At 41.6% G+C, this 70,391-nt stretch overlaps 5 protein-coding genes and 3 long non-coding RNA genes across 13 annotated transcripts; 4 read left to right on the plus strand and 4 right to left on the minus strand.

Moving 5' to 3' along the window:
- The first annotated feature begins 2,634 nt into the window (after nucleotides 1-2,634).
- On the plus strand, nucleotides 2,635-7,575 carry LOC112239441. Of its 4 annotated transcripts, XM_042309673.1 has the most exons (11): nucleotides 2,635-3,189; nucleotides 3,413-3,474; nucleotides 3,546-3,620; nucleotides 3,761-3,799; nucleotides 3,912-3,986; nucleotides 4,302-4,406; nucleotides 4,490-4,630; nucleotides 6,010-6,510; nucleotides 6,727-7,011; nucleotides 7,144-7,280; nucleotides 7,445-7,575. In XM_042309673.1, the coding sequence occupies exons 2-11, from the start codon at nucleotides 3,421-3,423 to the stop codon at nucleotides 7,488-7,490; spliced, it is 1,458 nt and encodes a 485-aa protein (XP_042165607.1). In that variant the 5' UTR covers nucleotides 2,635-3,189; nucleotides 3,413-3,420; the 3' UTR covers nucleotides 7,491-7,575. The 4 variants fall into 4 exon arrangements, with proteins under 4 accessions (XP_042165607.1, XP_042165609.1, XP_042165606.1 ...); XM_042309675.1 differs by lacking the exon at nucleotides 3,413-3,474 and having other exon boundaries at nucleotides 2,636-3,189; XM_042309672.1 differs by lacking the exon at nucleotides 2,635-3,189 and having other exon boundaries at nucleotides 3,354-3,474.
- LOC121841412 lies at nucleotides 7,562-10,725 on the minus strand. Its single transcript, XR_006080434.1, has 4 exons — nucleotides 10,435-10,725; nucleotides 10,089-10,236; nucleotides 8,224-9,600; nucleotides 7,562-8,114 (listed from the first exon to the last, which is right to left on the minus strand). It is a non-coding gene; the product is annotated as an uncharacterized LOC121841412 (long non-coding RNA).
- A 198-nt stretch (nucleotides 10,726-10,923) lies between these two features.
- Nucleotides 10,924-16,306, plus strand: LOC121841414. The gene is made up of 8 exons (XM_042309680.1): nucleotides 10,924-12,164; nucleotides 12,236-12,310; nucleotides 12,451-12,489; nucleotides 12,602-12,676; nucleotides 12,992-13,096; nucleotides 15,416-15,700; nucleotides 15,833-15,969; nucleotides 16,134-16,306. Exons 1-8 carry the CDS (start codon nucleotides 12,063-12,065, stop codon nucleotides 16,177-16,179), a joined length of 864 nt encoding a protein of 287 aa, XP_042165614.1. The 5' UTR covers nucleotides 10,924-12,062; the 3' UTR covers nucleotides 16,180-16,306.
- Nucleotides 15,927-17,691, minus strand: LOC121841415. The gene is made up of 2 exons (XR_006080437.1): nucleotides 16,914-17,691; nucleotides 15,927-16,804 (listed from the first exon to the last, which is right to left on the minus strand). It is a non-coding gene; the product is annotated as an uncharacterized LOC121841415 (long non-coding RNA).
- Nucleotides 17,692-19,730: 2,039 nt separating this feature from the next.
- LOC121841405 lies at nucleotides 19,731-24,758 on the plus strand. Of its 2 annotated transcripts, XM_042309562.1 has the most exons (9): nucleotides 19,731-20,563; nucleotides 20,775-20,836; nucleotides 20,908-20,982; nucleotides 21,123-21,161; nucleotides 21,274-21,348; nucleotides 21,664-21,768; nucleotides 23,868-24,152; nucleotides 24,285-24,421; nucleotides 24,586-24,758. In XM_042309562.1, the coding sequence occupies exons 2-9, from the start codon at nucleotides 20,783-20,785 to the stop codon at nucleotides 24,629-24,631; spliced, it is 816 nt and encodes a 271-aa protein (XP_042165496.1). In that variant the 5' UTR covers nucleotides 19,731-20,563; nucleotides 20,775-20,782; the 3' UTR covers nucleotides 24,632-24,758. The 2 variants fall into 2 exon arrangements, with proteins under 2 accessions (XP_042165496.1, XP_042165497.1); XM_042309563.1 differs by lacking the exon at nucleotides 20,775-20,836 and having other exon boundaries at nucleotides 19,733-20,563.
- A 948-nt stretch (nucleotides 24,759-25,706) lies between these two features.
- Nucleotides 25,707-27,577, minus strand: LOC112228479 (annexin B11). Its single transcript, XM_042309564.1, has 3 exons — nucleotides 27,331-27,577; nucleotides 26,965-27,112; nucleotides 25,707-26,717 (listed from the first exon to the last, which is right to left on the minus strand). Exons 2-3 carry the CDS (start codon nucleotides 27,081-27,083, stop codon nucleotides 26,228-26,230), a joined length of 609 nt encoding a protein of 202 aa, XP_042165498.1. The 5' UTR covers nucleotides 27,084-27,112; nucleotides 27,331-27,577; the 3' UTR covers nucleotides 25,707-26,227.
- A 5,498-nt stretch (nucleotides 27,578-33,075) lies between these two features.
- LOC121841422 lies at nucleotides 33,076-39,029 on the plus strand. Its single transcript, XM_042309727.1, has 7 exons — nucleotides 33,076-36,544; nucleotides 36,613-36,687; nucleotides 36,828-36,866; nucleotides 36,979-37,053; nucleotides 37,369-37,473; nucleotides 37,557-37,697; nucleotides 38,859-39,029. Exons 1-7 carry the CDS (start codon nucleotides 36,443-36,445, stop codon nucleotides 39,027-39,029), a joined length of 708 nt encoding a protein of 235 aa, XP_042165661.1. The 5' UTR covers nucleotides 33,076-36,442.
- Nucleotides 39,030-40,109: 1,080 nt separating this feature from the next.
- LOC112228480 lies at nucleotides 40,110-41,644 on the minus strand. Of its 2 annotated transcripts, XR_002950050.2 has the most exons (4): nucleotides 40,601-41,644; nucleotides 40,458-40,532; nucleotides 40,279-40,317; nucleotides 40,110-40,166 (listed from the first exon to the last, which is right to left on the minus strand). It is a non-coding gene; the product is annotated as an uncharacterized LOC112228480 (long non-coding RNA). The 2 variants fall into 2 exon arrangements; XR_002950048.2 differs by having other exon boundaries at nucleotides 40,458-41,643.
- Between the last annotated feature and the right edge of the window lie 28,747 nt (nucleotides 41,645-70,391).

Here is a 70,391-nt window from a genome sequence, read left to right on the forward strand (position 1 = left end):
AACACACAAGCCAAAAGGAGGTCTTACAATCAACTGACAATCAATGCTTTCTTGCATTGATTTGACCTTGAACATTCAGAGCCTGCTTGTGTATTCAAATCAAAAACATCCGTGAAGAAAGGGTGGACCTTCAAGTACTGCCTCAAACCACTTGTCCAAGCATATTACATCTCAATGTATAACATGAGACAGAAAACACATTGAATGAAAACTATGGGCTCGATTAAATCTGTATCGCCGAAGTTCAGAGCTATAGTGGCTTATAACCACACTGACATCATTTTTTAAAAACGTTATTAGTTATACCATAAGTTGACTTTTTTACAAGGATTGTGATTGCTGAAAATAGCGCCATTGAAATGTAAAGGTCATTTCCAATCTTTGAGAACATTGCCTTTGAATTTCAATCGAGCTATAGCGAGTTTTGGTGTTACTGATTGAAGTCATCAATCTGTCAGTGACGACACAGGTGCTCCTGGATGAACCATCACAGATTCTGTTAGTGACTCCGGCATGTTTACTGTGAAACTCTGGGGGACACTGACAGACAGACAGTGGACTGAGGTGGGAATGTTGAAAATGTGGATGTTGAGCCACTGGAGCCCAGTGACTGCTGGTTTGAGAGGCAGATGCATGCCATGACTGAGTCCATGGCCAAAGCTGTGTTTGTGACTATGTCCATGACCGTGGCTGCAGCTGTGTCCATGCTTGTGACCATGTCCGTGACTTGGCCTCAAGCCCCCCATGGTTGTGTCCGTAATAACCTGAGAGCTGAACAGGGCTCCCCTGTGTATAGTAGGAGTGGGCCCAGCCTTCAAATGTCTTTGGTGTGGTCTCGGTAGCCTGTAGGTTGGAGGTAGAGGACACTGGAGCATAGGCTTGATATGGGCAGGAGCCTGGTGTTGGAATGATTCTGCAATCAATGAGAACATAGACAGATTTCAGAGAGCTTCTCTATACCAGTGATTCTCTATCTAATCATGGGGGACCACTAGGTGCCTATTGTAACGTATTCAATTACAGCTGAGGATCATCTATTATAACTGCACCTCATTATACTGTAGTGTGTAACGGATGTGAAACGGCTAGCTTAGTTAGCGGTGCGCGCTAAATAGCGTTTCAATCGGTGAAGTCACTTGCTCTGAGACCTTGAAGTAGTCGTTCCCCTTGCTCTGCAAGAGTCACATCTTTTGTGGAGCGATGTGTAATGATGCTTCGTGGGTGACTGTTGTTGATGTGTGCAGAGGGTCCCTGGTTCGTGCCCGGGTATGGGCGAGGGGACGGTCTAAAGTTATACTGTTACAAGTACATCATGTGCTCTGGCTTGCACACAGCAAATGTTATTTAATGACCTCTTGTCTTGTCTGATAAATGATGGTTCTGCTGCTTTCTCAGTAGTCACGGTGGGTGGACCGTCTTCCTTCTCGCCTCTATTGATGCAGGGACATACAGGACACCAATATTCCTCAGCAGCCTGAAAGGCATCTTCTTATCCAGCACTGATGCCCTGGCATCGGACATGTCCAGAAGTGAGAGCAAGCCCTTTCCGTCTGTTTCACCGGTGCAAGTTAAGGAGAATGTGTGAAGCAGTGATGCATGCCATAATGTTTAGCAGCAGGACTCATATACAAGACCTATAACCTAATAACACTTAACTACACTACTAAGCACACTTCTAAAGCTGTGACATACTGCAGAGGAGCGTATCACATTTATTTTGAACCGCAATGATGTTGGAATAAGGATACAGATCTCCCCTGCGATGAGTGCACTGTGGCCATACACATACAGGAGAAGGATACTGGCATGAACCCCTCCACCAAACAGTAGCAGACCCAGTATGCTGTACAACACCCCTGTGCTGAGAGAGAGCAGCAGAAACCAAACAGTGCTCACACTCTTCTCAATGCCACCAGAGAGGCCCCAGAACCCCAATACTGATGAGTCCCAATACTGAGGAGTAGCTGGGTCACTGTCTTGTGGTGGAAGACAGTGACCCAGCCCTCACTGCTGCTCGATCATCCTATTTTTCCAACTTAATTGGGGAAAATAAGAACAATCCGAAATGTATTTTTGATACTGTCGCGAAGCTAACTAAAAAGCAGCATTCCTCAAGTGAGGATGGCTTTCACTTCAGCAGTAATAAATTCATGAACTTCTTTGAGGAAAACATCATGATCATTAGAAAGCCAATTACGGACTCCTCTTTAAATCTGCGTATTCCTCCAAAGCTCAGTTGTCCTGAGTCTACACAACTCTGCCAGGACCTAGGATCAAGAGAGACGCTCAAGTGTTTTAGTACTTCAGTCGTTCCAAGACTGAAGACATCCTCTGATAAACCGAAATATGTAACGTTAGTGACAGTAAACAAATTATACTATAATGACAGAAACAATCCCCGCCTGAACTCAGGAGTAAAACTCTTGAACCTCTGAACCATATCTTTTAAAACTATTCGGGAGATCATTTTGATGCCCAGTACATATTTTTCAAACTGGTCCTTGGATTATCAATCAACTTTTCTCCAATATTGCGGAACGCCAGAGGGTAGATAACTAGCTAGCAAGATATTCCCACTAGATAACACAGCCACAAAGTACAAATTGGCTATATCGTAAAAATGTATGAAAACAGAAATACGCGTTTTGGTCTTAATTTAAGGTTGGACCATTAGATCAGCAGTGTGGTTCGGTTTAAAATCCGTTTATAAGAAGATGAATTGTAGAAATATCCGGGCAAGCTTGCTAGCCCCAAAATGTGTACAACTTCAAAGTTGCTCAACTGTTGCACAGGGGATCAACTACTGCATTTGAAGACACTGCCACCTGCTGACATGTGCCTCAAATGTGATTATCAAAGAGTCCTCAACAGCCATTTGAGGTAGATAGCTACATAGATTTGATTTGACAGTTATAAATTACACCCAGGGGGAAGATACCACCAGTCCGGTCCCTTACACGCCTTTCTTGTGACGTGTTATGCGCGGCCATAAAACGGTGACCTATTGTGACGTAACCAAGCATCAATACGCTACATGAACTGTGTTCAGTTTTGATATCAACAGTACAATCTCTTTCTTCAATCAGCTTGTTTCAGCTAATCTTTTGCCGCATAGTCTGCCCTAGCTGACGCTGTGCAGAGAATACTACGATTGGAAACGGTTGGTTAGACCCGTTCGCACTGCACAAGGTGATTTGGAGTTTAGAATGTCTGGTAGGCTCTTACATTCTTTGGGAGGTCCCAAATGGCACCCTGTAGTGTAGTACTTTTGATCTGTGCCCAGTGGGCTCAGATCAAAATAAGTGCACAAGTCAAAGTAAGTGCACTATATAGGGAATGGCGTGCCATTTGTCTGTGTGTGTGTGTTAGGATATGTTTTGTGCCAATCAATTGATGAAAATGTATCCCTCAGAAAACAAGATGGATCGTAGTGATGAGAGAATCAAAAGAGCTTTAAGGCGCCGCCCTTATGTGGTAAATACCTATTTATTTATTTTGTGTTCTGTCTTTGTTATCACATTTTAAATTGAGTGTTGTGTTGACAGTTGAATCCAGTGAGGGTGAACTCCCCTGATTCTGTGATGTGGCCAACCGGTAAGGTGCACAGAAGACCAAGGCCTGTAAGTCAAATCCGACCTGAAAACAATTACACATAAACATTACTTATGCTCCATGTACAAACTGCAGTTATCACAATAAAAGCAACTGCAGATATCCCTCCCCATCTAAACTCATTTGAAATTGAATGCTCTCTTGACAGTCTACTTCAGCGCAGACCCCTCAGATCCACAAAAGGCCTGTAAGTCACATTCAAATCAACCACATAACAGTAGCTACTTAAATGATTTATTGATAGCTACATCATTTATTTCCAAGGCCAAAATGAACAAAATAGTTTTTACTGTTCACAGCCAATCATTGAGAACTGTGGGCAGGAACAGACATCTGGGGATGGACGGGACATGAATCCAGAGCCTCTCAGCCAGGTCAGACATCTCTGCTGTTCCCATAGAGATCAATCTGTTGATTCAATTGGCAATTTTGGTTGGCTTGGTTGAATTGACAATCCTTCATTGGAAATGCTAAAGAATCCTACAGTATGGAAGGTCTTTAGTCCCATCCCTAATGTTATGGGAGTTGCATTTATTGCATTTCAATCCACTTGCATTTTCAATTACCCATGAATTACTCACTACTTGTACAAGTATGTTGGATTGCCTAAATATTCAACATTTTCTTGGCAGTCAATGCCAGTGAATTCCATGGCTGCCCTAAGTACATGCCTTTGTCTGTCTCCTCAGTCTGGAAGGGTGACTCGGCTGATGGAGAGAAATTATGATGGGGTGATCTCATCCTCCAACTCTGATGACATCTCTATCTACTCCTTCACTGACTGTGAATCTGAGGTAAGAGAGTTGTACACCATAGATGTGTTGAGTGATATGACTGTGAAGAGAATAGTCTCAGACTAATTGACTCTGATACACAGTCTGATGAGGATCATGAAAGGAGGACACCACCGCTGATAGTGAAGGATAAGGAGGATGGAAAGGTGACAAAGTTTGAAGTGAGGGAAATGGTAGAGGACGACAATCTGTCTCTCCACTCCTTGGATGATTCAGACTTTCTGGTATGTTCTGCACCATGTATTTGAGTAACTCTTTGACTGAATGTGGAGAATGGACTATGACCAACTAGCTCTCTGACACAGTGTGATAATGGCAATGATGCCTCTGCTGAGGACAGTCCAGGGTCTTCAAAGGAACCACAGAGAAAAGGGGCTTCATTGAAGGACCCTCGACTGGTATTCTCTTACATTTGTGTGTTAGTGGTGCGCAGGTCAGCTGTTTGTTCAACCAAGCCCACCCGCAATTGCTAATAACCCATCCGCAACCGCTTGACTATATGTGAAAAAGTGAAAACCTGACCCTAGTCCACAAATATAGAACACATCAGAGAAGGCAGAACTATTTTTTTGTCAGGGGGTGCAGGATTTTGTTGTGGCTAATATGGATATGTTTCTGCTTATCATTTCCGACATTTTGGCAGGCTATTTGTTAGTCAACTTGTCTATAATTTGATAGAAGACTAAATAAACCCTTGCTCACCGGAATAATGTTATAAATGGTAGAATGAATGCTTCAATCTAGTTGACATCGGTAAAGTTCTCCGTCATCTTTGATTCTTTCGCGGAGCAAGAAGAAAATGCAAAAACTCAAGATAAAAAGGGAAACTACTATCAGCTTTTAGGAGGCTAATAAAGCAGTCCCTAACTGCACAATCGCATTCTCTCAAGATGCTGAAAGAAATCATATTTCTCCACTCCTGTTCCCGAGTAAAAATATAGTCTACATTTGTTGTAGCCTATCATTTTACTGCAATAAATGCTTCATTCTGCAGGAGTTAATATTAAGACTGTGAGAGGTTAATTAAAGATCTACAGTCAGTGTCCAGATTTCAGTTTCCATTTAACTCATCTGAACAGTTTGTTCCCTTGATGTGCCATAGGCCTATTTGAATCCCCCTCTTGTGACTGTCGAATTTGTATAGTGCCTCACAATCGTCACACATAATAGAGACACTGCCATCATCCTCTTTGAATACTTCATCAAATCTTTTCCAAACATTCCTTTTCTGGCCATCCCTTCTTTATTTTCGTAGATTTCCTCTTATTGAATTAAACTCTGACATTGTCCTTTTTTCTGCCCTTTCCCAAAAGTGTTTGGTGATTGATGTCTAGTCTATTTGGCACGCGCCAAATTAGGCCCTAAAGCTTAGGTTTACGTACAAATGCTAAATAGCCTATAGATATAAATGACACAAGAATGATACATTTATGGAATTTTTTCATGTATTGTTTTCTCTTTATTCAACCTGACCGCCTCCCACATAATATTTCATGACCCTAAACCCGCCGCCCTGTGGATATAACCGTGGGACTGCTGCTTATGAGTCAATGCATCACTAATGTGTGTTACATCTCAATGATTTGACCCTATGTCTGTACAGATTATTGTGGCCAAGCCCAACATCCTTCTCCCTCCCTCTGTGAGTGCCCTGAAGAAGGCATCACGCCTGATGGAGTTGGTCCCTACTGTCCGGCCCTGCAGGGAGCAGCTGGACAAGAAGACACAGTGGACCAACACCAACGAGGAGAGCCTGAGGAGGATTAAAAAAAAACTGGCCTCCATAGAGCTCGACCTGGAGGAAGGCCTGAACAAGGTCAACGACGGTCAGGACATCAACCAAGAGAGGCAGAAGAATGAGGGATGCTTCAGAGCCTGGATTGAGAAGTGGATGGGGAGGAGGAAGGAGGAAAGACTGAGGGATGAAGATGTGAATAGGGAAGACAAAGGGAGGATGGGCGAGGAAGTGAGGGCACTGATCCAAGTGATGAAGAGAAACTGCAGTGAAAGTGATCTTGAGGCAGTAAACCTGGACAGTTGGCTGAATGACTTGGAAAGGTTGAAAGTGGCCTTCAAGAAATGCACTGGAGAGATGGCCGAAATGGTAGAGAGCATGGCAGAAATGCAGACCAGAATAGCTGAGAGCAGGCTCCTCAAGCTTGATAAAAATAACTATGTCCAGAGCTTTGTAAATGAATCTTACTTATTGAGTGTAGTCATGTATCTAATGTATTTATAGATTAGTCATACAGTATATCTACAGATTTTGTATAACCATAGCACTGTCCTAACAGTTTGTTTGTTGTTTGTGGTCTTACAGAGCCCAGGGAAAGTCTCTGGTCCTGTGTCTGGCCTCTCTCCTCTTGTGACCTCAGCACCCCGGACCCTGGCTGAAGCCCTACAAGCCCTGCCCTCTGCTGTGGCCCGTCCCTCCCAAAAGGATGTCCCAAAGCCTCCGACACCTCTAAGCCCTGTCTCTGTCATTGTTGCTTCGCCTGCTGTGGAGTACTTACCATACCACCGCAGCCCTCGCCTGGCCCCAATCACCAACCTGAGTGAGAACGGCAGGAAGCTGCTCCAGAAAATGTCAGGAGGGACGCCACAGGTGAGAGGAAACAGGAAGGGAATATTAGCCATATTTCCTTCTACAGTATATCATACCTCTAGATACCATAGCTCAAGAGTAGAAAATAGCCATAAGCTTATATTACTTTATCTCCTTGTCCAAAATATTCAGGAAAGGAAGGTCAAAAGGAAAAAGACCAAGGGAAAAAAGCAAGTGAAGAAAGAGAAGGCCAGTAAGATGCAGCAGGTGGAAAATGTTGGAGAAAGTAAGGAGGACAAGAAAGAGGAAAAGACGAGTCTGAGGAAGAGGTGAGGAAATAGAAGAGGGGAACATAACAAGGGCGTTTTAGAGATTTATAGAAATAGAATGAGGTAGAGAAATATAGACATTGAATGAGGTAGCAGAGAAAGAGCAGCTATCTGATGTTTAATGGCAAACTGCTAATTATTCTCCTGTTGTGTTTGATTGACAGGTTTCTCCAGTGGCTGCTGCCCAAACTGAGATGTTCGAAGAAATAATGGCCAACTACTACTACAGCACACACACATACTATTGATATTGGTCTCATTGTTATATTTTGAGACATGCACCATTCTTAAAAAATAAAAAAGACCCAATAATTATATTGGTTCCCATACAGCCTACTAGGGTAGCGTATGATAATGGGTTGGATTTACATAGCGTGTAGTTATCAGGCTTGGAAATATAGCCAGGAGATGCAGGGTCAACACCCCTACTCATGTCATAAGTGCCATGAGATGTTTAGTGACCACAGAGAGATAGGACCTCTGTGTGCACAGTCTCATCCGAAGGACAGCACCGGCCGCAGGGCAGTGTCTGGCATTGGGGTCTTAGGTCTTCTTTGGCCAAAGGGAAGTGAAGAGGGCCAGTATGAGAGAGCAAGAACTTTCTTAGCAGATAATGATAACATGACAACAGTAGCTGTAGATGATGTAATGAAAAGTTGGAGGGTGGTTGGTAATGGAGAACATCAGGTGGATCCACGTCTGGGTGTTGGGCAGGACCCCTAGCTCCTGGAGAACAGGAGCAGAGTTAAAGGGAACAGGGTAGGAGACAGAGACGTAAACACTCCGGTAGCTCTCCTTCTGTTTCTCCTGCGCCTTGTCCATGTTCTGTCTCACCTTGATTGATGACAGGAATACATGCAATTATATTTCATATTACAAATACATTTCTTACATATCTCTTGGAGGGACAGAACATAAATTAACAGAGGACAATCATTTTTACCTGGTCAAAAACCTCCACACGTCCTTCTCAGTCTGTGCCTGAAGGTAGTACTCAAAGGCGTTCTGATCTGGTTCGACAACTTCCACCACATCAGGTGGTGTTTCAGTGATCTGAAAGTACGTTATGCAAAAATAGCAATAGACAAACACTAAGTCAATCACAATTTTGAAAGACTACAGTACATGCAATAATTGTATATACAATTGCATTGTTTACCTCAGTCAACAGCTGCGGCTCCTGTCCATACTCAGCCTGGATGCTGCTGTTGTGTGCAAAGAGAATTACCTTCAGGTTGTTCTCCCACCCTTCCTGATACCAATCAAGGGACTTGCCCATGGCAGTCTTGAGGGTCTGGTTGGTCCATTTACTAAGGGTTTTGAAAAACTTTGTTTTAATCTAGGTTGTATAAATCAAGAGTACCAAGAGATTTGTCTACTGTATGGGTAAAAAAACACAAAGTACAAAACACACAAGCCAAAAGGAGGTCTTACAATCAACTGACAATCAATGCTTTCTTGCATTGATTTGACCTTGAACATTCAGAGCCTGCTTGTGTATTCAAATCAAAAACATCCGTGAAGAAAGGGTGGACCTTCAAGTACTGCCTCAAACCACTTGTCCAAGCATATTACATCTCAATGTATAACATGAGACAGAAAACACATTGAATGAAAACTATGGGCTCGATTAAATCTGTATCGCCGAAGTTCAGAGCTATAGTGGCTTATAACCACACTGACATCATTTTTTAAAAACGTTATTAGTTATACCATAAGTTGACTTTTTTACAAGGATTGTGATTGCTGAAAATAGCGCCATTGAAATGTAAAGGTCATTTCCAATCTTTGAGAACATTGCCTTTGAATTTCAATCGAGCTATAGCGAGTTTTGGTGTTACTGATTGAAGTCATCAATCTGTCAGTGACGACACAGGTGCTCCTGGATGAACCATCACAGATTCTGTTAGTGACTCCGGCATGTTTACTGTGAAACTCTGGGGGACACTGACAGACAGACAGTGGACTGAGGTGGGAATGTTGAAAATGTGGATGTTGAGCCACTGGAGCCCAGTGACTGCTGGTTTGAGAGGCAGATGCATGCCATGACTGAGTCCATGGCCAAAGCTGTGTTTGTGACTATGTCCATGACCGTGGCTGCAGCTGTGTCCATGCTTGTGACCATGTCCGTGACTTGGCCTCAAGCCCCCCATGGTTGTGTCCGTAATAACCTGAGAGCTGAACAGGGCTCCCCTGTGTATAGTAGGAGTGGGCCCAGCCTTCAAATGTCTTTGGTGTGGTCTCGGTAGCCTGTAGGTTGGAGGTAGAGGACACTGGAGCATAGGCTTGATATGGGCAGGAGCCTGGTGTTGGAATGATTCTGCAATCAATGAGAACATAGACAGATTTCAGAGAGCTTCTCTATACCAGTGATTCTCTATCTAATCATGGGGGACCACTAGGTGCCTATTGTAACGTATTCAATTACAGCTGAGGATCATCTATTATAACTGCACCTCATTATACTGTAGTGTGTAACGGATGTGAAACGGCTAGCTTAGTTAGCGGTGCGCGCTAAATAGCGTTTCAATCGGTGAAGTCACTTGCTCTGAGACCTTGAAGTAGTCGTTCCCCTTGCTCTGCAAGAGTCACATCTTTTGTGGAGCGATGTGTAATGATGCTTCGTGGGTGACTGTTGTTGATGTGTGCAGAGGGTCCCTGGTTCGTGCCCGGGTATGGGCGAGGGACGGTCTAAAGTTATACTGTTACAAGTACATCATGTGCTCTGGCTTGCACACAGCAAATGTTATTTAATGACCTCTTGTCTTGTCTGATAAATGATGGTTCTGGTGCTTTCTCAGTAGTCACGGTGGGTGGACCGTCTTCCTTCTCGCCTCTATTGATGCAGGGACATACAGGACACCAATATTCCTCAGCAGCCTGAAAGGCATCTTCTTATCCAGCACTGATGCCCTGGCATCGGACATGTCCAGAAGTGAGAGCAAGCCCTTTCCGTCTGTTTCACCGGTGCAAGTTAAGGAGAATGTGTGAAGCAGTGATGCATGCCATAATGTTTAGCAGCAGGACTCATATACAAGACCTATAACCTAATAACACTTAACTACACTACTAAGCACACTTCTAAAGCTGTGACATACTGCAGAGGAGCGTATCACATTTATTTTGAACCGCAATGATGTTGGAATAAGGATACAGATCTCCCCTGCGATGAGTGCACTGTGGCCATACACATACAGGAGAAGGATACTGGCATGAACCCCTCCACCAAACAGTAGCAGACCCAGTATGCTGTACAACACCCCTGTGCTGATAGAGAGCAGCAGAAACCAAACAGTGCTCACACTCTTCTCAATGCCACCAGAGAGGCCCCAGAACCCCAATACTGATGAGTCCCAATACTGAGGAGTAGCTGGGTCACTGTCTTGTGGTGGAAGACAGTGACCCAGCCCTCACTGCTGCTCGATCATCCTATTTTTCCAACTTAATTGGGGAAAATAAGAACAATCCGAAATGTATTTTTGATACTGTCGCGAAGCTAACTAAAAAGCAGCATTCCTCAAGTGAGGATGGCTTTCACTTCAGCAGTAATAAATTCATGAACTTCTTTGAGGAAAACATCATGATCATTAGAAAGCCAATTACGGACTCCTCTTTAAATCTGCGTATTCCTCCAAAGCTCAGTTGTCCTGAGTCTACACAACTCTGCCAGGACCTAGGATCAAGAGAGACGCTCAAGTGTTTTAGTACTTCAGTCGTTCCAAGACTGAAGACATCCTCTGATAAACCGAAATATGTAACGTTAGTGACAGTAAACAAATTATACTATAATGACAGAAACAATCCCCGCCTGAACTCAGGAGTAAAACTCTTGAACCTCTGAACCATATCTTTTAAAACTATTCGGGAGATCATTTTGATGCCCAGTACATATTTTTCAAACTGGTACTTGGATTATCAATCAACTTTTTCTCCAATATTGCGGAACGCCAGAGGGTAGATAACTAGCTAGCAAGATATTCCCACTAGATAACACAGCCACAAAGTACAAATTGGCTATATCGTAAAAATGTATGAAAACAGAAATACGCGTTTTGGTCTTAATTTAAGGTTGGACCATTAGATCAGCAGTGTGGTTCGGTTTAAAATCCGTTTATAAGAAGATGAATTGTAGAAATATCCGGGCAAGCTTGCTAGCCCCAAAATGTGTACAACTTCAAAGTTGCTCAACTGTTGCACAGGGGATCAACTACTGCATTTGAAGACACTGCCACCTGCTGACATGTGCCTCAAATGTGATTATCAAAGAGTCCTCAACAGCCATTTGAGGTAGATAGCTACATAGATTTGATTTGACAGTTATAAATTACACCCAGGGGGAAGATACCACCAGTCCGGTCCCTTACACGCCTTTCTTGTGACGTGTATTGCGCGGCCATAAAACGGTGACCTATTGTGACGTAACCAAGCATCAATACGCTACATGAACTGTGTTCAGATTTGATATCAACAGTACAATCTCTTTCTTCAATCAGCTTGTTTCAGCTAATCTTTTGCCGCATAGTCTGCCCTAGCTGACTCTGTGCAGAGAATACTACGATTGAAAACGGTTGGTTAGACCCGTTCGCACTGCACAAGGTGATTTGGAGTTTAGAATGTCTGGTAGGCTCTTACATTCTTTGGGGAAGTCCCAAATGGCACCCTGTAGTGTAGTACTTTTGACCTGTGCCCAGTGGGCTCAGATCAAAATAAGTGCACAAGTCAAAGTAAGTGCACTATATAGGGAATGGCGTGCCATTTGTCTGTGTGTGTGTGTGTTAGGATATGTTTTGTGCCAATCAATTGATGAAAATGTATCCCTCAGAAAACAAGATGGATCGTAGTGATGAGAGAATCAAAAGAGCTTTAAGGCGCCGCCCTTATGTGGTAAATACCTATTTATTTATTTTGTGTTCTGTCTTTGTTATCACATTTTAAATTGAGTGTTGTGTTGACAGTTGAATCCAGTGAGGGTGAACTCCCCTGATTCTGTGATGTGGCCAACCGGTAAGGTGCACAGAAGACCAAGGCCTGTAAGTCAAATCCGACCTGAAAACAATTACACATAAACATTACTTATGCTCCATGTACAAACTGCAGTTATCACAATAAAAGCAACTGCAGATATCCCTCCCCATCTAAACTCATTTGAAATTGAATGCTCTCTTGACAGTCTACTTCAGCGCAGACCCCTCAGATCCACAAAAGGCCTGTAAGTCACATTCAAATCAACCACATAACAGTAGCTACTTAAATGATTTATTGATAGCTACATCATTTATTTCCAAGGCCAAAATGAACAAAATAGTTTTTACTGTTCACAGCCAATCATTGAGAACTGTGGGCAGGAACAGACATCTGGGGATGGACGGGACATGAATCCAGAGCCTCTCAGCCAGGTCAGACATCTCTGCTGTTCCCATAGAGATCAATCTGTTGATTCAATTGGCAATTTTGGTTGGCTTGGTTGAATTGACAATCCTTCATTGGAAATGCTAAAGAATCCTACAGTATGGAAGGTCTTTAGTCCCATCCCTAATGTTATGGGAGTTGCATTTATTGCATTTCAATCCACTTGCATTTTCAATTACCCATGAATTACTCACTACTTGTACAAGTATGTTGGATTGCCTAAATATTCAACATTTTCTTGGCAGTCAATGCCAGTGAATTCCATGGCTGCCCTAAGTACATGCCTTTGTCTGTCTCCTCAGTCTGGAAGGGTGACTCGGCTGATGGAGAGAAATTATGATGGGGTGATCTCATCCTCCAACTCTGATGACATCTCTATCTACTCCTTCACTGACTGTGAATCTGAGGTAAGAGAGTTGTACACCATAGATGTGTTGAGTGATATGACTGTGAAGAGAATAGTCTCAGACTAATTGACTCTGATACACAGTCTGATGAGGATCATGAAAGGAGGACACCACCGCTGATAGTGAAGGATAAGGAGGATGGAAAGGTGACAAAGTTTGAAGTGAGGGAAATGGTAGAGGACGACAATCTGTCTCTCCACTCCTTGGATGATTCAGACTTTCTGGTATGTTCTGCACCATGTATTTGAGTAACTCTTTGACTGAATGTGGAGAATGGACTATGACCAACTAGCTCTCTGACACAGTGTGATAATGGCAATGATGCCTCTGCTGAGGACAGTCCAGGGTCTTCAAAGGAACCACAGAGAAAAGGGGCTTCATTGAAGGACCCTCGACTGGTATTCTCTTACATTTGTGTGTTAGTGGTGCGCAAGTCAGCTGTTTGTTCAACCAAGCCCACCCGCAATTGCTAATAACCCATCCGCAACCGCTCGACTATATGTGAAAAAGTGAAAACCTGACCCTAGTCCACAAATATAGAACACATCAGAGAAGGCGGTACTATTTAATTGTCAGGGGGTGCAGGATTTTGTTGTGGCTAATATGGATATGTTTCTGCTTATCATTTCCGACATTTTGGCAGGCTATTTGTTAGTCAACTTGTCTATAATTTGATAGAAGACTAAATAAACCCTTGCTCACCGGAATAATGTTATAAATGGTAGAATGAATGCTTCAATCTAGTTGACATCGGTAAAGTTCTCCGTCATCTTTGATTCTTTCGCGGAGCAAGAAGAAAATGCAAAAACTCAAGATAAAAAAGGGAAACTACTATCAGCTTTTAGGAGGCTAATAAAGCAGTCCCTAACTGCACAATCGCATTCTCTCAAGATGCTGAAAGAAATCATATTTCTCCACTCCTGTTCCCGAGTAAAAATATAGTCTACATTTGTTGTAGCCTATCATTTTACTGCAATAAATGCTTCATTCTGCAGGAGTTAATATTAAGACTGTGAGAGGTTAATTAAAGATCTACAGTCAGTGTCCAGATTTCAGTTTCCATTTAACTCATCTGAACAGTTTGTTCCCTTGATGTGCCATAGGCCTATTTGAATCCCCCTCTTGTGACTGTCGAATTTGTATAGTGCCTCACAATCGTCACACATAATAGAGACACTGCCATCATCCTCTTTGAATACTTCATCAAATCTTTTCCAAACATTCCTTTTCTGGCCATCCCTTCTTTATTTTCGTAGATTTCCTCTTATTGAATTAAACTCTGACATTGTCCTTTTTTTCTGCCCTTTCCCAAAAGTGTTTGGTGATTGATGTCTAGTCTATTTGGCACGCGCCAAATTAGGCCCTAAAGCTTAGGTTTACGTACAAATGCTAAATAGCCTATAGATATAAATGACACAAGAATGATACATTTATGGAATTTTTTCATGTATTGTTTTCTCTTTATTCAACCTGACCGCCTCCCACATAATATTTCATGACCCTAAACCCGCCGCCCTGTGGATATAACCGTGGGACTGCTGCTTATGAGTCAATGCATCACTAATGTGTGTTACATCTCAATGATTTGACCCTATGTCTGTACAGATTATTGTGGCCAAGCCCAACATCCTTCTCCCTCCCTCTGTGAGTGCCCTGAAGAAGGCATCACGCCTGATGGAGTTGGTCCCTACTGTCCGGCCCTGCAGGGAGCAGCTGGACAAGAGACACAGTGGACCAACACCAACGAGGAGAGCCTGAGGAGGATTAAAAAAACTGGCCTCCATAGAGCTCGACCTGGAGGAAGGCCTGAACAAGGTCAACGACGGTCAGGACATCAACCAAGAGAGGCAGAAGAATGAGGGATGCTTCAGAGCCTGGATTGAGAAGTGGATGGGGAGGAGGAAGGAGGAAAGACTGAGGGATGAAGATGTGAATAGGGAAGACAAAGGGAGGATGGGCGAGGAAGTGAGGGCACTGATCCAAGTGATGAAGAGAAACTGCAGTGAAAGTGATCTTGAGGCAGTAAACCTGGACAGTTGGCTGAATGACTTGGAAAGGTTGAAAGTGGCCTTCAAGAAATGCACTGGAGAGATGGCCGAAATGGTAGAGAGCATGGCAGAAATGCAGACCAGAATAGCTGAGAGCAGGCTCCTCAAGCTTGATAAAAATAACTATGTCCAGAGCTTTGTAAATGAATCTTACTTATTGAGTGTAGTCATGTATCTAATGTATTTATAGATTAGTCATACAGTATATCTACAGATTTTGTATAACCATAGCACTGTCCTAACAGTTTGTTTGTTGTTTGTGGTCTTACAGAGCCCAGGGAAAGTCTCTGGTCCTGTGTCTGGCCTCTCTCCTCTTGTGACCTCAGCACCCCGGACCCTGGCTGAAGCCCTACAAGCCCTGCCCTCTGCTGTGGCCCGTCCCTCCCAAAAGGATGTCCCAAAGCCTCCGACACCTCTAAGCCCTGTCTCTGTCATTGTTGCTTCGCCTGCTGTGGAGTACTTACCATACCACCGCAGCCCTCGCCTGGCCCCAATCACCAACCTGAGTGAGAACGGCAGGAAGCTGCTCCAGAAAATGTCAGGAGGGACGCCACAGGTGAGAGGAAACAGGAAGGGAATATTAGCCATATTTCCTTCTACAGTATATCATACCTCTAGATACCATAGCTCAAGAGTAGAAAATAGCCATAAGCTTATATTACTTTATCTCCTTGTCCAAAATATTCAGGAAAGGAAGGTCAAAAGGAAAAAGACCAAGGGAAAAAAGCAAGTGAAGAAAGAGAAGGCCAGTAAGATGCAGCAGGTGGAAAATGTTGGAGAAAGTAAGGAGGACAAGAAAGAGGAAAAGACGAGTCTGAGGAAGAGGTGAGGAAATAGAAGAGGGGAACATAACAAGGGCGTTTTAGAGATTTATAGAAATAGAATGAGGTAGAGAAATATAGACATTGAATGAGGTAGCAGAGAAAGAGCAGCTATCTGATGTTTAATGGCAAACTGCTAATTATTCTCCTGTTGTGTTTGATTGACAGGTTTCTCCAGTGGCTGCTGCCCAAACTGAGATGTTCGAAGAAATAATGGCCAACTACTACTACAGCACACACACATACTATTGATATTGGTCTCATTGTTATATTTTGAGACATGCACCATTCTTAAAAAAATAAAAAAGACCCAATAATTATATTGGTTCCCATACAGCCTACTAGGGTAGCGTATGATAATGGGTTGGATTTACATAGCGTGTAGTTATCAGGCTTGGAAATATAGCCAGGAGATGCAGGGTCAACACCCCTACTCATGTCATAAGTGCCATGAGATGTTTAGTGACCACAGAGAGATAGGACCTCTGTGTGCACAGTCTCATCCGAAGGACAGCACCGGCCGCAGGGCAGTGTCTGGCATTGGGGTCTTAGGTCTTCTTTGGCCAAAGGGAAGTGAAGAGGGCCAGTATGAGAGAGCAAGAACTTTCTTAGCAGATAATGATAACATGACAACAGTAGCTGTAGATGATGTAATGAAAAGTTGGAGGGTGGTTGGTAATGGAGAACATCAGGTGGATCCACGTCTGGGTGTTGGGCAGGACCCCTAGCTCCTGGAGAACAGGAGCAGAGTTAAAGGGAACAGGGTAGGAGACAGAGACGTAAACACTCCGGTAGCTCTCCTTCTGTTTCTCCTGCGCCTTGTCCATGTTCTGTCTCACCTTGATTGATGACAGGAATACATGCAATTATATTTCATATTACAAATACATTTCTTACATATCTCTTGGAGGGACAGAACATAAATTAACAGAGGACAATCATTTTTACCTGGTCAAAAACCTCCACACGTCCTTCTCAGTCTGTGCCTGAAGGTAGTACTCAAAGGCGTTCTGATCTGGTTCGACAACTTCCACCACATCAGGTGGTGTTTCAGTGATCTGAAAGTACGTTATGCAAAAATAGCAATAGACAAACACTAAGTCAATCACAATTTTGAAAGACTACAGTACATGCAATAATTGTATATACAATTGCATTGTTTACCTCAGTCAACAGCTGCGGCTCCTGTCCATACTCAGCCTGGATGCTGCTGTTGTGTGCAAAGAGAATTACCTTCAGGTTGTTCTCCCACCCTTCCTGATACCAATCAAGGGACTTGCCCATGGCAGTCTTGAGGGTCTGGTTGGTCCATTTACTAAGGGTTTTGAAAAACTTTGTTTTAATCTAGGTTGTATAAATCAAGAGTACCAAGAGATTTGTCTACTGTATGGGTAAAAAAACACAAAGTACAAAACACACAAGCCAAAAGGAGGTCTTACAATCAACTGACAATCAATGCTTTCTTGCATTGATTTGACCTTGAACATTCAGAGCCTGCTTGTGTATTCAAATCAAAAACATCCGTGAAGAAAGGGTGGACCTTCAAGTACTGCCTCAAACCACTTGTCCAAGCATATTACATCTCAATGTATAACATGAGACAGAAAACACATTGAATGAAAACTATGGGCTCGATTAAATCTGTATCGCCGAAGTTCAGAGCTATAGTGGCTTATAACCACACTGACATCATTTTTTAAAAACGTTATTAGTTATACCATAAGTTGACTTTTTACAAGGATTGTGATTGCTGAAAATAGCGCCATTGAAATGTAAAGGTCATTTCCAATCTTTGAGAACATTGCCTTTGAATTTCAATCGAGCTATAGCGAGTTTTGGTGTTACTGATTGAAGTCATCAATCTGTCAGTGACGACACAGGTGCTCCTGGATGAACCATCACAGATTCTGTTAGTGACTCCGGCATGTTTACTGTGAAACTCTGGGGGACACTGACAGACAGACAGTGGACTGAGGTGGGAATGTTGAAAATGTGGATGTTGAGCCACTGGAGCCCAGTGACTGCTGGTTTGAGAGGCAGATGCATGCCATGACTGAGTCCATGGCCAAAGCTGTGTTTGTGACTATGTCCATGACCGTGGCTGCAGCTGTGTCCATGCTTGTGACCATGTCCGTGACTTGGCCTCAAGCCCCCCATGGTTGTGTCCGTAATAACCTGAGAGCTGAACAGGGCTCCCCTGTGTATAGTAGGAGTGGGCCCAGCCTTCAAATGTCTTTGGTGTGGTCTCGGTAGCCTGTAGGTTGGAGGTAGAGGACACTGGAGCATAGGCTTGATATGGGCAGGAGCCTGGTGTTGGAATGATTCTGCAATCAATGAGAACATAGACAGATTTCAGAGAGCTTCTCTATACCAGTGATTCTCTATCTAATCATGGGGGACCACTAGGTGCCTATTGTAACGTATTCAATTACAGCTGAGGATCATCTATTATAACTGCACCTCATTATACTGTAGTGTGTAACGGATGTGAAACGGCTAGCTTAGTTAGCGGTGCGCGCTAAATAGCGTTTCAATCGGTGAAGTCACTTGCTCTGAGACCTTGAAGTAGTCGTTCCCCTTGCTCTGCAAGAGTCACATCTTTTGTGGAGCGATGTGTAATGATGCTTCGTGGGTGACTGTTGTTGATGTGTGCAGAGGGTCCCTGGTTCGTGCCCGGGTATGGGCGAGGGGACGGTCTAAAGTTATACTGTTACAAGTACATCATGTGCTCTGGCTTGCACACAGCAAATGTTATTTAATGACCTCTTGTCTTGTCTGATAAATGATGGTTCTGGTGCTTTCTCAGTAGTCACGGTGGGTGGACCGTCTTCCTTCTGCCTCTATTGATGCAGGGACATACAGGACACCAATATTCCTCAGCAGCCTGAAAGGCATCTTCTTATCCAGCACTGATGCCCTGGCATCGGACATGTCCAGAAGTGAGAGCAAGCCCTTTCCGTCTGTTTCACCGGTGCAAGTTAAGGAGAATGTGTGAAGCAGTGATGCATGCCATAATGTTTAGCAGCAGGACTCATATACAAGACCTATAACCTAATAACACTTAACTACACTACTAAGCACACTTCTAAAGCTGTGACATACTGCAGAGGAGCGTATCACATTTATTTTGAACCGCAATGATGTTGGAATAAGGATACAGATCTCCCCTGCGATGAGTGCACTGTGGCCATACACATACAGGAGAAGGATACTGGCATGAACCCCTCCACCAAACAGTAGCAGACCCAGTATGCTGTACAACACCCCTGTGCTGATAGAGAGCAGCAGAAACCAAACAGTGCTCACACTCTTCTCAATGCCACCAGAGAGGATAGAACCCCAATACTGATGAGTCCCAATACTGAGGAGTAGCTGGGTCACTGTCTTGTGGTGGAAGACAGTGACCCAGCCCTCACTGCTGCTCGATCATCCTATTTTTCCAACTTAATTGGGGAAAATAAGAACAATCCGAAATGTATTTTTGATACTGTCGCGAAGCTAACTAAAAAGCAGCATTCCTCAAGTGAGGATGGCTTTCACTTCAGCAGTAATAAATTCATGAACTTCTTTGAGGAAAACATCATGATCATTAGAAAGCCAATTACGGACTCCTCTTTAAATCTGCGTATTCCTCCAAAGCTCAGTTGTCCTGAGTCTACACAACTCTGCCAGGACCTAGGATCAAGAGAGACGCTCAAGTGTTTTAGTACTTCAGTCGTTCAAAGACTGAAGACATCCTCTGATAAACCGAAATATGTAACGTTAGTGACAGTAAACAAATTATACTATAATGACAGAAACAATCCCCGCCTGAACTCAGGAGTAAAACTCTTGAACCTCTGAACCATATCTTTTAAAACTATTCGGGAGATCATTTTGATGCCCAGTACATATTTTTCAAACTGGTACTTGGATTATCAATCAACTTTTTCTCCAATATTGCGGAACGCCAGAGGGTAGATAACTAGCTAGCAAGATATTCCCACTAGATAACACAGCCACAAAGTACAAATTGGCTATATCGTAAAAATGTATGAAAACAGAAATACGCGTTTTGGTCTTAATTTAAGGTTGGACCATTAGATCAGCAGTGTGGTTCGGTTTAAAATCCGTTTATAAGAAGATGAATTGTAGAAATATCCGGGCAAGCTTGCTAGCCCCAAAATGTGTACAACTTCAAAGTTGCTCAACTGTTGCACAGGGGATCAACTACTGCATTTGAAGACACTGCCACCTGCTGACATGTGCCTCAAATGTGATTATCAAAGAGTCCTCAACAGCCATTTGAGGTAGATAGCTACATAGATTTGATTTGACAGTTATAAATTACACCCAGGGGGAAGATACCACCAGTCCGGTCCCTTACACGCCTTTCTTGTGACGTGTTATGCGCGGCCATAAAACGGTGACCTATTGTGACGTAACCAAGCATCAATACGCTACATGAACTGTGTTCAGTTTTGATATCAACAGTACAATCTCTTTCTTCAATCAGCTTGTTTCAGCTAATCTTTTGCCGCATAGTCTGCCCTAGCTGACGCTGTGCAGAGAATACTACGATTGGAAACGGTTGGTTAGACCCGTTCGCACTGCACAAGGTGATTTGGAGTTTAGAATGTCTGGTAGGCTCTTACATTCTTTGGGAGGTCCCAAATGGCACCCTGTAGTGTAGTACTTTTGATCTGTGCCCAGTGGGCTCAGATCAAAATAAGTGCACAAGTCAAAGTAAGTGCGCTATATAGGGAATGGCGTGCCATTTGTCTGTGTGTGTGTTTTGTGCCAATCAATTGATGAAAATGTATCCCTCAGAAAACAAGATGGATCGTAGTGATGAGAGAATCAGAAGAGCTTTAAGGCGCCGCCCTTATGTGGTAAATACCTATTTATTTATTTTGTGTTCTGTCTTTGTTATCACATTTTAAATTGAGTGTTGTGTTGACAGTTGAATCCAGTGAGGGTGAACTCCCCTGATTCTGTGATGTGGCCAACCGGTAAGGTGCACAGAAGACCAAGGCCTGTAAGTCAAATCCGACCTGAAAACAATTACACATAAACATTACTTATGCTCCATGTACAAACTGCAGTTATCACAATAAAAGCAACTGCAGATATCCCTCCCCATCTAAACTCATTTGAAATTGAATGCTCTCTTGACAGTCTACTTCAGCGCAGACCCCTCAGATCCACAAAAGGCCTGTAAGTCACATTCAAATCAACCACATAACAGTAGCTACTTAAATGATTTATTGATAGCTACATCATTTATTTCCAAGGCCAAAATGAACAAAATAGTTTTTACTGTTCACAGCCAATCATTGAGAACTGTGGGCAGGAACAGACATCTGGGGATGGACGGGACATGAATCCAGAGCCTCTCAGCCAGGTCAGACATCTCTGCTGTTCCCATAGAGATCAATCTGTTGATTCAATTGGCAATTTTGGTTGGCTTGGTTGAATTGACAATCCTTCATTGGAAATGCTAAAGAATCCTACAGTATGGAAGGTCTTTAGTCCCATCCCTAATGTTATGGGAGTTGCATTTATTGCATTTCAATCCACTTGCATTTTCAATTACCCATGAATTACTCACTACTTGTACAAGTATGTTGGATTGCCTAAATATTCAACATTTTCTTGGCAGTCAATGCCAGTGAATTCCATGGCTGCCCTAAGTACATGCCTTTGTCTGTCTCCTCAGTCTGGAAGGGTGACTCGGCTGATGGAGAGAAATTATGATGGGGTGATCTCATCCTCCAACTCTGATGACATCTCTATCTACTCCTTCACTGACTGTGAATCTGAGGTAAGAGAGTTGTACACCATAGATGTGTTGAGTGATATGACTGTGAAGAGAATAGTCTCAGACTAATTAACTCTGATACACAGTCTGATGAGGATCATGAAAGGAGGACACCACCGCTGATAGTGAAGGATAAGGAGGATGGAAAGGTGACAAAGTTTGAAGTGAGGGAAATGGTAGAGGACGACAATCTGTCTCTCCACTCCTTGGATGATTCAGACTTTCTGGTATGTTCTGCACCATGTATTTGAGTAACTCTTTGACTGAATGTGGAGAATGGACTATGACCAACTAGCTCTCTGACACAGTGTGATAATGGCAATGATGCCTCTGCTGAGGACAGTCCAGGGTCTTCAAAGGAACCACAGAGAAAAGGGGCTTCACTGAAGGACCCTCGACTGGTATTCTCTTACATTTGTGTGTTAGTGGTGCGCAAGTCAGCTGTTTGTTCAACCAAGCCCACCCGCAATTGCTAATAACCCATCCGCAACCGCTCGACTATATGTGAAAAGTGAAAACCTGACCCTAGTCCACAAATATAGAACACATCAGAGAAGGCGGTACTATTTAATTGTCAGGGGGTGCAGGATTTTGTTGTGGCTAATATGGATATGTTTCTGCTTATCATTTCCGACATTTTGGCAGGCTATTTGTTAGTCAACTTGTCTATAATTTGATAGAAGACTAAATAAACCCTTGCTCACCGGAATAATGTTATAAATGGTAGAATGAATGCTTCAATCTAGTTGACATCGGTAAAGTTCTCCGTCATCTTTGATTCTTTCGCGGAGCAAGAAGAAAATGCAAAAACTCAAGATAAAAAAGGGAAACTACTATCAGCTTTTAGGAGGCTAATAAAGCAGTCCCTAACTGCACAATCGCATTCTCTCAAGATGCTGAAAGAAATCATATTTCTCCACTCCTGTTCCCGAGTCAAAATATAGTCTACATTTGTTGTAGCCTATCATTTTACTGCAATAAATGCTTCATTCTTCCTTTTCTGGCCATCCCTTCTTTATTTTCAACTCTCCATTTCGTAGATTTCCTCTTATTGAATTCAACTCTGACATTGTCCTTTTTCTGCCCTTTCCCAAAAGTGTTTGGTGATTGATGTCTAGTCTATTTGGCACGCGCCAAATTAGGCCCTAAAGCTTAGGTTTACGTACAAATGCTAAATAGCCTATAGATATAAATGACACAAGAATGATACATTTATGGAAATTTTTTCATGTATTGTTTTCTCTTTATTCAACCTGACCGCCTCCCACATAATATTTCATGACCCTAAACCCGCCGCCCTGTGGATATAACCGCGGGACTGCTGCTTATGAGTCAATGCATCACTAATGTGTGTTACATCTCAATGATTTGACCCTATGTCTGTACAGATTATTGTGGCCAAGCCCAACATCCTTCTCCCTCCCTCTGTGAGTGCCCTGAAGAAGGCATCACGCCTGATGGAGTTGGTCCCTACTGTCCGGCCCTGCAGGGAGCAGCTGGACAAGAAGACACAGTGGACCAACACCAACGAGGAGAGCCTGAGGAGGATTAAAAAACTGGCCTCCATAGAGCTCGACCTGGAGGAAGGCCTGAACAAGGTCAACGACGGTCAGGACATCAACCAAGAGAGGCAGAAGAATGAGGGATGCTTCAGAGCCTGGATTGAGAAGTGGATGGGGAGGAGGAAGGAGGAAAGACTGAGGGATGAAGATGTGAATAGGGAAGACAAAGGGAGGATGGGCGAGGAAGTGAGGGCACTGATCCAAGTGATGAAGAGAAACTGCAGTGAAAGTGATCTTGAGGCAGTAAACCTGGACAGTTGGCTGAATGACTTGGAAAGGTTGAAAGTGGCCTTCAAGAAATGCACTGGAGAGATGGCCGAAATGGTAGAGAGCATGGCAGAAATGCAGACCAGAATAGCTGAGAGCAGGCTCCTCAAGCTTGATAAAAATAATTATGTCCAGAGCTTTGTAAATGAATCTTACTTATTGAGTGTAGTCATGTATCTAATGTATTTATAGATTAGTCATACAGTATATCTACAGATTTTGTATAACCATAGCACTGTCCTAACAGTTTGTTTGTTGTTTGTGGTCTTACAGAGCCCAGGGAAAGTCTCTGGTCCTGTGTCTGGCCTCTCTCCTCTTGTGACCTCAGCACCCCGGACCCTGGCTGAAGCCCTACAAGCCCTGCCCTCTGCTGTGGCCCGTCCCTCCCAAAAGGATGTCCCAAAGCCTCCGACACCTCTAAGCCCTGTCTCTGTCATTGTTGCTTCGCCTGCTGTGGAGTACTTACCATACCACCGCAGCCCTCGCCTGGCCCCAATCACCAACCTGAGTGAGAACGGCAGGAAGCTGCTCCAGAAAATGTCAGGAGTGACGCCACAGGTGAGAGGAAACAGGAAGGGAATATTAGCCATATTTCCTTCTACAGTATATCATACCTCTAGATACCATAGCTCAAGAGTAGAAAATAGCCATAAGCTTATATTACTTTATCTCCTTGTCCAAAATATTCAGGAAGGGAAGGTCAAAAGGAAAAAGACCAAGGGAAAAAAGCAAGTGAAGAAAGAGAAGGCCAGTAAGATGCAGCAGGTGGAAAATGTTGGAGAAAGTAAGGAGGACAAGAAAGAGGAAAAGACGAGTCTGAGGAAGAGGTGAGGAAATAGAAGAGGGGAACATAACAAGGGCGTTTTAGAGATTTATAGAAATAGAATGAGGTAGAGAAATATAGACATTGAATGAGGTAGCAGAGAAAGAGCAGCTATCTGATGTTTAATGGCAAACTGCTATTTATTCTCCTGTTGTGTTTGATTGACAGGTTTCTCCAGTGGCTGCTGCCCAAACTGAGATGTTCGAAGAAATAATGGCCAACTACTACTACAGCACACACACATACTATTGATATTGGTCTCATTGTTATATTTTGAGACATGCACCATTCTTAAAAAAATAAAAAAGACCCAATAATTATATTGGTTCCCATACAGCCTACTAGGGTAGCGTATGATAATGGGTTGGATTTACATAGCGTGTAGTTATCAGGCTTGGAAATATAGCCAGGAGATGCAGGGTCAACACCCCTACTCATGTCATAAGTGCCATGAGATGTTTAGTGACCACAGAGAGATAGGACCTCTGTGTGCAGGGCAGTGTCTGGCATTGGGGTCTTAGGTCTTCTTTGGCCAAAGGGAAGTGAAGAGGGCCAGTATGAGAGAGCAAGAACTTTCTTAGCAGATAATGATAACATGACAACAGTAGCTGTAGATGATGTAATGAAAAGTTGGAGGGTGGTTGGTAATGGAGAACATCAGGTGGATCCACGTCTGGGTGTTGGGCAGGACCCCTAGCTCCTGGAGAACAGGAGCAGAGTTAAAGGGAACAGGGTAGGAGACAGACGTAAACACTCCGGTAGCTCTCCTTCTGTTTCTCCTGCGCCTTGTCCATGTTCTGTCTCACCTTGATTGATGACAGGAATACATGCAATTATATTTCATATTACAAATACATTTCTTACATATCTCTTGGAGGGACAGAACATAAATTAACAGAGGACAATCATTTTTACCTGGTCAAAAACCTCCACACGTCCTTCTCAGTCTGTGCCTGAAGGTAGTACTCAAAGGCGTTCTGATCTGGTTCGACAACTTCCACCACATCAGGTGGGGTTTCAGTGATCTGAAAGTACGTTATGCAAAAATAGCAATAGACAAACACTAAGTCAATCCCAATTTTGAAAGACTACAGTACATGCAATAATTGTATATACAATTGCATTGTTTCCCTCAGTCAACAGCTGCGGCTCCTGTCCATACTCAGCCTGGATGCTGCTGTTGTGTGCAAAGAGAATTACCTTCAGGTTGTTCTCCCACCCTTCCTGATACCAATCAAGGGACTTGCCCATGGCAGTCTTGAGGTTCTGGTTGGTCCATTTACTAAGGGTTTTGAAAAACTTTGTTTTAATCTAGGTTGTATAAATCAAGAATACCAAGAGATTTGTCTACTGTATGTGTAAAAAACACATCGTACAAAACACACAAGCCAAAAGGTCTTACAATCAACAGACAATCAAAGCCTTCTTGCATTGATTTGACCTTGAACATTCAGAGCCTGCTTGTGTATTCAAACCAAAAACATCAGTGAAGAAAAAGTGGACCTTCAAGTAGTCTCAAACCACTTGTCCAAGCATATTACATCTCAATGTATAACATGAGACAGAAAACATATTGAATGACAACTATGGGCTCAATTAAATCTGTATCGCCGAAGTTCAGACTATAGCAGTTTATAACCACACTGACATAATTTGTTTTATGTTATTAGTTATACCATAAGTTGACATTTTTACAAAGATTGTTGAAATTAGAGCACATGAAATGTAAAGGTAATTTCCAATCTTTGAGAACATTGCCTTTGAATTTCAATCGAGCTATAGCAAGTTTTGGTGTTACTGATTGAAGTCATCAATCTGTCAGTGACGACACAGGTGCTCCTAGAGGAACCGTCACAGATTCTGTTAGTGACTCCGGCATGTTTGCTGTGAAACTCTGGGGGACACTGACAGACACAGACAGTGAACTGAGGTGGGAATGTTGAGAATGTGGATGTTGAGCCACTGGAGCCCAGTGACTGCTGGTTTGAGAGGCAGATGCATGCCCATGACTGAGTCCATGGCCAAAGCTGTGTTCATGACTATGTCCATGACCTTGGCTGTGGCTGCAGCTGTGTCCATGTTTGTGACCATGTCCGTGACTTGGCCCAAAGCTATCCTTGATGCCATATCCATGGTTGTGTCCGTAATAACCTGAGAGCTGAACAGGGCTCCCCTGTGTATAGTAGGAGTGGGCCCAGCCTTCAAATGTCTTTGGTGTGGTCTCGGTAGCCTGTAGGTTGGAGGTAGAGGACACTGGAGCGTAGGCTTGGACTGGGTAGGAGCCTGGGGTTGGAATGATTCTGCAATCAATGAGAACGTAGACAGATTTCAGAGAGCTTATCTATACCAGTGATTCTCTATCTAATCATGGGGGACCACTAGGTGCCTATTGTAAAGTATTCAATTACAGCTGAGGATCATCTATTATAACTGCACCTCATTATACTGTAGTATATCATGTGCTCTGGCTTGCACACAGCAATTGTTATTTAATGACCTCTTGTCTTGTCTGATAAATGATGGGTCTGGTGCTTTCTCAATACTCACGGTGGGTGGACCGTCTTCCTTCTCGCCTCTATTGATGCAGGGACATACAGGACACCAATGTTCCTCAGCAGCCTGAAAGGCATCTTCTTGTCCAGCACTGATGCCCTGGCATCGGACATGTCCAGAAGTGAGAGCAAGCCCTTCCCGTCTGTTTCACCGGTGCAAGTTAAGGAGAATGTGTGAAGCAGTGAAGCAAGATTTTTTCAAAACAAACATGCCATAATGTTTAGCAGCAGGACTCATATACAACACCTATAACCTAATACCAGTTAACTACACTACTAAGCACACTTATAAAGCTGTGAGATACTGTAGAGGAGCGTGTCACATTTATTTTGAACCGCAATGATGTTGGAATAAGGATACAGATCTCCCCTGCGATGAGTGCACTGTGGCCATACACATACAGGAGAAGGATACTGGCATGAACCCCTCCACCAAACAGTAGCAGACCCAGTATGCTGTACAACACCCCTGTGCTGATAGAGAGCAGCAGAAACCAAACAGTGCTCACACTCTTCTCAATGCCACCAGAGAGGCCCCAGAACCCCAATACTGATGAGTCCCAATACTGAGGAGTAGCTGGGTCACTGTCTTGTGGTGGAAGACAGTGACCCAGCCCTCACTGCTGCTCGATCATCCTATTTTTCCAGTTTAATTGAGGAAAATAAGAACAATCCGAAATGTATTTTTGATACTGTAGCAAAGCTAACTAAAAATATCATCTACTGTATCTTGCCTATGCTGCTCTGTACCATCACTCATTCATATATCCTTATGTACATATTCTTTATCCCCTTACACTGTGTATGACAGTAGTTTTTTTGGAATTGTTAGTTAGATTACTTGCTCGTTATTACTGCATTGTCGGAACTAGAAGCACAAGCATTTCGCTACACTCGCATTAACATCTGCTAACCATGTGTATGTGACAAATAAAATTTGATTTGATTTGATTTGCACGCCTTTCTTGTGACGTGTTATGCGCGGCCATAAAACGGTGACCTATTGTGACGTAACCAAGCATCAATTCGCTACATGTACTGTGTTCAGCTTCGAGTGCCAAGATGGCTACTTGAACAGACGCTTTTTTTTACCGAGCTCCGTAACAAACTTCAGAAATATTGTGAAAAATTAAAATAAAATAAAGTTTAGTCATTATTATTTTTATTTGTTCAAGATATTAGACCTTTCCTGTGACTGGAATGATAATTGGATCATTTATTTCAGTATGTCCATGCAAAGTCGTGACAAAAAAAGAAAGGAAAAAGTTAGCCGTTCTATTGCTAATCAACAAGAGAGAAACGTGCTTATAGACAACTGCCATAACTACACTTGGCCTATGGATAATATCATGCTTTCGAATGCTGAAGATGACGAATTCCCCTCTTTACCGATTACTCCGTGCAAACCTCCACCCTCCAAAAAACCCAACATGAACTCTGACATCGTGGCTACCCTCTCCTTACTCATCAACTCCAGGTGTGACGCCATTGAGAAAATGGTAGGCGCGAACACCATGGTTATCGAAGGCTTGAAAAAGACTGTGGAGTTTGCATGTGGTGAAATTAATGATGTGAAAACGAGAGTGGCAAAAGTTGAAAAAAATGTGGAAAGGGTGGAAAAGAATAACAATGTCTACCATAGACGTCTCACTGATCTGGAACAATACACAAGAAAATGGAACCTGAGACTCTACGGCTTGCCAGAGGTGGAGAATGAAGATGTGCGAGGAGAGGCTATCCGTATCTGCCAAGAAGTTTTGCCTGCAGAGAAGAACAAAGTTGGTGATACCATCGACGTTGTACATCGCCGCGGCAAGAAGCAACAGCAAAGCGATTCAAGACCCAGGGGTATCATCATCCTATTCACTACCAGATTCTACAGGGATGCTGTCTGGAAAGCTGCTAGGAAGAACGCCTTCCTTCAGAGCCATGGTATGCGTTTCGCCGAGCATCTCAGCCCGGAAGACATCGAAAGAAGGAACAAGTTGTGGCCAACGATCAAGATAGCACGAAGTGAGGGGAAGGCTGCTTACTTCGTCGGAGGACGAGGTTTCATCAACGTTTCAGAAATCCATATTCCTCCCTAAAATCTCACCAGAAGGAAGAAGGAACAGGTTGATGGTTTCAGCCATGGTATTCTCATTTTCCTTATGTGGTTTACCTAACAAGCATCAGGTGACTATTTTACAGAAATACTCAGGTATTTAAATTCATTAGTTTATTATTGTATGACCAGAAGTCCTATTTTGTTCACAAACTTACGAAGAAGATTGAAAGCTGAATTGATGTTTTATGTATAAAGTAACTAAGATACTGTTTTAAATGGCATACAGGTCTGCTCTGACTTTACACGGTTATTGTTCTATTCAGTTATTAATACTTATTTCCAAAAAAGGTCTTAGGAACGTTTATATGTGAAACATTTTGTTATTCAATTATTTTATGATCAGTTTTCATATGTACTTAAAATAGTAGGTACCCTTTTATTTAAATGATTATTTGTTGTTTTATTTCTCAGAATAGTTCCTGATTACACTAAAGAGGGTTTTTAGTCTCTTACTACAAGAACCCTTGGTTTGGTCTTGAACATAATTTCCAGTTGAGTTGAATTTTAAAGGTTATGGAATAAGCTATTTTCACTTTAAATTGACTTAAATGGTGCACTTCTCGGTTCCTTATCGTTTACGTTCACTGCTCCTACGTCTTTGACTCATCCTACTACAGTTTATACTTTTATATAATCTTTGTTGTTTTGTCTTTGTCTATATTATCTGTTAATGCTAGGGGGTTACGAAACAGTGTGAAGCGCAAGGCCTTATTTTTATTTGCTAAACAATTTCGAACAGATTTTTGCTTTTTTCAAGAGTCTCACTCAATTTCTGCTGATGCCAACTTCTGGAGGTCACAGTGGGGCAACGATATTTGGCTTTCCCATGGATCTGAACGCTCTGCTGGTGTCACTACAATGAAAAATACCTTTGGTGGTAATATTCTACACTCGGAATGTGACCCCTTTGGTCACTTTATTTGTCTTGTGATCAGTTACAATGACATTACGCTCATTACTGTAAACTTCTACGGGTACAACACCAAACATGAGAATGATGAGTTGCTTGAATCTATAGAGAAACATATACTTCATTGGTTATCTAAATTTCCCAATTCGTTATTATTGATAGGAGGGGACTTTAACATTACAATAGATAATTCAACTGAAAGATGGCCCCCAGGTAGGCCAACCAATCAGAATTGGGTTTAATACTTTTTATGGAAAAGTTTGATCTTACTGATATATGGAGAGAGAGGTTTCCGGCCGAAAGATCATTCACTTGGAGTATCAAAACAGGCTCCAGACAATCCAGAATAGATTTTTGGCTTATATCCAAATGTATTGATAGTGAGTGTGTTACTACAAATATTTGTACTACTCCCCTCACAGACCATAAGGCTATTTACATTGATATCAAAATATTTACCCCTGATACGAACCTTGGTAGAGCATCCTACTGGAAGCTAAATAGCTCATTATTAAATAATGATATAGTTACATTTGAGGTTAAAGATCTGCTCTCACACTTTTGGGAAAGGGCTTGTGAAGAAAAATCTTATTGCAAGAACTGGGAGCTCTTTAAATTTGAGGTGTCCAAATATCTTAGAAAATATGGTAGTAATCTTGCTAAGACCAGAAGAGCTGAGGAGGAAAAGGTGATCATTAAGATAACTTCCCTTTCTCAGAGGTCCCCAGCTGACCTCTTGGGGGAGGAGAAGATGGAACTAATTGAGTTACAAAATAAACTGGATAATATATATAAATTAAAAGCAGAAGGAGCCTTTATTAGATCTAGGAAAAAATGGATTGAGGAGGGAGAACAGAATTCATCCTATTTCTTTAGACTTGAGAAATTTCACTCTAAAAATAACACTATCCATAAGTTAAACATTGATGGTGTTATTACAGATGACCAAAAATTAATCGCTAAATACTGCAGCAATTTTTACAGAAAATTGTATAGCTCTACGTACTGTCAGGAATCCACAGATGTTTTTTAACTCACTGAATAATGTTCACTCTATCAGTGATATAGAATCTAAACAGTGTGATGAACCCATCAAAGTTGAAGAGATTATAGAGTCTATCAAACATCTAAAGAACAATAAATCACCAGGTGTTGATGGAATTACATCAGAATTTTACAAATTATTTTCTGAACAAGTAGCTCCCTTCCTATTTGAAGTCTTTTTAGAGAGTATTAAAAACAATGTTCTCCCTCCTACAATGAGTCAGGGGTTAATAACACTGATACCTAAGCCTAAAAGAAGTGCTGCTCATCGATAACTGGCGTCCAATTTGTCTTCTTAATAATGACTATAAGATATTAGCCTCACTACTTGCAAAAAGAATTAAAGAAGTCCTGGATGCAATCATTGATGAAACACAGTCTGGCTTCATGAGGAACAGACATATTTCTAACAATGTCAGACTAGTATTAGACGTACTTGACTACTCAGACATAATAACTGAGGATAGCTTCATATTATTTTTAGATTTTTATAAAGCATTTGACACAGTAGAGCATCAGTTTCTCTTCCACTCCCTTGAGAGACTTGGCTTTGGGGATTTTTTCTGTAAGGCTATTAAGACTCTCTATGCAAATGGTAACAGCTCTATCAAATTGAAATATGGCACCTCACCTAGATTTGAGTTAAAGAGAGGAATTAGGCAAGGTTGTCCTATCTCTCCGTACCTGTTTTTATTAATCACCCAACTTCTTGCAAATTCTTTAAATAATAGTCCTGTACAAGGTATTTCCATAGCTGGTAAAGAAATGATTATAAGCCAGCTGGCTGACGATACTACACTTTTTCTGAAAGACGCTAACCAAATTCCCATATCGATCAATGTGATACAATCCTTTTCCAAAGCGTCTGGTCTATATCTTAACATTAAGAAATGTGAACTCATGGCTGTCAAAGATTGTGTGACACCTTCATATTATGGTATTCCAGTAAAAGGAGAACTTACATATTTAGGCATAACCATTACAAAGGATCAGAAGTCTAGAGGCTTACTAAATTTTAACCCTCTTATTAAAAAAACCCAGAAGAAACTAAATCAATGGCTACAGAGGGACTTATCTTTAAAAGGTAGAGTCCTAATAACCAAGGCTGAAGGTATCTCTAGACTAACATATGGTGCTCTATCTTTATATCTTGACCGTAAAATAAGCAAGGAGATAGACCAGATGCTTTTCAACTTTCTTTGGAGAAACCGTACCCATTACATTAGGAAAACTGTTGTAATGAACACTTATGAGAATGGTGGACTGAATTTTCTGGATTTTACTACTTTAAATAATACTTTCAAGATCAATTGGATAAAACAATTCCTAAGAAGACCCACTTCTATCTGGAATTTTATTCCTCATCATGTCTTCTCTACTTTTGGTGGCCTTAACTTCATGTTGTTTTGCAATTATAATATTGACAAAGTTCCAGTGAAACTTTCTGCTTTTCATCGGCAGGTTTTCTTGTCATGGTCCTTAATTTATAAACACAATTTTTCTCCACACAGATATTATATATGGAATAATCGGGATATATTGTATAAAAATACCTCTCTGTTTTTAGAATATTGGTTCAGAAATAATATCCTATTGGTGAGCCAACTGGTAAATGCAGAGGGTCTTTTACTCAGTTATAAAGAATTCTTATCACTTTACAAGGTCCCTGTAACACCTAAAGATTTTGCAATTGTTTTAGATGCCATTCCCTCAGGTGTTACTATGTTATTCAGGAACATGTCAAGACCTGACCCTCAGAGCCTACCTTCTATTGACCCTGTTGACTCATCAGTAGGAAAGATTTGTTTCTCTTTTGGTCCATTCAACAACAGAGCGATACGATCCTTGTTTCAGCAGGATGTTGTAGCTATACCTTATGTCATGCCTTATTGGAATGGATTTATTGATAATATCTGTTGGGAAAAAGTTTGGATGTTGCCACACACATACCTACTTGTTAACAAAATTAAGGAAGTTTCCTTTAAAATTATTCATAAATATTATCCTGCCAACCACTATATGAAGAAGTTTAAGGAAAACATCAACTCAAATTGCTCCTTTTGTAATGACCACCCAGAAACAGTTGTGCATCTTTTTTGGCATTGTATGCATGTAAGAAAACTGTGGCAAGACAGCCAAAGAGCTAATGCAATTAAAGAACCATAGAGAAAAGGAGATGATGAGCAAGCTTGACAGTTTTCTAAAGAAAGATAATCTATCCGAAGAAGAGGAGTCTGCGTTCAGGTCTTTACAACTAGAATTAGAACAGACTTACACGGATCTGGCAAAGGGCGCCTTTGTAAGGTCAAGAGCCAAATGGATTGAAGAGGGGGAAAAAAACACTAGTTACTTTTTTGCACTTGAAAAGAGAAACAACAAAAGAAAATCTATAACTGCACTCAAAATGTACAATGTTTTATGCAAAGATCCCATTACAATATCATCATTTGTCAATTCCTTTTATGAAAACCTTTACAACTCTCAATTTCAGGAAGATGGTTGTGAAAGTTACATTTGCCACATTCCGAATTGTGTCCCTGTAATTGAGGATAATTTCCACTCAGTTTGCGATTCACCTGTGTCAATTGGAGAAATTAGAGAGGCTCTGAATTCAATGAAAAAAGGGAAATCACCTGGCCCTGATGGCCTGTCAGTTGAATTCTATAGACAGTTTTGGGAGTTACTAGAAGACCCGATTTTCAATATGTTTCAAGATTGCATTAAAAAAGGGGAAATGGTCTCCACTATGAAACAGGGCCTTATTTCACTGATTCCGAAGCCTGATAAAGACCCTTCTCTCATTGACAATTGGAGACCAATTACTTTATTAAATACTGATTACAAATTGATTGCTCTGCTTTATGCCAAAAGATTAAAGAAAGGAATAGATACCATTATAAATAAGACTCAAACAGGATTTATGAAGGGCCGTCACAAGCTCTAACATTCGTTTAGTCTTGGACCTTATAGATTATTCAGATGCAATTGACTCAGATGCGGTTGTCCTATTTCTGGACTTCTGTAAAGCCTTTGACACAATTGAACATGAATTTCTCTTTAGGTCTCTTAAACTTTTTGGATTTGGTGAACATTTTATTAAAGTAATTTGCATGTTTTACAAATATATAAATAGTTCTGTGCTACTAAACCTTAATACTTCCAAAAGATTTAGTATCAACAGAAGTGTTCGACAGGGATGCCCAATTTCGCCATTTTTATTCATTTTGGTTGTGGAACTTCTATCTCTAGATATTCTGAATGATGCAAATTTGTATGGCTTAACCATTTTTAACAAAGAAATCAAAATTTCCCAACTGGCTGATGATACCACTCTTTTCTTAAGAGACAAAGACCAGGTCGCACATGCCCTTAATGCTGTAACTGCATTTTCTATTGCATCAGGATTAAAACTGAACGTTTCTAAATGTGAAATTGTATGTTTATTTGACTCTGATGATAAAGAAATTGAAAATATTCCTGTAAAGGACTGTGTTAAATATTTAGGAATACATCTGTCAAAAAACCACTTAGTCAGACAACATTTGAATTTCTCTCCTAAAATGAAGAGAACTAAAAATATATTTAATAATTGGCTACAAAGAGATCTTTCTATACTTGGGAGAGTACTTCTGTCCAAGGCAGAGGGACTGTCTCGTTTTGTGTACCCCTCATTATCGTTATGTGTAAATCCAGCTACTTGTAAAGAGATCAAGAAGACCTTTCTTGACTTCATCTGGAAAAATAAGCCTCACAAACTAAAAAAAAAGAGGTCCTTTCTAACCAAAGAGCTGAAGGCGGTCTAGAAGTGTTGGACTTTGTTGACATAAATAACACTTAAGATAAACTAGTTGAAAAAATGTTTGCTCGATACTGATTCAATATGGTATTTCATTCCAAATAATGTGTTTAATAAATTGGGAGGTCTTCAATTTTTACTGAAATGTAATTACATTCCTGAAAGATTACCTGCTAAATTGGCTAGGTTTCACCAACACGCTTTACTGGCCTGGAAAATATGTTTCCTGCACAATTTTTCCCCTCATAAAGCTCTTTTGTGGAATAATTCAGACATAACTGTAAGGAATAAGTCATTGTTCTACCCCAGCTGGCATGAGAGGAATATTGACTTTGTCCTTGATATTTTCGACAACAAGGGTAAAATTCTCACATATGAACAATTTATAACATTGAAAGAGTTTCCAATACCTTTCAGAGAGTTTATTTCTGTGATCAAAGCCGTTCCCAGTGGTCTAACTACACTTATGAAAAGTCATCTTAATTTTGGGAATGATCACAAAGTTTATCCAGAATTCAGATTGGAAGGCGTGGGCTTACTTGAGAAATCTTGTTGTAATAAATATATAAGACAAATTCTTCATTCACAAAACCAACTTACACCGAGAGGAAAGTATTTCTGGAACATGCTTATTCCTGACATTGTCTGGAAAAATGCATGGTTAAGACCCTGCAAATACTGTATACCAAACAAAGTTAAGGATGTGCACTTCAACATTTTGCATAAGATATATCCATGTAATTCTATGATGTCCAAATTTGTGGCTATTGATGATATCTGCGTTTTCTGTGAAAAAAGGTGAGAATCTGTCTCACTTGTTCTTTGAATGTAAATTTGTGTCCGAATTTTGGGAAAACCTTGCAAAGTACTTATTTACCATTATGAACACTGCCTATAATTTTAACAGAAAATATATAATGTTACTTATTGCAATGATAACAAAACGACTGAAATGATTGTAAAAAAATGTATTCTTGTTGCCAAACACTTTATACACAAACAAAAATTCTACACCAAAATGACCAATTTTTCTGATTGAATTTAATTATCTTATTAAAACACTAACCCTAGTGAATAACAAAAAGAATAACATCTTCATGAATCATTATAACAAGATATTTTCGGAGTGAATATAATTGCACTTAAATGGTTTCTTTTTTGTATTTTATTTATATTTTTTGTATGTTTGAGCATTGTTAATACCTGTGTTTGGTTTGCTAGACATGTTTGATGTAGCAATGTAAGTTGACTTTTGTATTATGAAAAACAAAAAACAAAACCTGTTCAGCTTTGATATCAACAGTACAATCTCTTTCTTCAATCAGCTTGTTTCAGCTAATCTTTTGCCGCATAGTCTGCCCTAGCTGACGCTGTGCAGAGAATACTACGATTGGAAACGGTTGGTTAGACCCGTTCGCACTGCACAAGGTGATTTGGAGATTAGAATGTCTGGTAGGCTCTTACATTCTTTGGGGAGGTCCCAAATGGCACCCTGTAGTGTAGTACTTTTGACCTGTGCCCAATGGGCTCAGATCAAAATAAGTGCACAAGTCAAAGTAAGTGCGCTATATAGGGAATGGCGTGCCATTTGTCTGTGTGTGTGTGTGTGTTAGGATATGTTTTTTGCCAATCAATTGATGAAAATGTATCCCTCAGAAAACAAGATGTATCGTAGTGATGAGAGAATCAAAAGAGCTTTAAGGCGCCGCCCTTATGTGGTAAATACCTATTTAGTTATTTTGTGTTCTGTCTTTATCACATTTTAAATTGAGTGTTGTGTTGACAGTTGAATCCAGTGAGGGTGAACTCCCCTGATTCTGTGATGTGGCCAACCGGTAAGGTGCACAGAAGACCAAGGCCTGTAAGTCAAATCCGACCTGAAAACAATTACACATAAACATTACTTATGCTCCATGTACAAACTGCAGTTATCACAATAAAAGCAACTGCAGATATCCCTCCCCATCTAAACTCATTTGAAATTGAATGCTCTCTTGACAGTCTACTTCAGCGCAGACCCCTCAGATCCACAAAAGGCCTGTAAGTCACATTCAAATCAACCACATAACAGTAGCTACTTAAATGATTTATTGATAGCTACATCATTTATTTCCAAGGCCAAAATGAGCAAAATAGTTTTTACTGTTCACAGCCAATCATTGAGAACTGTGGGCAGGAACAGACATCTGGGGATGGACGGGACATGAATCCAGAGTGTCTCAGCCAGGTCAGACATCTCTGCTGTTCCCATAGAGATCAATCTGTTGATTCAATTGGCAATTTTGGTTGGCTTGGTTGAATTGACAATCCTTCATTGGAAATGCTAAAGAATCCTACAGTATGGAAGGTCTTTAGTCCCATCCCTAATGTTATGGGAGTTGCATTTATTGCATTTCAATCCACTTGCATTTTCAATTACCCATGAATTACTCACTACTTGTACAAGTATGTTGGATTGCCTAAATATTCAACATTTTCTTGGCAGTCAATGCCAGTGAATTCCATGGCTGCCCTAAGTACATGCCTTTGTCTGTCTCCTCAGTCTGGAAGGGTGACTCGGCTGATGGAGAGAAATTATGATGGGGTGATCTCATCCTCCAACTCTGATGACATCTCTATCTACTCCTTCACTGACTGTGAATCTGAGGTAAGAGAGTTGTACACCATAGGTGTGTTGAGTGATATGACTGTGAAGAGAATAGTCTCAGACTAATTGACTCTGATACACAGTCTGATGAGGATCATGAAAGGAGGACACCACCGCTGATAGTGAAGGATAAGGAGGATGGAAAGGTGACAAAGTTTGAAGTGAGGGAAATGGTAGAGGACGACAATCTGTCTCTCCACTCCTTGGATGATTCAGACTTTCTGGTATGTTCTGCACCATGTATTTGAGTAACTCTTTGACTGAATGTGGAGAATGGACTATGACCAACTAGCTCTCTGACACAGTGTGATAATGGCAATGATGCCTCTGCTGAGGACAGTCCAGGGTCTTCAAAGGAACCACAGAGAAAAGGGGCTTCACTGAAGGACCCTCGACTGGTATTCTCTTACATTTGTGTGTTAGTGGTGCGCAGGTCAGCTGTTTGTTCAACCAAGCCCACCCGCAATTGCTAATAACCCATCCGCAACCGCTCGACTATATGTGAAAAAGTGAAAACCTGACCCTAGTCCACAAATATAGAACACATCAGAGAAGGCGGTACTATTTAATTGTCAGGGGGTGCAGGATTTTGTTGTGGCTAATATGGATATGTTTCTGCTTATCATTTCCGACATTTTGGCAGGCTATTTGTTAGTCAACTTGTCTATAATTTGATAGAAGACTAAATAAACCCTTGCTCACCGGAATAATGTTATAAATGGTAGAATGAATGCTCAATCTAGTTGACATTGGTAAAGTTCTCCGTCATCTTTGATTCTTTCGCGGAGCAAGAAGAAAATGCAAAAACTCAAGATAAAAAAGGGAAACTACTATCAGCTTTTAGGAGGCTAATAAAGCAGTCCCTAACTGCACAATCGCATTCTCTCAAGATGCTGAAAGAAATCATATTTCTCCACTCCTGTTCCCGAGTCAAAATATAGTCTACATTTGTTGTAGCCTATCATTTTACTGCAATAAATGCTTCATTCTTCCTTTTCTGGCCATCCCTTCTTTATTTTCAACTCTCCATTTCGTAGATTTCCTCTTATTGAATTCAACTCTGACATAGTCCTTTTTTCTGCCCTTTCCCAAAAGTGTTTGGTGATTGATGTCTAGTCTATTTGGCACGCGCCAAATTAGGCCCTAAAGCTTAGGTTTACGTACAAATGCTAAATAGCCTATAGATATAAATGACACAAGAATGATACATTTATGGAATTTTTTCATGTATTGTTTTCTCTTTATTCAACCTGACCGCCTCCCACATAATATTTCATGACCCTAAACCCGCCGCCCTGTGGATATAACCGTGGGACTGCTGCTTATGAGTCAATGCATCACTAATGTGTGTTACATCTCAATGATTTGACCCTATGTCTGTACAGATTATTGTGGCCAAGCCCAACATCCTTCTCCCTCCCTCTGTGAGTGCCCTGAAGAAGGCATCACGCCTGATGGAGTTGGTCCCTACTGTCCGGCCCTGCAGGGAGCAGCTGGACAAGAAGACCACATATTTAGTCTTCTATCAAATTATAGACAAGTTGACTAACAAATAGCCTGCCAAAATGTCGGAAATGATAAGCAGAAACATATCCATATTAGCCACAACAAAATCCTGCACCCCCTGACAATTAAATAGTACCGCCTTCTCTGATGTGTTCTATATTTGTGGACTAGGGTCAGGTTTTCACTTTTTCACATATAGTCGAGCGGTTGCGGATGGGTTATTAGCAATTGCGGGTGGGCTTGGTTGAACAAACAGCTGACTTGCGCACCACTAACACACAAATGTAAGAGAATACCAGTCGAGGGTCCTTCAATGAAGCCCCTTTTCTCTGTGGTTCCTTTGAAGACCCTGGACTGTCCTCAGCAGAGGCATCATTGCCATTATCACACTGTGTCAGAGAGCTAGTTGGTCATAGTCCATTCTCCACATTCAGTCAAAGAGTTACTCAAATACATGGTGCAGAACATACCAGAAAGTCTGAATCATCCAAGGAGTGGAGAGACAGATTGTCGTCCTCTACCATTTCCCTCACTTCAAACTTTGTCACCTTTCCATCCTCCTTATCCTTCACTATCAGCGGTGGTGTCCTCCTTTCATGATCCTCATCAGACTGTGTATCAGAGTCAATTAGTCTGAGACTATTCTCTTCACAGTCATATCACTCAACACATCTATGGTGTACAACTCTCTTACCTCAGATTCACAGTCAGTGAAGGAGTAGATAGAGATGTCATCAGAGTTGGAGGATGAGATCACCCCATCATAATTTCTCTCCATCAGCCGAGTCACCCTTCCAGACTGAGGAGACAGACAAAGGCATGTACTTAGGGCAGCCATGGAATTCACTGGCATTGACTGCCAAGAAAATGTTGAATATTTAGGCAATCCAACATACTTGTACAAGTAGTGAGTAATTCATGGGTAATTGAAAATGCAAGTGGATTGAAATGCAATAAATGCAACTCCCATAACATTAGGGATGGGACTAAAGACCTTCCATACTGTAGGATTCTTTAGCATTTCCAATGAAGGATTGTCAATTCAACCAAGCCAACCAAAATTGCCAATTGAATCAACAGATTGATCTCTATGGGAACAGCAGAGATGTCTGACCTGGCTGAGGCTCTGGATTCATGTCCCGTCCATCCCCAGATGTCTGTTCCTGCCCACAGTTCTCAGTGATTGGCTGTGAACAGTAAAAACTATTTTGCTCATTTTGGCCTTGGAAATAAATGATGTAGCTATCAATAAATCATTTAAGTAGCTACTGTTATGTGGTTGATTTGAATGTGACTTACAGGCCTTTTGTGGATCTGAGGGGTCTGCGCTGAAGTAGACTGTCAAGAGAGCATTCAATTTCAAATGAGTTTAGATGGGGAGGGATATCTGCAGTTGCTTTTATTGTGATAACTGCAGTTTGTACATGGAGCATAAGTAATGTTTATGTGTAATTGTTTTCAGGTCGGATTTGACTTACAGGCCTTGGTCTTCTGTGCACCTTACCGGTTGGCCACATCACAGAATCAGGGGAGTTCACCCTCACTGGATTCAACTGTCAACACAACACTCAATTTAAAATGTGATAAAGACAGAACACAAAATAACTAAATAGGTATTTACCACATAAGGGCGGCGCCTTAAAGCTCTTTTGATTCTCTCATCACTACGATACATCTTGTTTTCTGAGGGATACATTTTCATCAATTGATTGGCAAAAAACATATCCTAACACACACACACACAGACAAATGGCACGCCATTCCCTATATAGCGCACTTACTTTGACTTGTGCACTTATTTTGATCTGAGCCCATTGGGCACAGGTCAAAAGTACTACACTACAGGGTGCCATTTGGGACCTCCCCAAAGAATGTAAGAGCCTACCAGACATTCTAATCTCCAAATCACCTTGTGCAGTGCGAACGGGTCTAACCAACCGTTTCCAATCGTAGTATTCTCTGCACAGCGTCAGCTAGGGCAGACTATGCGGCAAAAGATTAGCTGAAACAAGCTGATTGAAGAAAGAGATTGTACTGTTGATATCAAAGCTGAACAGGTTTTGTTTTTTGTCCTAACAGTTTGTTTGTTGTTTCTGGTCTTACAGAGCCCAGGGAAAGTCTCTGGTCCTGTGTCTGGCCTCTCTCCTCTTGTGACCTCAGCACCCCGGCTGAAGCCCTACAAGCCCTGCCCTCTGCTGTGGCCCGTCCCTCCCAAAAGGATGTCCCAAAGCCTCCGACACCTCTAAGCCCTGTCTCTGTCATTGTTGCTTCGCCTGCTGTGGAGTACTTACCATACCACCGCAGCCCTCGCCTGGCCCCAATCACCAACCTGAGTGAGAACGGCAGGAAGCTGCTCCAGAAAATGTCAGGAGTGACGCCACAGGTGAGAGGAAACAGGAAGGGAATATTGGCCATATTTCCTTCTACAGTATATCATACCTCTAGATACCATAGCTCAAGAGTAGAAAATAGCCATAAGCTTATATTACTTTATCTCCTTGTCCAAAATATTCAGGAAGGGAAGGTCAAAAGGAAAAAGACCAAGGGAAAAAAGCAAGTGAAGAAAGAGAAGGCCAGTAAGATGCAGCAGGTGGAAAATGTTGGAGAAAGTAAGGAGGACAAGAAAGAGGAAAAGAAGAGTCTGAGGAAGAGGTGAGGTAATAGAAGAGGGGAACATAACAAGGGCATTTGAGAGATTTATAGAATGAGGTAGAGAATGATAGAAATTGAATGAGGTAGCAGAGAAAGAGCAGCGATCTAATGTTTAATGGCAAACTACTATTTATTCTCCTGTTGTGTTTGATTGACAGGTTTCTCCAGTGGCTGCTGCCCAAACTGAGATGTTCAAAGAATTAATGGCCAACGACTACTACAACGCACACACACACACAAACGCAGAGATTGAGTTTTGCTTACTCCTCCAACATATAGAGAAACTTAATTTCGGAAACAGGAACTATGTTTAGCAAAATACACATTGGTCTCATTGTTATATTTTGAGACATGCACCATTCTTTAAAAAATTAATTAAAAAATAATGATATTGCTGTCCATGTTACTGTCCATGTTCAGTCCATATTACTGTCCATATTGTCCATGTTCAGTCTCACCTTGATTGATGACAGGAATACATGCAATTATATTTCATATTACAAATACATTTCTTACATATCTCTTGGAGGGACAGAAAATAAATTAACAGAGGACAATCATTTTTACCTGGTCAAAAACCTCCACGTCCTTCTCAGTCTGTGCCTGAAGGTAGTACTCAACGGCGTTCTGATCTGGTTCGACAACTTCCACCACATCAGGTGGGGTTTCAGTGATCTGAAAGTACGTTATGCAAAAATAGCAATAGACCAACACTAAGTCAATCCCAATTTTGAAAGACTACAGTATATGCAATAATTGTAGATACAATTGCATTGTTTACCTCAGTCAACAGCTGCGGCTCCTGTCCATACTCAGCCTGGATGCTGCTGTTGTGTGCAAAGAGAATTACCTTCAGGTTGTTCTCCCACCCTTCCTGATACCAATCAAGAGACTTGCCCATGGCAGTCTTGAGGGTCTGGTTGGTCATTCACCAAACCTGGAGGAAGGGGTAGGAAAGCAATATCTATTGACAATGTACTTTAAGATATTGAAATATATCTGATTGTGTACCATGGAAAAACAAATTGTAAAAAATAAATATTACAAACCATTGGTGACAGAATGTAACCTATAACATACGTGCCTTGTTCCAGCATTCATGACCTCGGTCATTCAAAATGACCTCAGGAGAACCGTGGGTGTTGAAGATGTCCACTATTGCCTTGGTCTCGTACTTGATGGTCTCGTACTTGTCTCGTACTTGATGGTTATCATACAAAACAAAAATCTATTTTTGGTTCCAAGCACCCTTTTTAATGGGTTACAGAAGGGAATTTAGAGTTAAGCATGTACACTTCCTTTACTGACCTTAATGGGTATGATCAGACACCAGCTGTTGCCACTCGTGGATTTCGTGAAGGGTTCGATGAGGTCCACTCCTAACATTTAAAGTGTTAGAGAGATTTCAATCAAATGTATTTATAAAGCCCTTTTTACATCAGCCGATGTCACAAAGTGCTATACAGAAACCCAGCCTAAAACCCCAAACAGCAAGCAATGCAGATGTGGGAGCACGGTTGCTAGGAAAAACTCCATAGAAAGGAACCTAGGAAGAAACCTAGAGTGGAACCAGGCTCTGAGGGGTGGCCAGTCCTCTTTTGGCTGTACCGGGTGAAGATATAACAGTTCATGGCCAAGATGTTCAAACACTCACATCAGGCCTGGGACAGGTAGCACGTCCAGTCAACAGGTCAGGGTTCCATAGCTGCAGGCAAAACAGTTGAAACTGGAGCAGCAGCATGACCAGGTGGACTGGGGACAGCAAGGAGTCATCAGGCCAGGTAGTCCTGAGGCTTGGTCCTAGGGCTCAGGTCCTCTGAGAGAAGAGAACGAGAAACAGAGAGAGAATTAGAGGGAGCATACTTAAATTTACACAGAACACCGGATAAGACAGGAGAAATACTCCAGATATAACAGACTGACCCTAGCCCCTTGACACAAATTATTTCAGCATAATTACTGGGGGCTGAGACAGGGCCTACCAGGCAGGATATAACCCCACCCACTTTGACAAAGTACAGCCCCCACCAACTTAGCCCATGAAGATCTCCCCCACAGCACGACCCCGAGGGGGGCACCAACCAATACAGGAAGATCACGTCAGAGACTCAACCCACTCAAGTGACGCACCCCTCCTAGGGACGGCATGGAAGAGCACCAGTAAGCCAATGACTCAGCCTCGTAATAGGGTTAGAGGCAGAGAATCCCAGTGGAGAGGGGAACCGGCCAGGCAGACAGAGCATAGCTCCAGTGCCTGTTCACCTTCACACCCCGGGGCCAGACTACATTCAATCATAGAAAAGTTAAAGTTAAAGTAAACTTAAAGTTCGAGACCGAGTCTGCTTCTCACATGGATAGTCAGACCATTCCATAACAATTGAGCTCTATAGGAGAAAGCCCTGCCTCCAGCTGTTTGCTTAGAAATTCTGGGGACAATAAGGAGGCCTGCGTATTGTGACCGTAGCGTACGTGTAGGTATGTACGGCAGGACCAAATCTGAAAGATAGATAGGAGCAAGCCCATGTGAAGCTTTGAAGGTTAGCAGTAAAACCTTGAAATCAGCCGTAGCCTTAAAGGGAAGCCAGAGTAGAGAGGCTAGCACTGGAGTAATATGATCAAATGTTTTGGTTCTAGTCAAGATTCTAGCAGCAGTGTTTAGCACTAACTGAAGTTTATGTATCCGGGTAGCCGGAAAGTAGTGCATTGCAGTAGTCTAATCTAGAAGTGACAAAAGCATGGATTCATTTTTCTGCATAATTTTTGGACAGAAAGTTTCTGATTTTTGTAATGTTACGTAGATGGAAAAAAGCTTTCCTTGAAACAGTCTTAATATGTTTGTCAAAAGAGAGATCAGGGTCCAGAGTAAAGCAGAGGTCCTTCACAGTTTTATTTGAAACTGTACAACCATCAAGATGAATTGTCAGATCCAACAGAAGATCTCTTTGTTTCTTGGGACCTAGAACTAGCATTTCTGTTTTCTCCAAGTTTAAAAGTAAAACATTTGCCGCCATCCACTTCCTCATGTCTGAAACACAGGCTTCCAGGGAGGGCAAATTTGAGGCTTCACCATGTTTCATCGAAATGTACAGCAGTGTATCGTCCACATAGCAATGAAAGTTAACATTGTTTCCGAATGACATCACCAAGAAGTAAAATATATAGTGAAAACAATAGAGGTCCTAAAACAGAACCTAGAGGAACACCGAAATGTACAGTTGATTTTTTCAGAGGACAAACCATCCACAGAGACAAACTGCTATCTTTCCAACAGATAAGATCTAAACCAGGCCAGAACTTGTCTGTGTATACTTTATTCTTACCCATATCTGTGTCATATAGTATGCAGATGTTCATATTTGTAAGGATACTGACACACACACACACACACACATTCAATAATATTGAACTCTGCTGTGGCCAAATAAAGAAACCATTACAAAACAACTTATCAGGGCAAAATTTGAATTGGTACACTTACCGTTTATGTGCCATGGTGAAACAACTTTGATGGGCTTCAACTCCAGCGCCACAGTCTTCACCCTCTCAAACTTCTGGTAGGCTAAACAGGGTACTGACCTATAAGCAAAAAGTGACAAATTGCTCTCTGATATGACATTAATTTAAATCATAATAATTTCACATATAATAGAATGTGATTGATAAACAAAAGTTTATTTCACTTGCACAGCTGTCCAACTCCTCGACAATTCCCCGTCAAAAAAACGTGTAGGTTGATTTTGGCAATCATGCGCTTCACTCTGAAATGGCCAGCATGCATCTCGGTCAGCACGGCCTCCTTCTCCTCCTTTGTAAATATCATGCTCCTGTGTGGCTGGCCATCCTTCCCCCATAGGAAGAGAAGAGAAGAGTTGTTCAAATAAAGTCTAAGTACATTTGCACTGCTGTTTCTCTCTCTCTCTGTCATCTTCCACTCTCCTCCTTTCATCCTTTCTTTCTCACTTTCTTCCTACGCTATACCAGTGGAGGCTGTCAGGGGAGGGCGGCTCATAATAATGGCTGGAATGGAGTCAATTGAAAGGTAGTCGTATACTCTGTTATTCTACCATGTATAATGTATTTCATGTACGCTGTAATTGTTTGAGTGTCAATTCTTTCATCGTATTAGTTAAATAGTGTAACTTATCCTCGTTTTATAGAGTAATTATTTGATTGACTAAATGTTTATAATTTAGACGGTCTATTGGTAGTTGTTATTTACACTATACACAAACTGTAGCATATTCTTGGGCATCACCTTGACATCTCTGATCTGCTTGCCTCAATTAATTCATGCTAGAACATTGATCGCCAGGATTAGCTATTTGTATCTAGTCTCTTAATATGTGCAGTACGGTGCAATGATTCGCTATCTTTGTTACGGTTTTCTAGGTGTGAAGGAGAGTCGGACCAAACTGCAGCGTGTAGATTGCGATCCATATTTAATAACGAACGTAAAACACGAATCAAATAACAAACACTACAAAAACGTAACGAAAACCGAAACAGCCTATACTTGTGTACCCTAACACATGGACAGGACTAAGGACAATCACCCACGACAAACTCAAAGAATATGGCTGCCTAAATATGGTTCCCAATCAGAGACAACGATAAACACCTGCCTCTGATTGAGAACCACTCCAGACAGCCATAGACTTTGCTAGATAACCCCACTAGCTACAATCCCAATACTAACACACCAGAACCCCAAGACAAAACACACCACAATACAAAAACCCTATGCCACACCCTGGCCTGACCCAATACATGAAGAAAAACACAAAATACTTAGACCAGGGCGTGACAATCTTACACCATTTAATTATGTACTCGAACTTCTGCCTGGTATTCAAGATAACATGCAACATAGCACCACCACCTTTGAAGGTTTTCATCAACCTCGCTCTTATTTAAATAGCAGTGTTCCAAGAACCTCTACTAGGGGTGACTGTAGTATCCTCAAACGGACAAAAAGGAGACACAAGAGGGCACCCCACACTCATTTTAGATCCCATGGGGTCTTTATTTTAATAGTGTATGCTCTCACTTTCGTCACCAATAATTCGATATTAAACTGATTATGGAAGTAGGCAGATTATGCAATAGTCATGTAAACACCATACTCTGTTTATATTAATCGGTGTAAGGTCAAAATCGAAGTAAGCATACGCTGATTAAAACACCTCGTTTTCTGAATTGTTAGGACATGTAAACACCTTAATCGGCGTTCCAGCAGTGTATTTGATCTGTTCTAACATTGATCTGTTCATCTGTTCCAACCAAGCGACACTCCCTCTTTAGCCCGAGTGAAGTGTGTTTGAACAACAATGCATGCGTTTCAGAAGTAGTTTTCACATACATGTACATGTATATATCTGAACTCAGAATCAAATATGCTTCCCAAAAATAACCTGTTTGTTATGGTAGAATGTTTGTTTTGATTGGCGATGTTCTGCATTATCAGAGTGCTATCAGGTAGACTGATTTCAGATGTGTCCATGTAAAAGGATGACTAGGGAAATCGTTTGTGCAAAGCATGTAAACATTTGAATCTAAGTATTATATTAATCTGACTGTCCACAATAATCGCATTATTAAGGTCTACACCTGTTGTATTTGGCACATGTGACTAATATTGTGTGCATGTAACCGCACTCACTGCCTTCTTGGTAAGCAACTCCAGTGTAGATTTGGCCTTTTGTTGTAGCTCTGGTGTAAAGCAGACTGAAGCAAGTTTGCCTTTAGGATTTTGCCTGTGCTGAGCTCCATCCTGTTTCTTTTTATCCTGAAAACCTCCCCAGTATTTGCTGTCAAGCATACCCATACCATGATGCAGCCACCACCATTCTTGAAAATAAGGAGGCAGTTACTCATTGATGTGTTGTGTTGTTTTGTCCCAAACATAACACTTTTGCATTTAGGCCAAAAAGTGCATTCCTTTGCTGTGTTTTTTTGCAGTATTACTTTAGTGCCTTGTTGCAATACAAGATGCATGTTTTGGAATATGTATTACTTATTATTATTCTGTATATTTGTATTCTTCTTTTCACTCTGTCATTTAGGTCATTATTGTGGAGTCACTGCAATGTTGTTGATCCATCCTCAGTTCTCTCCCATCACAGCCATGGAACTCTGTAACTGTTTTAAAATCACCAATGGCCTCATGGTAACATCCCAGAGCAGTTTCATTCCTGTCCTGCAACTCAGTTCAGAAGGATGATTGTATCTTTGATGTGTCTGGGTGGTTTAATACATAACGCACAGCCTAATTATTAACTTGACCATGCTTAAAGAGACATAAAATGTCTGATTTGTTATTGTTACCCATCTACCAATCACTGCTCTTCTTTTTGAGACTTTCAAAAAGCTCCCTGTTATTTGTAATTTAATCTGTGCTTGACATTCAATACTTGACTAAGGGACCTTACGTATATACAGTTGAAGTAGGAAGTTTACATACACCTAGGCCAAATAAATTTAAACTCAGTTTTTCACAATTCCTGACATTTAATCCTAGTAAAAATTCCCTGTCTTAGGTCAGTTAGCATCACCACTTTATTTTAAGAATGTGAAATGTCCGAATAATAGTAGAGAGAATGATTCATTTCAGCTTTTATTTCTTTCATCACATTCCCATTGGGTCAGAAGTTTACATACACTCAATTAGTATTTGAAAGCATTGCCTTTAAATTGTTTAACTTGGGTCAAACGTTTCGGATGGCCTTCCACAAGCTTCCCACAATAAGTTGGGTGAATTTTGGCCCATTCCTCCTGACAGAGCTGGTGTAACTGAGTCAGGTTTGTAGGCCTCCTTGCTCGCACACACACCTTTTCAGTTCTGCCCACAAAACGTCTATGAGAATGAGGTCAGGGCTTTGTGATGGCCACACCAATACCTTTACTTTGTTGTCCTTAAGACATTTTCCACAACTTTGGAAGTATGCTTGGGGTCATTGTTCATTTGGAAGACCCATTTGCGACCAAGCTTTAACTTCCTGACTGATGTCTTGAGATGTTGCTTCAATATATCCACATAATTTTCCTCCCTCATAATGCCATCTATTTTGTGAAGTGCACCAGTCCCTCCTGCAGCAAAGCACCCCCACAGCATGATGCTGCTACCCCCGTGCTTCATGGTTGGGATGGTGTTCTTCAGCCTGTAAGCCTGTCATCAGCTGGAATTTTCCAAGCTGTTTAAAGGCACAGTGTATGTAGTGTTCGTAAACCTCGAACCCACTGAAATTGTGATACAGTGAATTATAAGTGATATAATCTGTCTAAACAATTGTTGGAAAAACAACTTATCATGCACAAAGTAGATGTCCTAACTGACTTGCCAAAGCTATAGTTTGTTAACAAGACATTTGTGGAGTGGTTGAAAAATGAGTTTTAATTATTCTAACCTAAGTGTATGTAAACTTCCAACTTCAACTGTAACTATGTGTTCAGCACTTTTGAAATTTGGTGGTTGAAAAACTAGTTTTAATGAGTGTATGCAAACTTCCAACTTCAACTGTATGTATGGGGGACAGAGGAAGGGTTAGTCACTCAAAACTCATGTCAACCGCTATTATTTCACACAGAGCGAGTCCATGTAATTTATTATGTGATTTGTTAATCCTGAACGAATTTAGGCTGAACAAAGGGAATACTCATGCAATGAGTATATTTTAATTCTGAATTTGTAATTTATCTTAGAAAATAGCAAATATATATTTTCTTCCACATTATAGAGGATTTTGTGTCGATTGTTGATAAAAAATGACAATTAAATCAATTTTAATCCCACTTTATAACACAATAACATGTGAAGAAATCCAAGAGATCTGAAAACTTTTGTAAGGCACTGTAGCTGGTTATTTTTAACAAGTTGTTTTTGACTAACTTTACTCTGCCTGTTCTGCATAGATTGGTCCACTCTGCCATTCCAGTCTCTCACTGGGGTGACTCAAACTTGTCGCACAAAGATCATACGAAAGGTGGGTCTACAATTTCACACCGGTTACACTCACCCCCCTTTTGACCTCCTCCTTTTTCACAGCAACCAGTGATCCGGGTCAACAGCATCAATGTAACAGTATAGCTTCCGTCCCTCTCCTCACCCCTACCTGGGCTCGAGCCAGGGACCCTCTGCACCCATCAACAACAGTCACCCACGAAGCACTTTGTGGAGCTATGGGTAACGATGCTTCGTGGGAGGCAGTTGTTTATGTGTGCAGAGGGTCCCTGGTTCGAGACCAGGTAGGGGTGAGGAGAGGGGTGGAAGAAAAACTGTTACACATAGTCGAAGTAGCACTGAACAAGAGCCCCTGCCAATGTTCCCATTGCATTCTTATCCAGATATTTGGAGATTCTAGCCAGAAACCTAATTTTATGGTTCACTTCGGAGATAACATTTTGTGCCATGCTCTCCCCTGTCAGATGGTTATCTAGCACACATCCAAGATACTTAACAGAGTATTTTGCTGTGACTACTATGTCACATACTACCACCTTAAAATCTGTGGATTTCCTCAGTTTCACTTTGGACCCGAACAATATGGACTCTGTTTTTCCAAGATGAAGTGACAGCTTATTGTCATATAGCCATTTACTGACATTCAGAAGTTCAGCACTGAGGGCTATCTCAACCACATTTTTGCAGAATCATCTGCATATAAGAAAAGATCACATGCACATGCATATTTCAGATCATTTATATACAATAGAAATAAAAGTGGACCCAGCACACTCCCTTGGGGTACTCCGCAGTTCAAGATTTTGGGTTTAGACAGGGTTCCATCCACATCCACCATCTGTTTTCTTCCTTGCAGGTAAGAGCTGACCCATTTTACTGCTAAGTTTTTAAAGCCCATGGGTCTTAGTTTGATTAACAGAATCTCATGATCCACTGTATCGAACTCCTTTTGGAGATCTAACGTAACCTTACCACAAAATTTCCCTCCGTCTTCTTCCTTCCTTATATGTTCAGTCAGATATAGTAGACAGGTGTCAGTGGAATGGGATTTCCTGAAGCCAGATTGGAGCTCATAGAATAGGTTATGCAAGGAAATATAACTGTAAATCTGCTTGAACATAATCTTTTCCATGACCTTCGATAAAGCACAGAGCATTCAGACATGCCGATAGTTTCCATGATCTAACTTATTCCCTTTTTTGTATAAAGAAATGGCCCTTGCAAGTTTAAGTTCACTGCGGAAACACCCTAGCTCAATAGACAGATTTACAATGTGAGTTACATGTGGGGTGATAATTACTGCAGCATCCTTTAGAAATCTGGCAGGAATGTTGTCAAGGCCAGTTGCTTTGGAATGGTCAAGTTCTTTCAGCCTCTCTAGCATAGTTGACTCAGACACCTTTTCAAACGAAAAGTCATCTACTTGAATTCCTTGCTGTGAGTAAAACTGCTAGACATGACTCTCCCCATAGCAACCTGATTGACTAGGTTACTTGCTAACTAATGTATTAGCTATAGGTATATATATTAGCTATAGTTGTAAATAGCTATTCAGACTGTCTGCAACCATGGTCTTATCTGATGTAACCTTTCCTCCAATGTCCAAGCTAAGATTGAGAGCTTTGGTCTTTAATCTGTTACTTTTACCTAACAGCTTCAGATACTTCCATAATTTACTCGGATTGCTCCTATTTTAAACTATTTTGTCATTAAAATATTCTTCCTTGACCTTCTGTACTTAAGAAATGTTGACCTCATTTCTTAATTTCTTATAGTCTATAAATATATCATCTGCCCTGGATTTCCTAAACTCCAGAACACATTCATTTCTACGCTTTAATTGAATTGAAAATGTTATCATATTTCCATGGTTGAGTTCTTTGCTTAATTTTAACCTATTTTACTGGAGCCTGCTTATCTACAGCATGTAGAACAATGATTTAAAATGGCCCCAGGCATTCTCCTCCTCACTGCATTTCAATACAGCAGACCAGTCCAATTTGCTCAAACAATTAACAAAAATATCTGCACTATAATTCTTCATAGCCCTAATTTTTATTAAGTTATGTCAATTAAAAGCTGTTTTCTGAACCTTCCTACTACAGAAAATGATGGAAGGATCACTGAGCCCACAATTTATAGTCTGCTGTTTGATATCCTTGATCTATCTGACACCAACACAAGGTCAATGATGGTTTGGGTAGAAGGACAGACCCTGGTGGGCTCATTAATCAGCTGGTATAAGGCAAACAGATTTCACATTTTTTTAAGTGCTTTAAAAGTAGCATGGCCCTTTTTGAGCATATCTGTATAAAAATCACCAGTAACAATAACCACTGATTTACCAAAGTCTGTACAGTTGGAGCAAGTCTCCTCCAACAATTCATACAACTTGTACTGGTCTGGTGGCCTATAACAGGTTCCAACTATAATAGGTTTACATTTTGGTAATAAAATGTCCAACCACACAGCTTCAATCTCATCATGGTTTAAATCTGATCTATAGTTAAACACAATATCTGATCTTACATAAAAACTCCCCCGCCTTTGCGATTGCGGTCTCTTCTAATTACTACATAATTTTCAACTTCAATCTCAGTGTTTGTTATCGAACCATCCAACCATGTTTCGGTAAAGGAAAGCACTCCTACCTTTCAGTTACTAGAGAGTAGGCGAAGTTCCTCAATCTTGGGGAGAAGACTTCTAACATTGAGATGAAGAATGTGTAGTCCTCTCATGGAAAAACACTTTTCTAGAGTCAAGTTTTCTTCGTCTGTTGGAACTATCACCTGAAATTGTTCACTAGAGATGATGATTGACTCCATGCAGTCCAATCGCTGCAATGAAGCTCCTTCCAGGATTCGCGCTGGCATTTGAAAGAGATGGTCGTTGCTCCTTCCCTTCTGACCCTCTCCCAGCAACCCCTGGACTCTGTCTATGTACAGTAGGGAGAGAGACTGAGTCGCTTTGGCTTCCGCATACAGACCACAGGCAGCGTCACCTTCAACCTCCATTGTGTCCAGCACGCCAGGTGAGTCTGGTTGCACAGATGAAAATACCATAGTGAATATTTTCTGATTATTTTTACGAGGTGTCCACAGTTATGTTCAGTATGGGGTAATGTAAAAATGTATGGCTTATAGAGATCTGGATGCTTTCAATTTGGGCCATATTTTCTCTGTTTGTTTGATGTCACTGTGCTTATCTTGTGTGCAGGGCATTTGTTGAAGCCAGCAACCTGAAGAAGAGGCAGAGTGTTCTGGACCAGCTGGGAGGCTTCAGCCAGCAAGGGGCTGTCTATAATGTCCTGGGTACAGAATAGCATGTCCAAATACAAATTATTGAGAAAGAATTACAAAATTTCAAGATGCTGGTACATGATATGCTGAGCAAAAGCAAGTAACACAGTCTGGTAAACAATGTATTTGTGCTCTGATTGGCAGAGGCATTCCAGAGGGCAATGAGACAGATGAAGGAGACCAGAGAGAGTTTTCCCAGAGACCTTATCAACACCTCCGCCCAACTCAACTCTGATTCCACTGCATGGACACATACATTGTATTACATAGGCAGCACAATGATAACCTGAAACATCCTGCTAAAGAAATGCCAGTATCCAAGATTACATCCCCCTCACCAGCCATCTTCATTTATGTTCTGTCATTTTGTAATTACCTGGATATATTTTGAGATGTGGTTGATATTTTAAGAGATGTACATTGCCTTTGAGGTTGCATTTTGATGACTTTGTAGCACAGTGTCAGATGATATATGAACTATTTTCAATGTTTTGTTATCATAGTTTTTCAATAGATTTCATATTAAAATTAAGATATGCTTATTATCTGAGACTCACATCTTTTAAAAAAAAGTGTTTGTGAGGCTGTGACAGTACAAAGGGTTTAACACTGTCTGGAGGTCGGGCATAGGCAATGACTCAAAGGTACAGGAGACAGGAGACAGGAGCACGCTGCAAACAAAGAGGCTATTAAGAAAAGGCAAATGAAATCCTGGCTCTTTCAGAGCTCTAGAAATGTGTGTCAGACTTTAAACTTAAAAAAGAAAAGAAAGAAAGAAAAGCTTAAATGAAGCAATCTATAAAGTTCCTAGCCACACCGCTCGCTCACATGTACTCTCTAGGGGTCCCATTTATCAACAACTTGCATGCTCCACTTCCCGTGTATTTATCCAATTTTAATTTGACAGGAAAGTGAGTATCTCCATGCAAATCTCAGACCATACTTACGTGCTACTTTTAGTGGTAAAATAATTTTATTACAAATAAATGTTGTTTTGGGCGAAATGGAGGTGTTTGACACACGGGAATAGTAATAATGGTAGGCTAATAAAAACATGAAATTGTCAGCTAATGATAAAACATATGCATTTGCCGTTGGTATTGAGATAGTAGCATGTAGGCTAATATGTTTCTTTGAGTTTTATTATATGGGCCAAAATCATAATACTATTTTCTCACATGACAAGTTTATTCCCGCTACACAATAAACATCATGCTTGAAAGTGAATAGAGCGGTGTTCTGGACAGTATGGGTAGGCCACAGTATTGTTGTGAGATAGGAGTGTGACATCATAGCCTATTTAATCTAAGAGCCTATACCAAGAGAGGAGATAGCAACACAATCATCTATTTAAAAAACAAAATATTGAACCACACTTGTTTTGGATAGTGTGGCTTTTAGCCTACTTTTTTAGTTTGAATAGACAAACATTCAGAATGCGCAGCCAATGTTCGGCACTCGCTATAGGCGGTATGCATTTTTAGCTTGAACAAGTCACTGCAAAAGATGAAAACATTCTCCACAGAAATGTGATAAGATTATCTATTGCGCTTTCTTTTAGAAATGGCCCAGTTCCAGCAAATGAGACTAGTATTCTGCCAGCACAAAATGTGCGCATTTTTGTTACCAATAAAAGGTAAATGGAGGGGTGTTTTTCAGGCGAGGTTGTAGTGCTTGTAAATATGGCTCTGATTTATTAATGAAAATGTGTATATGTTGTGTGCGATAGTTTGATAAATGTATATGAAGCATTACTCTGCTATCATTGTGGCAATTTAATTTAGACATTTTTAAACATTTACATTGCATTTAATTTTGAGAAATGAGATGAGCACAGGCCTACCTTGCAAAGTCCAAGTTGTATTAAGCTTGTTATGGCATAAGATAAGACTCCTCACTCTATCTCTCTCATCTCTCCTCTTTTCCCCCTACGTGTGCAGCTCTCTCACTGCTGAGCATGTCTCACTCCCATGTGTAGCACAGTGTCTGAGAAGAGTTAGGAAACTGTCCGTGCCAGGAAACTGTCAGTGCTGGCGCTCCCCTCTGCCCATCTGGGCGCCTGCTGCACCTCCCTCTGTCACCAGCCCTGCTGGCACCGCCACAGAGTTGCCTGGCGCTGGCCATGGTGTGAACACGGTCTGTCTCCCTTCCCTAATTAAACTGTATACATTACAAACATATATAGTTGGTTGTCCAAATGGAAACGTGCTAGCACTTTACCACAAGGTCAAGTCAGAGTGAAATCTATGAAGGTTTTTTTTTCCGTTGATGTGTCTAGGTTTATTATTAAGCATTATAAACTGGATGGTTCGAGCCTTGAATGCTGATTGGCTGAAAGCCATGCTGACAGCCATGGCTGACAGCTTCTACACCTGCATTTCTTGCTGTTTGGGGTTTTAGGCTGGGTGTCTGTACAGCACTTTGAGATATCAGCTGATGTACGAAGGGCTATATAAATACATTTGATTCGATTTGATTTGATATATCAGACCGTATACCATGGGTATGACAAAACACTTATTTTTACCATGGTAAACAGTTTATAATAGCAATAAGGCACCTCAGGTGTTTGTGATATATGGGCAATATACGGTGGTGTAGGGCGGTGTCCAGGCACTCCACGTAGAGTCGAGCATAAGAACCGTCCTTGGCCATATACCATGGCTAAGGGTATACCAAGTCTGTCAGTCAATCAGCATTCAGGGGTCAAACTACCCAGTTTATAATTAAGCAATAAGGCACAAGGGGGTGTGGTATATGGCCAATATACCAAGACTAAGGGCTGTTCTTAGGCAAGACGCAATGTAGAGTTTATTATTGTTGATAGATAATGTCATCTGGCACTGTAATAAGGGGTTTGGATTTTGTTTTACATGTATGTTTGTTGTATTCTGTCTCTCATTCTGGTGGTGGAACCTCAAGTGGCTGGATTGATAGACTTATTTATTTATTTATTCATTGTTAAATAAATCTTGAATGGCAACTACTATAGTTGTGAAGTTTCAAGTTTTATTGTCACGTGCACTAGTGAAGTGAAATGCCTTTTTTTGCTTGCTCTTTCCCAACAATGCAGTAATCAATATCAGTAGTAGTGTAAAAAATAAAAAACAAAGTCAAGTAGAACAGAAACACACAAAAAATAGAAATAAGAAGAACACGAGAAAGTAACTAAGCTACAGTATGTAAAGGGTCAGTTCCAGGGTCAGTGCCAATACCATGTGCAGAGATTCTGGAGTGGTAGGGTTAGATATGTATAGGGGTAAGGTGACTAGGCATCAGGATATATGATAAACAAAGTAGCAGCAGCCTATATGATGAGTGTGTGTGTGTGTGTGTAGAGTCAGTATGAATGTGTGTGCAGGTTATGTGTCTGTGAGCAAATTAAGTGTGAGTGAGTGTGTTGGACTGTCAGTGTGAGTGTGTGTGTGTGATTGAGTGTGTGAGTTTGCACAGACAGTGCAAAAATAAAAAATAGAAGGGTCCATGCAGATAGTCTGTGTAGCCATTTTGTTAGCTATTTAGCAGCGTTATTGGAAAAGGGAAAGGGGGATATCTAGTCAGTTGTCCAACTGAATGCCTTCAAGGGGATAGAAGCTGTTCAGGAACCTTTTGGTGTCAGACTTGATGCTCCAGGACCACTTGCTGTAAGGAAGCAGAGAGAACAGTCTATGGCTTGGGTGGCTGGAATCTAACACATTTCTGGGCCTTCTTTTCACACCACCTGATATAGAGGTCCTGGATGGCAGGGAGCTCAGTCACAGTGATGTACTGGGCTGTCCACACCACCCTCTGTAGCGCCATGCGATTGAGGGCTGTGCAGTTGCTATACCAAGCAGTGATGCGCCAGTCAAGATGACCTCAATGGTGCAACTGTAGAACTTTGAGGATTTGAGGGGCCATGGCAATTTTTTTTCAACCTCCTGAGGGGGAAGAGGCATCCTTCACGACTGTTTGTGTGTGTGTGGACCATTTTAAGTCCTTGAAGCTCACAACCCTCTCCACTGCAGCCCCGTCGATGTGGATGGGGGCGTGCTCGCCTACACGTTTCCTGTAGTCCAGGATCAGCTACTTGGTTCTACTGACTTTTAGAAAGAGGTTGTTGTCCTGGAACCACACTGTCAGGTCACTGACCTACTCCCTGTAGGTTGTTTCATCGTCGCCGGTGATCAGGCCTTCCACTGTCGTGTCGTCAGCAAACTTGATTATGGTGTTGGAGTCGTGCATGGCCATGTAGTCGTGGGTGAACAGGGAGAGAACTAAGCCCACAGCACACACTGTGGGGGCCCCGTGCTGAGGGTCAGCATGGCGGAGGTAATGTTGCCTACCCTAACCACCTGGGGTCGGCACATCAGTAAGTCCAGCATCCAGTTGCAGAGGGAGGTGTTCAGTCCCAGGGTCCCGAGCTTGGTGACAAGCTTGGAGGGGACTATGGTGTTGATTGCTGAGCTGTAGTCAATGAACAGCATTCTCACATAGGTATTCTTCTTATCGTCGAAGCTTCAATGATTTAAATGGCATATATATCTAGGTTGGCGAGGGCAGTGTGGAGTGCAATTGAGATTGCATCATCTATGGACCTGTTGGGGTGGTATGTAAATTAGAGTGGGTTTAGGGTGTCTGGAATGATTGAGTTGATGTGTGCCATAATCAGCCTTTCAAAGCACTTCATGATTACAGATGTGAGTGCTATTGGGTGGTAGTCATTGTGGTAGGTAGCCTTAGAGTTTTTGGGAATAGGAATGATGGTGGTCAGCTTGAGATATGTATGAATTACAGACTGGGACAAGGAGAGGTTGAAAATTACCATGAATATGCCTGCCAGCTGTTCTGCCCGCGCACGACCTTACGAGTGATGACCTGATTAAAAACCTTACTAATGTCGGCCTTGGAGAGCAAGATCACCCAGTCCACTGGGTCAGCAGGGGCCCTCGTGCATGGCTCGGTGTTGTTTTTGTCGAAACATGCATAAAATGCATTGAGTTTGTCTGCTAGAGAGGCATTGTTGGGCAGATCATGGCTGGCTCTCCAATTGTAATCCGTAATGGACTGTAAACCCTGCCACATGCGTCGGGCGTCGGTGCCTGTGTAATAGGATTCCACCTTGCTCCTATATTAGTAGAACCTCTCTTTTGCCTGCTCGACTTCTCAATAACAATATTCTGTTATGAGGCCTCTGGGGTGTCTTGTGTAACTGACCAATGAGCGGACATGATAAAGTGACTACAAGAGGGGGAGAGGGGAGGATTACTTTCCTGCACTTATCTTTTCAGCTAGGTGATAAGTGTGTGTGTGTGTGTGTGTTTTCTAGGGTGCTAATGTAACAGAGTATGTGCAGGGGGTCTGTGGGGGTCTCTGTAGAGAGCTGACAGGCAGACTGATAAAGACCAGTCCACTTAGTCCACTATCCAGCCACACTGCAATGCTACTTACTGACACACCAATCGGAAACCTTTCACACAACGCCTACTGCACCCACTCTCCCTCACAATGGTCCAGTCCATATACCTGAATTGGCCTGGTAGTCATGTAAAGCTTGGATTAGTCCCCCAACACATAAAAGGGTACGGTGATTATTTAAAATAATGTAATATACAGTGTATTTGCAGACTAAACAAGAGATTTGCAGCTCACTAAGGTGAGTCTAAGTTCATTGCTTCCTCCAGCAGCATTAGTTATTTCCATTGCTTACAATGACCATTCATATGGAAAGTCTGGGTTTTACGCAACCATTTTAACAACTCCATTCCATGATATGATAGAACTGGCTCCACATACTCAAGGACTTGCGATAGATGTTACACTTCATTCTCAGAAAATGCTATCAGAGGATGAACAGTATCATGATGTCATGCCGTTTCTTTCATGTTATATCATTTAACAGCATTGAATGGTGTACTGGTGCCCACTCGGTCTCAGAAATGCATGGCACTTGCCATCTGCTTGCATCAGATGTAACACTGAGAACAGTTTGCTATGGCAACTACATTCTGTAATTTAATGTGGCTTTGTTGTTCTCAGAAAGCCACAGTGGGAGCCAGGTGTAAACCGATCGTAGTTATCGGGACAAATTAAATATCCCATTGGGTACTCCAAGTAGAACAACTATTATTCAATATCCCATCAGAGACAATGTAGTCTCTGGCAATGTGTCGTGATATTTGGCAAAAGCAAAAGAAGTCATTGCCTGCTTGTCGTCTCTCCCTCCTTTTCAACAGGTGTGGGGGCGCTTTTATTAGTCCATGGACTTTCACGCAGACCCTCTTGTTGACAGATCTTCCAACCCCCCCTCTTAACATACACACAAGCATGCATGCGCACAGGCACACGTGTGTGTGCGCACACCATATCTAGGGTCAACCTGTCAGATGTACTAGGCATCTTCATTAGAGGCTCTGCTGAACTTTGTCTCCTGATTACTGGCTGACCACAGGGGCCCGTGAGGAGGAGATGACCCAGCCCTAATTCCTATGGCTGAGGGTCAGGTGACTGACAAATCACAGATACAGTATATCATAAATATAAAGTTTAGATTTTATACTGTAAAACACTATATAACTAGAAGGCTGTTGTTTCAAAAGTCTCACAAAAGTAACATCATCAGGAAGAGAGGAAGAACCTGTTGGTCTGAAGCAAGAAATAATCATGCCTACTAAATATGCAATTTAAAATGTCCATTTCCAATCAAGAATTTTATGTTTTGAATGAGAATGAGGGTCCAGGAAAAGAGGTGCCTGATGGGAAGAGGGTATCTGTGAGAGGAGACATTTCCCAGCAGTGACAGACAGGAGGATTGTGGAAAGGCTTTATTTTGACAGAAACCCACTGGAGCTCTGCCCAGCCAGCCCAGCTGTGACTACTGCTGTCTTGGGACGATGTGACAAGACTAATGCATCTGCTAATCCACTCTTGTTCTTCCTTTCACTGCAGCATGAGTGGCAGGAGAATGAATAGAAGTACATTTACTTAATTGTTTGTGGAACAGCAGAGAATCAAGATAATACAATTCCCAGAGCATTATTCTTATTGGACAACCTTTTTAATACAATATAACTGACCAGGTTTATAATGTCTCTAATGTACAATTCAGCAGTGGGTAGACTTTAACAGCCTGGTACAGTATAATACATACGCTGTTCTGTGCCCGCCTACCAGTAGATGTCACTCTTGGTTTGGAGGTGTTTATACTATTGATGGAGGTGTTTATATTCTAGATGGAGGTGTTTATACTGTAGATGGAGGTGTTTATATTCTAGATGGAGGTGTTTATACTGTAGATGGAGGTGTTTATACTGTAGATGGAGGAGTTTATACTGTAGATGGAGGTGTTTATACTGTAGATGGAGGTGTTTATACTGTAGATGGAGGAGTTTATACTGTAGATGGAGGTGTTTATACTGTATATGGAGGTGTTTATACTGCAGATGGAGGTGTTTATACTGTAGATGGAGGTGTTTATACTGTAGATGGAGGAGTTTATACTGTAGATGGAGGAGTTTATACTGTAGATGGAGGAGTTTATACTGTAGATGGAGGTGTTTATACTGTAGATGGAGGTGTTTATACTATAGATGGAGGTGTTTATACTGTAGATGGAGGTGTTTATACTGTAGATGGAGGTGTTTGTACTGTAGATGGAGGAGTTTATACTGTAGATGGAGGAGTTTATACTGTAGATGGAGGAGTTTATACTGTAGATGGAGGTGTTTATACTGTAGATGGAGGTGTTTATACTATAGATGGAGGTGTTTATACTGTATATGGAGGTGTTTATACTGTAGATGGAGGAGTTTATACTGTAGATGGAGGAGTTTATACTGTAGATTGTTTATACTGTAGATGGAGGAGTTTATACTGTAGATGGAGGTGTTTATACTGTAGATGGAGGAGTTTATACTGTAGATGGAGGTGTTTATACTGTAGATGGAGGTGTTTATACTGTAGATGGAGGTGTTTATACTGTAGATGGAGGAGTTTATACTGTAGATGGAGGAGTTTATACTGTAGATGGAGGTGTTTATACTGTAGATGGAGGTGTTTATACTATAGATGGAGGTGTTTATACTGTATATGGAGGTGTTTATACTGTAGATGGAGGAGTTTATACTGTAGATGGAGGAGTTTATACTGTAGATGGAGGTGTTTATACTGTAGATGGAGGTGTTTATACTGTAGAAAGTAGGTTGTGTATATCACAGGAGGTTGGCAGCACCTTAATTGGGGAGGACGGGCACGTGGTAATGGCTGGAGCGGAATAATTGGAAAGGTATCAACAACATCAAAAACATGATTTCCATGTGTTTGTTGCCATTCCATTTCCTCCCTTCCAGCCATTATTATGAGCCGTCCTCCCCTCAGCAGCCTGCCCTGGCATATATACAGTTGAAGTCGGAAGTTTACATACACCTTAGCCAAATACATTTAAACTCAGTTTTTCTCAATTCCTGACATTTAATCCTTGTAAAAATTCCCTGTCTTAGGTCAGTTAGGATCACCACTTCATTTTAAGAATGTGAAATGTCAGAATAATAGTAGAGAGAATGATTAATTTCAGCTTTTATTTCCTTCATCACATTCCCAGTGGGTCAGAAGTTTACATACACTCAATTAGTATTTGGTAGCATTGCCTTTAAATTGTTTAACTTGGGTCAAACGTTTTGGATAGCCTTCCACAAGCTTCCCACAATACGTTGGGTGAATTTTGGCCTATTCCTCCTAGCAGAGCTGGTGTAACTGAGTCAGGTTTGTAGGCCTCCTTGCTCGCTCACGCTTTTTCAGTTCTGCCCACAAATTTTCTATGGGATTGAGGTCAGGGCTTTGTGATGGCCACTCCGATACCTTGACTTTGTGGTCCTTAAGCCATTTTGCCACAACTTTGGAAGTATGCTTGGGGTCATTGTCCATTTGGAAGACCTATTTGTGACCAAGCTATAACTTCCTGACTGATGTCTTGAGATGTTGCTTCAATATATCCATACAATTTTCCTCCCTCATACTGCCATCTATTTTGTGAAGTGCACCAGTCCCTCCTGCAGCAAAGCACCCCCACAACATGATGCTGCCACCCACACAACATGATGCTGCCAACCCCGTGCTTCATGGTTGGGATGGTATTCTTCGGCTTGCAAGCCTCCCCCTTTTTCCTCCAAACATAATGATGGTCATTATGGACAAACAGTTCTATTGTTTCATCACACCAGAGGACATTTCTCCAAATAGTACGATATTCGTCCCCATGTGCAGTTGCAAACCGTAGTCTGGCGTTTTTATGGCGGTTTTGGAGCAGTGTCTTCTTCCTTGCTGAGTGGCCTTTCAGGTTATGTCGATATAGGACTCGTTTTACTGTGGATATAGATACTTTTGTACCGGTTCTTTGCTGTTGTTCTGGGATTGATTTGCACTTTTCGCACCAAAGTATGTTAATCTCCAGAAGACAGAATGTGTCTTCCTCCTGTGAGCGGTATGATGGCTGCGTGGTCCCATGGTGTTTATACTTGTGTACTATTGTTTGTACAGATGAACGTGGTACCTTCAGGCATTTGGAAATTGCTCCCAAGGATGAACCAGACTTGTGGAGGTCTACAATTTTTTTCTGAGGTCTTGGCTGATTTATTTTGATTTTCCCATGATGTCAACCAAAGAGGCACTGAGTTTGAAGGTAGGCCTTGGAATACAACCACAGGTACACCTCCAATTGACTCAAATGAAGTCAATTAGCCTATCAGAAGCTTCTAAAACCATGACATAATTTTCTGGAATTTTCCAAGCTGTTTAAGGGCACAGGCAACTTAGTGTATGTGAACTTCTGACCCACTGGAATTATGATACAGTGAATTAGAAGTGAAATAATCTGTCTGTAAACAATTGTTGGAAAAATGACTTGTGTCATGCACAAAGTAGATGTCTTAACCGACTTGCCAAAACAATAGTTTGTTAACAAGAAATTTGTGGAATGGTTGAAAAACTAGTTTTAATGACTCCAACTTAAATGTATGTAAACTTCTGACTTCAACTGTACTTGTTATGGCAGAGACTGCCTGTTACAAAATCAATATCCAAGCAATTATCCAGCTCAGCATTCAACACCACATTATTCAAAACCAAGTAACCATACGAAAGCACCTTAAAATTGAATTATGGACATTTGAATTAAATTGAATTAAGGATATTTTCTGACCATCAAAATGGCCAAAGCAATAGTCAAAAGTCTGTCACAAAATCACAATCTTAGAAAGATAAGCCCTGTGTTTGCAATGAATGTTTGGTGAAGTGAAACTTAGAATTTAAATGTGACTTTCTGTGGAAATGGGTTGAGTGAATACAGACAGCAGAGGTGTGTGTGTGTGTGTGTGTGTGTGTGTGTGTGTGTGTGTGTGTGTGTGTGTGTGTGTGTGTGTGTGTGTGTGTGTGTGTGTGTGTGTGTGTGTGTGTGTGTGTGTGTGTGTGTGTGTGTGTGTTTATTTAGTATTTATTTGGATCCCCATTAGCTGTTGTTGAAGCAGCAGCTAATCTTACTGGGGTCCACAGAACATAAAACATGACATAATACAGAACAGCAATAGACAAGAACAGCTTAAGGACTGAACTACACAAATGTTAAATATGATCAATAGAACCAAAAAAAGGTCCTACTGACACTGCGGACAGTTACCCACACATCAGTATACAGTGCATTCGGAGAGTATTCAGATCCCTTGATGTATTAAAAATAAACTTTTGAAATATCACATTCACATAAGTATTCAGACACTATACTCAATACTTTGTTGAGGTACTGTTGGCAGCGATTACAGCCTCAAGTCGTCTTGGGTAAGATGTTCAATAACTGGAAGAAACAATGTCATAAATGCATCAAGTGCAGCGTCTGGATGCTCCACGTTACACACATCAGACCAACAAATATTTTTTACATAGGAATCACTACAAAACATTTTGAATCATCTCATATACACTATTTTAGGCCCAGCCTTTAGAACTTTGGCTGTTCTGGATATAGCAACTATATAATGGTCACTACATCCAATGGGTGTCAAACTTTGTTCTAAAGCTGTATCCAAAGCTGTGTGTGTGTGTGTGTGTGTGTGTGTGTGTGTGTGTGTGTGTGTGTGTGTGTGTGTGTGTGTGTGTGTGTGTGTGTGTGTGTGTGTGTGTGTGTGTGTGTGTGTGTGTGTTTGTTTGTTTGTGTGCGCGTGCGTGTAATCACCCCGGCTTTGCTCTGGACACCTGCCCAGCGTTTTAGGACCCAGAGGTCAAGATCAGCTAGAACACAACCTCCACTTAATTATCCCCCTCCCTGCAGAGAGCCAGCTGGCACCACTTCATTGCACTCATGCACATACTCACACATACTCACACATAACACACACACACACACACACACACACACACACACACACACACACACACACACACACACACACACACACTTCTCTCTCCCCAGCTGCCATGTGAGCACGCCTCCCAACAATCCACTGTAGAAAGTATTCTATGTTCTTGTTCACGGAAAACACATTTTCCCCATAATGAAAATAATCTGGTTCCCTCTTGGATTATTGCTTTACAGTAGAGGGGGATATTGTTCACATTGTGCTGTATTTCTTGAAATGAACAAGGCCACTTCAAAACCTCCAAAGAAGACAATTTCAAAAGCACAAACTTTCAGGTCTGACAGTGTGTGAGCAAGGTTGCTTATAGTCATTTCAGGAAATTAATTGAAATTCAACTCAATTTGCAAAAAACATTAATCATGTTTTTAAATGACATGCAAAAACAAATTTGACTTTGATTCAATAAGGACCACTTCAGTATTTTTTCTATTGATCATGGTGACCACATCCTTGTCATATGAAAGTTACATTTGCACCTCTCTATATCACATACAAGTAGGTAGTGAATCAGTCCCGTTTGGTCACCCTCCGTATCAGCAACCACAGTCTTCCTGTCTGTATGTCTACTTCCACAGCTCCAGTGACAACTAGCAGAACCCTCTACCCTCCCTCCCCCTCTCTCCCCCCCCAGCCGTTAGAAAGTGTCGGCATCCCAAACATCCCCCTGCTTATCAGTGGACCATGCGGGCATTGAATGCTTACAGCCAGGCCTCATCACCCCCAGAGACCCGACGCTATAGCTATATAACAGTGGAGCAGGCCCTGGAACATTGACACTGATAGACCGCCACAGGCTGATAGAGCGAGAACAGCTATATATGCGTTATGTGTACAGTATGTATTACGATCTGTTGCAATGCTTTCCTACTGGGAATGACGGAGTATGAAAATATGAATGGCTATATGGTAGATGGGTGGTTGATAGTGGGGCTATGTTGGGAGAGATAATGACAACTTTTTGTGGCACGAGGGTTTGGGGGATGAGAGGGTGTCGGGGGCTTGGCATCAGGTCTGTGTGTGTATTACATTAGTGTCATGGCTGGTGCCTCCCTCTTCTCTCTCAGTGACACCCCAGGGCACCTGCTTTTATCTGGGACCCCAAGGCCAGCCTTGATCCGTGCCTTGTAAAACACTGGCTCACTCCACACTCTATGCGACCCTGATAGCAACTCAGAGTTAATCCTATTTTTGACAACACACACACATCCTTACACAAATAAAGACACACACAGACACACACACACACAAATGAACACGCTCATGACACATTCACTCATTAGAAACTAGACACACACTACAAACTAGACACACACACTATATCGAGTCCCAGAGGCCTTGCGCCTCACACAAGCCTACCAGTGTGTGTTATGGTGTGAGTGGGGCTGTATATCTGCCAACATGGGGTGGATTAGAGTAGTGGTGGCCCGCTGCCAGGCAATGCCCTCATCCCATAGCACCGTTCTCCTCATAACACCGGTACTATGTGCTGATCGGCCCCCCTGACACATCACACTCCATGTCTCAATCTGAAAAGCCGTTAACCAGTTGCCATGCCTAAACCGTCATTCCTCCCTCCCCGGTGTGTATCTTTGATATTTGTCTCTGAGGTCACCTATGTTGTCCACATGCCAACAGTCCACTCCAGACATCTCCTGGGTCAACTTGTCACCTGTACTAGAGACAGGGGAGTTGCCAGTCAATCACATGGTGTGAGTGTGACGTCGGTGTGCTCTATGTGGGCAACTTTGTGGAAAGGAGTTTGATATTCTAATGATGTAGCCCGTATGACAACCTAATCTGCAGATAATGCTGACAGCAAGCCAGAAATGATGCATGTTGCTAAAGGGTCACACGGATGTCTATGAAACTGAACCATATTATTTCCCCCTGATGCACAAAAACATTGCTATCAGTCAGGGTTTCCCAACCTTGGTTCTGAGGACCGCTCCTGGCTGCACGTTTTGCTTTTTGCCGTAACACTACCCAGCTGATTCAAATAACCAACTCATCATCAAGTTATGATGATTTGAATCAGCTGGGTAGTGCTAAGGCAAAAGGACCACGTTTGGGAAACGCTGCTATAGGTAACCATATAAACTTTGGTTTAATGTTTGACAGTTTCATACATAGCAAAGTTTATCATACAAGATGAATAACTGTTCATAAGTTGATATGACATGTTATGACACGCCTTGACAATATAACAATATTGACAGGGTCACATACAGTACCGGCGTAATGGCAGCCCACATCACATACTGTAGCTCCCATGCTCATGTAACAAGTGTTGCATTTTATGTTGTATAATTACACAAAGTCTGAGTAGTTCCCATTCCTGATATTACTGCACATTCCTTTTGTTGCTTTAAGTGTCCTTTTTAATGTCGCACACTTCCTTCTCCTTCTGTATTCCCCCCCATGAACACCCCCTGCCCCCTTACCTCTTCCCTGTCTACTGTATCAATGTGGAAGAGGTAGCTTAACTGAACAATTGTCCCATGAAAATCATAATCAATCCCATATGTTAAAGCACAGATATGGAGTTTATATTGTCACTGACTTTGTAATATTATGGTCTTCTACCGGTATATGGTGATATTTATGCATTTCATGCATTTATGAACTTTTCATCTGTTGATTTGTGAATGCTGTACATGCTAGCTACTGTACGTTCTACTGTAGGCTACATGTTGTCATTGGTCTAGCATGGCTATTCATGTCCCCTTTTGTTAATGTGTACTTTACAGAGGAGTTGGTGCATAAGGGCACCACAACATTTCATTTATGGTTTCTTTCTTTATCAGTTATGTTGTGTTTTTGTTATGATCATTTGATTATATATCACTGTGAGTTTGCAAGTGCACGTCATGTACTAACTGTACGTAACGCCTGGCTGTCATTTCTGAAAGTTGGCTACCCCAGGCCCATAGGCTATACTGTACATTGCTTTATACATGTTATACTGTACATTGCTTTATATATTTTATACTGTACATTGCTTTATATATTTTATACTGTACATTGCTTTATACATGTTATACTGTACATTGCTTTATACATGTTATACTGTACATTGCTTTATATATTTTATACTGTACATTGCTTTATATATTTTATACTGTACATTGCTTTATATATTTTATACTGTACATTGCTTTATATATTTTATACTGTACATTGCTTTATATATTTTATACTGTACATTGCACTATATTGTATCGTTGTCAAATTGTCAATTTTTATTCTTATTTGCGCCCTGTTTACTGTCTCCATGTGGAATAGAGGAGTTGGTCCATAAGAACTGCACAACACTTCATTTATGGATGTTGTTTTTTTATTATTATCAAAGAATAAAAGATCAATCCTGATCCTTTGGTCATATGCAAGCCGATCAAAACACAACGCAGAGGCACTCTACACCGGTCACACCATCCTATCTTCATCTCCTGCAATGGGCCTGGTTACATTCGGATGGCTTCAACCTCCCTCTATTTACCCCTCGTCTCCTGTTCTGATTTACTTGACTTAAAACCTTTTCTGCTGTTCTGTGGGCGGTGTAATGGCAGAGCAGCTGTCTGTGAGGGGGCATGTGGTGAAGAAGAAGAAGGCAAATCTCTCCCTTCCTGGTGACAACTGGGCCTGTCTGCTGAACAAGACTGCTCTGTGAGAGGTGACACTGACAGGAATGCCACCCACCCATCCTGGCCCGCAAACCCCCCTGACCCCCATCCCCCCCTCCAGGCAAACTCCCACAGAGACTGCCTGGGAAAGGTCTACCTATGGTCTAACAGTTAGCATGCTAGCAGATATAGCACAGATATATTCTGTCTGTATAATGTTTATCATGTATATTCTGTCTGTTGACTCTTTACTGTGGCAGCACCATTTCACTTAATCAAATTCCCGGGTATATGTAAATGTATTTGGTGAATAAAGGTGATTCTGATTCTGATACTGTCTATGCAACCGAACACTCTATCGCCCAATCAACAGATATGATGATGCAACAAAAAACAATTTACCATGTACAACAAGGAACTGCTCCCGAGTGGTGCAGCGGTCTAAGGCACTGTAACTCGGTGCTAGAGGTGTCACTACAGATCCTGGTTCAATCCCGGGCTGTACCACAACTGTCCGTGATCGGGAGTCCTATAGGGTGGCACACAATTGGCCCAGCGTAGTCTGGGTTAGGGGAGGGTTTGGCTGGGGTAGGCTATCATAGTAAAATAATAATTTGTTCTTAACTGACTTGCCTAGTTAAATAAAAGTACATTTTACAGAGCTCCCAAGCATTAAAGCCACGTTTATATCTGGTTCTAACATGCAACCTTTGTCCTGATCTTGTCCTCATTCTGATTCTACCCACATGTCTAGACAGGTGTAGACGATTAAAAGACTCATCGTGAACTGATTTTGATCAGGTCTTACAAGTGTAAACTGGCAAGATCAGGACAAGATAAGGATGAAGGACACATGTAAGTGTCAGGTATAAAAGGGGCTAAAGACTAACTCTAGCTGATAAGACATTGCACATGCAAAACCTCAGTCAAAACAACAGAAAAAACGTCCGACATAAGGAGTGTCCTGGTTACTGAGAAGAGAACAAAAAACTCAGGGTCTTCTTCCAGCCTCCACAAAACAGAGTGAGAGGTAGAGAGATATGGCCAGCTGATTAAATGTTAAACTGGTTTTTGGGTCTCCTGGGATGTGCTAAACCCATTCCAACCCCGTTAGCTCCCCACGCTCTAGTCCCAAACAGCTGGTCAGAGCATTCCCGGCTATTCCCCGGGGCCGCCTGGAATCTGCCGCTGAGGTAGAGCCATGGGCTGCTGGGGCTCCTTACTCAGCACCCCTCAGCTGGCTGGGACAGTGTTGTGTCCTATCAGGCCTCCCTATCTCACCACCGCCACTTCTTGCGCTAGCTGCTTCCTGACTCTGGAGACACAGCATCAGCCTCCTGATTCCAGATTGCTTTATCCCCAGAGGACTGGAAATCGTCAAAGTCTAGTCTTGTGGAGACACATCATTTGGCATTCTCCACATTTGTTTTCTCCTCCACAGCTCACAGCTCTAGAAAATGGCCTCCCATCATTGCTTCAGCAATAAACAGGAAGCTGGTCCCTGTATGTGTGTGCAGAGTCCACAGAACACCCCACACGAATCAGGCCTCAGCTCACTGCATACATACACACACACACCATTGCTGTGTGACCATTGCTCTGGTCCTCAGCTGGTCACAGTGTGGTCGGATGCAGAGCGGAAAAGCTCCTGCAGTGACTGCAGGAGGCAAAAACATCCCCTGAGAAAGGCAGTGCAGCTTGAATGACTGCTCATTTAACAAACAGAAATTCAGTTCTGTTGTCAAATGGTTGCTACGTGATGGTGTAGTGGAGGTAGTTTTCAGACCTACTGTATGCTTATGCGATGAGCACTGAGCACCTGAGACCCGAGGATTTGCCTTCGGGCTTTAGCTCAGCTGGCTAACAAGATTTTGAGCCATGTCAAAAGTCCAGTACCCAAAACTTGCTTTCCATGTTGTCAACTTTGAGGACCACAAAACACATTTGGGATGGTCAAGTTTCAGAGGGGAAATTAAAAAGGTTTCCTCCAAGTTGCCACTAAATTCAATATGTCTCACAGCTGACAACTGTGGGCCAGCAGCACCTCAGTGTATCAACCTAACATATCAATCAGGGCTTCATAAAGACGATGATATTAAGACCTCAGAGTATCAGGGCTTCATAAAGACGATGATATTAAGACCTCAGAGTATCAACCTAACATATCAATCAGGGCTTCATAAAGACGATGATATTAAGACCTCAGAGTATCAGGGCTTCATAAAGACGATGATATTAAGACCTCAGAGTATCAACCTAACATATCAATCAGGGCTTCATAAAGATGATGATATTAAGACCTCAGAGTATCAACCTAACATATCAATCAGGGCTTCATAAAGACGATGATATTAAGACCTCAGAGTATCAACCTAACATATCAATCAGGGCTTCATAAAGACGATGATATTAAGACCTCAGAGTATCAACCTAACATATCAATCAGGGCTTCATAAAGACGATGATATTAAGACCTCAGAGTATCAACCTAAGATATCAA

Source organism: Oncorhynchus tshawytscha, linkage group LG30 (genome assembly GCF_018296145.1).
Source record: "Oncorhynchus tshawytscha isolate Ot180627B linkage group LG30, Otsh_v2.0, whole genome shotgun sequence".
Taxonomy (NCBI): domain Eukaryota; kingdom Metazoa; phylum Chordata; class Actinopteri; order Salmoniformes; family Salmonidae; genus Oncorhynchus; species Oncorhynchus tshawytscha.

Bases quoted from the DNA above. Each gene is read 5' to 3' on its own strand.
- LOC112239441 (XM_042309672.1), top strand. From the start codon at position 3,373: ATGTTTTGTGCCAATCAATTGATGAAAATGTATCCCTCAGAAAACAAG. The intron at 3,475-3,545 runs GTAAATACCTAT...TTGTGTTGACAG, and splicing joins TAAGGCGCCGCCCTTATGTG to TTGAATCCAGTGAGGGTGAA. The intron at 3,621-3,760 runs GTAAGTCAAATC...CTCTCTTGACAG, and splicing joins TGCACAGAAGACCAAGGCCT to TCTACTTCAGCGCAGACCCC.
- LOC121841414 (XM_042309680.1), top strand. From the start codon at position 12,063: ATGTTTTGTGCCAATCAATTGATGAAAATGTATCCCTCAGAAAACAAG. The intron at 15,701-15,832 runs GTGAGAGGAAAC...CAAAATATTCAG, and splicing joins TGTCAGGAGGGACGCCACAG to GAAAGGAAGGTCAAAAGGAA. The intron at 15,970-16,133 runs GTGAGGAAATAG...TTTGATTGACAG, and splicing joins AAGACGAGTCTGAGGAAGAG to GTTTCTCCAGTGGCTGCTGC.
- LOC121841405 (XM_042309562.1), top strand. From the start codon at position 20,783: ATGGATCGTAGTGATGAGAGAATCAGAAGAGCTTTAAGGCGCCGCCCT. The intron at 21,162-21,273 runs GTAAGTCACATT...TACTGTTCACAG, and splicing joins CTCAGATCCACAAAAGGCCT to CCAATCATTGAGAACTGTGG. The intron at 21,769-23,867 runs GTAAGAGAGTTG...GTGGTCTTACAG, and splicing joins TCACTGACTGTGAATCTGAG to AGCCCAGGGAAAGTCTCTGG.
- LOC112228479 (XM_042309564.1), bottom strand. From the start codon at position 27,083: ATGTCCGATGCCAGGGCATCAGTGCTGGACAAGAAGATGCCTTTCAGG. The intron at 26,718-26,964 runs GTGAGTATTGAG...CATTGATTGCAG, and splicing joins AGGAAGACGGTCCACCCACC to AATCATTCCAACCCCAGGCT.
- LOC121841422 (XM_042309727.1), top strand. From the start codon at position 36,443: ATGTTTTTTGCCAATCAATTGATGAAAATGTATCCCTCAGAAAACAAG. The intron at 37,054-37,368 runs GTCAGACATCTC...CTGTCTCCTCAG, and splicing joins ATCCAGAGTGTCTCAGCCAG to TCTGGAAGGGTGACTCGGCT. The intron at 37,698-38,858 runs GTATGTTCTGCA...ATGTCTGTACAG, and splicing joins TGGATGATTCAGACTTTCTG to ATTATTGTGGCCAAGCCCAA.